This window comes from Leopardus geoffroyi, chromosome A3 (assembly GCF_018350155.1).
Source record: "Leopardus geoffroyi isolate Oge1 chromosome A3, O.geoffroyi_Oge1_pat1.0, whole genome shotgun sequence".
Lineage (NCBI taxonomy): Eukaryota > Metazoa > Chordata > Mammalia > Carnivora > Felidae > Leopardus > Leopardus geoffroyi.
In genome coordinates, this window is record NC_059336.1 from 138,270,799 (window position 1) to 138,322,776 (window position 51,978).

The following is a 51,978-nucleotide window of genomic DNA, read 5'->3' on the forward strand; positions in this document are numbered from 1 at the left end:
TGAGCTCACGGTTCATGGGATCAAGCCCCTAGTCAGGCTCTGCACTGACAGTGCGGAGCCTGCTTGGGATTCTCTCTCTTCCTCTCTCTCTGCCCCTCCCCCACTTGTCGTGTGTGTGTGTGTGTGTGTGTGTGTGTGTGTGTCTTTCAAATAAGTAAACATTTAAAAAATGATAATAATAAAACATTAGCCCCTTTTTAGATGAGTTTCTGTGTCCCATCATCTCTATTAAACTTTGAGCACTGTGCTTTTTGGCACACGGAGCTATCCCAGGCTCATTTCGTACTGTTCTGTCTCAGACATGGGGTTAACCTTTTCTCCAGAAAGCTTGGCTCCTTTTATCGGAAGAATGGTATTGGAAACCAGAATCTTGACACAAGGGTGCATCATGGGGGGGCTTCCTGAGGCCACCTTGATCTTCATAACTAGCGTGATCTTTAATAGGTGTTCTTAAGGTCATATGATTTACTAATCCTCCTTGTGTGTCTGTAAATTTTAGTCCTTTTGAGGAAACGAACAGGAAGCCCCCACATGTCACAGAACAGGCATTGGACCTCTCACAGTCCTCAAGCACTGAAAGCTAATGGAAGGCACCACTGAATCACAGGGGCAGGAAATATGGCCATTGCCCCCACTCGGTCATCGGAGACCCCTGTCCCTTTAAAACCCTCTTGGCTAGGCAGAAACCACAGAGTTGGCTTTTGGACCAGAGGCCACCGTCTTCCCAGGCGGTTGGCTTCCTGTGTAAAGCTCACATTCCTTTCAATCAACACCCATGTCTTGAGTATTAGCCTTTTTAGATGGGCAACCAAACGTGAGATTTAGTGACACTCTTAAACCATGTCAGTGGACAGAAGTAGAAAAGATGCCCATCTGAAATCACTTTTTCATGTACAGATACAAGTTCATAATGCTATTTCCAGCCCAGTTCTAATAGGACAGCATTCCTTCTGAAACCCTTGATTCTATAGTTAGATCTCCTTTTCTCTTATAATAAGCATCTTGATCCCTCAGCACATAAATACGATTACTTACTTGCTTTATTTGGCAATATGGGAAAACAAATTCAAAAAAACAGTTCAATATGGATATAAAACATACAATTAATACAATTCACAATTTTTATAGTAGGATTTGCCGTTAGTTTGCTACATTCCACAGTTGACTCATGTCCCACTCTGGCATCTTTTGAAGTTTCTCCAGTGAAAGTTTGGGTCCGCTGTTTGAGCTTATTTTCACTTTGCGGGTATTGACATCCTAACAGCTGATAGTTCTGAATACACAAAACAAGGTGGCTCTCAGCTACTAGGAGAGAGATGGTCTACATCGAGACAATGGAAAGAACTTCAACTCACTCTCCAAAATTGTCTAAGTTGTTTTTTTTTAATGTTTATTTATTTTTGAGAGAGAAAGAGACAGCATGAGTGGGGAAGGGGCAGAGAGAGAGAGGGAGGCACAGAATCTAAACTGGCTTCAGGCTCTGAGCTGTCAGCACAGAGCCCGACACAGGGCTCAAACTCAGAAATGGCGAGATCATGACCTGAGCTGAAGTCGGTCGCTTAACCAACTGAGCCATCCAGGTGCCCCTAAAATTCTCTAAGTTTTTTTTAATGTTTTATTCAGTTTTGAGAGAGAGAGAGAGCATGAGCAGGGGAGGAGCAGAGAGAGGGCGAGACACAGAATCCGAAGCAGGTTCCAGGCTCCGAGCCATCAGCACAGAGCCCGACACAGGGCTCGAACTCATGAACCAGGAGATCATGACCTGAGCCGAAGTCAGACGCATAACCGGCTGAGCCCCCCGGGCGGCCCAGTCTCCAAAATTCTTTACGTGGATTCACTTAGCTGCCTTCTGAGTTATCCACCCACAAAGATATGCAGCAGTACCAAATTCATAGAAATGGGCGCCTGGGTGGCTCAGTCAGTTACACGTCTGACTTGGTTTCAGTTCAGGCCACGATTCCACAGCTCGTGAGATCAAGCTCTGTGTTGGGCTCTGTGCCGACAGCATAGAGCCTGATTGGGATTCTCTCTCTTTCTGCCCCTTCCCCACTCATGTTCACTCTTTCTCACACCCTCAAAATAAATAAATTAACTTTAAAAACCAAAATTCATAGAAATAAGTGCTAGCTGAACAGTTAACTTCCCCTTATTTTTAAATTTCAATACCAGAACTCAAGTATTGCACATATTCAGAGAAAAGTTTTAAATATCTAATTCTTGTTTTGATCACTCATGCTTTATAAGTTTCTTTTTTTAAGCTATAAGTTCCTTTTCATTTCACGATCTATAATATCCCCTTTTGACCTAACATATTGTTATACCAAAGTCTGCAGTATGTAATCCACGAAGGGTTCTCCTGACGGGATTTTGTTGGTCGGTGTCAATGCTTACAGCCAGAGATCACCACGAACACTCCTATAATTGAACAAGGTGGCTTATTACACTCTGCTGCAAGGGAGACACACATCCTGAGCAGCTGTGAGACACTTCATAAGATGCGAGGAAAGACTTTAATTAGAGGATTGGGGTTGTGTTAGGGGATCTGGGAGAAAGCTTAAGGAGGGGGGCGTTTGTACCGGGGCAGATGCCGTCAGGATGCAGGGTAATTTATTTATTTTTTATTTTTTTTAGTATGTTTATTGTCAAATTGGTTTCCATACAACACCCAGTGCTCATCCCAACAGGTGCCCTCCTCAATACCCATCCCCACCCATCCCTCCCTCCCACCCCCCATAAACCCTCAGTTTGTTCTCAGTTTTTAGGAGTCTCTTATGTTTTGGCTCCCTCCCTCTCTAACCATTTTTTTTCCTTCCCCTCCCCCATGGTCTTCTGTGAAGTTTCTCAGGATCCACATAGGAGTGAAAACTTGGAATCTGTCCTTCTCTGTATGACTTATTTCACTTATGGAACTTCCAGTTCCATCCACGTGGCTACAAAGGGCCAGATTTCATTCTTTCTCATTGCCAAGTAGTATTCCATTGTGTATATAAACCACAATTTCTTTGTCCATTCGTCAGTTGATGGACATTTAGGCTCTTTCCATAATTTAGCTATTGTTGAGCGTGCTGCTATAAACATTGGGGTAAAAGTGCCCTTATAGGATGGAGGGTAATTTAATAAACCTCACGTACAGGGGCGCCTGAGTGGCCCAGTCGGTTGAGCATCTGACTTCGGCTCGGGTCACGATCTCGCGGTCTGTGAGTTTGAGCCCTGCGTCGGGCTCTGTGCTGACAGCTAGGAGCCTGGAGCCTGCTTCAGATTCTGTGTCCCCCTCTCTCTCTGCCCCTCCCCCGCTCATGCTCTTTCTCTCTCTGTTAAAAATAAATATTAAAAAAAAAAAAACTCATGTACAATGAGTGCAGACTAGAGCAAGGCTATAGCTACAACAGAGAGAGGCAACGGTCACTCCTCTGAGTCCAGAGAAAGGGTTTTTGGTATTTTGTAGTTTGGACAATGTTTATGTTCAGTGTGTGTTCAGATTTTGGAGGGGCCTTATTCTTGTCTTCACCAGTCATGGTCACAAAGTGGCCTTCTCTGCTGTCCATGTTCAGTGGGAAAGCTCCAGGGACCTTGCTGTGGGCTCCCTACCGACTCCTGGAGGTCAGGCTCCTGCTTTTTCTCACCCAGTACCAGCCTACCTTCCGCTTTCCTGAGGGGCTCTAGGAGTGACCAACGACATTAGAATTTCACATGATTGGCGAAGGACAACATATGAATACATTTTTTTTTTTAATTTTTGAGAGAGAGAGAGAGAGAGAGAGAGAGTGGGGGGGGGGCAGAGACAGGGAGGGAGACACAGAATCCGACAAAGACTCCAGGCTCTGAGCTGTCAGCACAGAGCCCTATGCCGGGCTCCAACTCGTGAACCGCACACAGATCATGACCTGAAGTGAAGTCGGACACTTAACCGACTGAGCCACCCAGGTGCCCCTTTATGAATACAATTCTTGAGTCAGCTAAAAATCCTAACGGGGTACATATCAGATTTTATGTATTTACTAGTATCCATATATTTTTAAGTTTATTTATCTTGGGGGGGAGGGGCAAAGAGAGAAGGAGAGGAAGAATCCCAAGCAGACTCTATGTGGTCAGCCCAACTGGGGGCTTGATCTCAGGAACTGAGATCATGACCTGAGCCCAAACCAAGAGTTGGACGCTTAACTGAGCCACCCAGGCACACCCAGTGTCCATATTTTTACTATAGAAGTCATAAATGTAGAGTTTCAATTTCTCCGAAGACTTGGGATAAACATAAGTATTTATACTTTAATGCTCACCCAGTTGAAACTTCCTAACACCAATCTGGGATGTTATAAAGTATAATCAGAGTATATAAAAATAAATACAATTAAAATTTTTAAATAACTGGGAAATCTGTCAGATATTATACTTTTAAATCATACCCAAAATTTCAAGTGGAAATTTTTCCATATGTTTATGTTACTTTCTTTTTAAAAAATTTTTTTTTCAACGTTTATTTATTTTTGGGACAGAGAGAGACAGAGCATGAACGGGGGAGGGGCAGAGAGAGAGGGAGACACAGAATCGGAAACAGGCTCCAGGCTCTGAGCCATCAGCCCAGAGCCTGACGCGGGGCTTGAACTCACGGACCGCGAGATCGTGACCTGGCTGAAGTCGGACGCTTAACCGACTGCGCCACCCAGGCGCCCCTATGTTACTTTCAAATTATCTGAATCTTGCTAGAACTGCTTCATAAAAGACACCGATATATATAATTATAACAAAATGTAATTGCAATACATTGTAATATAAATCCTGTTTTACATCACAATTACATAAATCTTAAGCTATTTAATTTCAAAAAATTTTTTAATGTTTATTTTTGAGAGAGAGCAGGGGAAGCCCAGTGAGAGAGAGAGAGAGAGAGAGAGAGAGAGAGAGGGAGAGAATCCCAAGCAGGCTCTGTGTTGTCAGCACAGAGCCTGATGTGGGGCTCGATCTCATGTTGAAATCCTGACCTGAGCAGAAACCAAGAGTCGGTTGCTTAACTGACTGAGCCACCCAGGCACCCCTTCAGCCATTTAATTTAATTTTATTTAATTTTATTTTTTATTTTTAAAAAAATTTTTTTTCAACGTTTATTTATTTTTGGGACAAAGAGAGACAGAGCATGAATGGGGGAGGGGCAGAGAGAGAGGGAGACACAGAATCAGAAACAGGCTCCAGGCTCTGAGCCATCAGCCCAGAGCCTGACGCGGGCTCGAACTCACGGACTGCGAGATTGTGACCTGGCTGAAGTCGGACGCTTAACCGACTGCGCCACCCAGGCGCCCAGCCATTTAATTTTAAAGAAGAAATCATACGCTTCCCTGAAACCAAGCATATCATGTCCTGAATTCCCCAACTACACATTCTTCATTTATCACTGAAAGACAAAATTATATTCTTTAAATTTCTGTTAAGTGATAAAGTCTCCAATTTTGTTGTATATATGGATTTCTTCCCCCTCCTTTTGAGATGTGAATCTCATGAATTAAAGTAAACGATCTAGGTTTAACAATTGGTGTTTCGGGGTGCCTGGGTGGCTCACTTGATTGAACATCTCTTTATCAGCTCAGATCATGATCCCAGGGTTGTGGGATCAAGCTCCAGGTTGGGCTCTGCCCTGAGTGTGGAGCCTGCTTAAGATTCTTTCTCCTCCCTCTGCCCCTCTCCTGCTCACGTGTGCACTCTCTCTCTCTCTATCTCTCAAAAAAAAAAAAAAAAAATTCAGTGTTTCTACAAAGTTCTGAAGATGGAATAAACATAAACATAAAAAGAAATCATCTTGAAAATACAGATTCTGATTCAGAAATTGGGGGCTGGGGCTCAATATCTTCTATTTCTAACGTTCGCAGGTGAGGCCCATGAGACTGGTCCAGGGACCACACTTCGAGTAACAAAGGACCCGATATAGAGAGGAATTACAAGAGACGTAGTAACCAGGAACTGAGAAAGATTCCTTGCAGCATGAAGGAAATGAATCACAGTATGGACGTTTTCCTCCTGGAGGGACCAAGAGACCCTGCCTGGGTAGTTCTGGTCATGGACAGAGCACTGTAAGGGTGGGGATGCCGTTAAACAGCTAAGCTCTGTTGTCCTTTAAGAAAAAAAAATACTAGTTCTATGTTGCATAAAGTGCCCCATTAAAAATGACCCAGCAGCGGGAATGTATGATGTCAGCACTGGAGGCAGAAAGCCTGGAGGTCAGGCAGATGAGCGAGTCCAGACTGCAAGGCTGTTCCCTCCACACGGCTGTGCCCAGCGTTCATAATAAAGTGACAGGAGGAGAGTTACAGTGGAGTCCTTGCACGTGAAATGAATTTATGGACCTGTCTGGCTGAGCAAAAATTAATGGATTGAATTTAGCAAAAGGTTTTGTCTATCTCCTCCCCTTACGGCAGCCAGGGTTTTTATCATTATTTCCTGTTGGCCAGGGGGGAGCATGGGAATGAATGAAGGTGCAAACCGGTGATGAACGTGAAAATCAAATGCATACAAGGAAGCAAGGTCACTGGCTGCTTCTGGAAAGTTTCAAAGTCACTCTTCCTATGTAACAATATATCATCTGTAGACATCCGTGACCTATCAGGGGGATGAAAGGTAACTGCTCAAATATTAATATCTAAAATACAGAAATACACTTGATTTTTACCATAAGCTGATAATTTGCTCATCTTCAATATATTTCATCAAAAGCAGCACCAGTGTTCCTATTAATCTTCACGGAACATGGACAGGATGAAAAGAACTAATGTGACATTGGGAACACGCTTGGTGTATCGCACCAGGTCAGAGGCTGCACACTGTCTGTGTTCACAGCCACCGCGCACAGCGTCATTATCTCCGTGTTTCAGAGGAGAGAACAGAGACTTTCAGCAACTCACCAAGTTTATACAGCTGGTAAACTGTAGAGCTGAAATTTGCAATCAGTGTGTGTGAACCACCCAGGTCGGGGACAGGGGAGGACAGGTGCACACACACGCTGCATTGCTACCCTCGCCCTTCCCCCCACCCCCGCGGTGTGCTCATACCACATGCCCCACAGAAGTCCACACCACTCCACGGTGCCAGCACACCAGTAACCTCAGCCCCGTTAGCTGAGGTCCTCCTGAGGTTGGGAAAGTTGATTGACAGAGCCCTGCTGACCTGACAATCCTTAGGTATTACACTTTGCTAAGAGGTCACCTTTAGGTAAATAACAAAAAAAGTACACTGTCTCTGGAAGGTTGCAGTTAACATGTCCTTAGCTCCATAATCATGTTCCTTAGGCTACGTGGGGGCATTTTCTACAGCTATTCCGGCTGAAGGGGCAGATTTGGAAAACCACCCCCAACTACTAGAAACCTGCGGGTGTGCCCGCGGAAGGGGCAAGTGGGGGGGGGGGGCAAGGATATCCCAAGCCTGTGTGATGCCCAGAGTTTACTTTGTAAACATCCTTCTCCAGTCAGTAAAAATATTTTCAGTTAGAGGTGGCTGGGTGGCTCAGTAAGTTAAGCCACTGACTTCTGCTCAGGTCATAATCTCACAGTTGGTGAGTTCAAGTTCCCCATTGGGCGAGAGCTGATGTGAGGTTTTGCTGCGGAATGTAGCAATGTAGTTTTGCTGATTGTTTCCTTCATTGTGCAGAAGCTTTTTATTTTGATAAGGTCCCAGTAGTTCATTTTTGCTTCTGTTTCCTTTGCCTCCGGAGACATGTTGAGTAGGAAGTTGCTGTGGCCAAGATCAAAGAGCTTTTTGCCTGCTTTCTCCTGGAGGATTTTGATGGCTTCCGGTCTTACATGGAGGTCTTTCATCCATTTTGAGTTCATTTTTGTGGATGGTGTAAGAAAGCGCTCCAGGTTCATTCTTCCGCATGTCGCTGTCCAGTTTTCCCAGCACCACTTGCTGAAGAGACTGTCTTTATGCCACGGGATATTCTTTCCTGCTTTGTCAAAGATTAGTTGGCCATACGTTTGTGGGTCCATTTCTGGGTCGTCTATTCTGTTCCGTTGATCTGAGTGTTTGTTCTTGTGCCAGCCAAGTTAAATTTAAATTAGGGAAGTTGAGATTTTTAAAGTGGATGTTCCCTCAGTTCACACGCAAGAACACCCTTGACCATAGCAAGCTCTATCTCCCCTTTGCTGTTCCTTCTTCCTTCGCTGTGCCTGATGCAAGTGCATGGACAGTGTTGGCTTCCCACCCCGCCCCCAACCCCCGGGGCGGGGTTGGGGGGGAGGGTCGGTACAGTCAGACTCTCCGGTGTCTGGCACGCACTTCTCAAACAGGTGGCTGGGCGCTGTGGTCTCCTGGGTCACGTGCCCATCTCCGCGGTTCCTGGGTGCTCAGCTGGCCTTACTCTAGTTTGCATACTCAGGGCTTGGGCAGCGCGCGCTAGCTGTTCCTAAGATTTCCCGAACTGAACACCGAAGGAAAATTAAAGTCATTTAAAATTAATTAGAAAAGCAAGGATTGCCAGTGGACTGGACTTTTCAAAGAAGTTGATTTGCTTACCAAACAAAGTCAGACATCAGGCAGAATTCTAACGAACTGCCTTTTCAGCTAAATTTGCTCCCTGGGTCCCCGCGCATTAAGAGTAGGACTCCTGCGGGTCACACACCCACGCGGGTGGGGTGGAGGCGGCCCACCCCCTTTCCCAGGGGCGCTCCTGAGGGAAGGCGCTGCCCTGCCTCCGGCCTCGGCTTTTTCATCGCGCAGTGCCAGTGTTTCGAGCCACTGCAGCCGTAGAGCGCAAGCCACCTCTTTGTTTGGGTGGTGCTGACAACACACCAAGGGAGCAGGGATCGTCCGCCACAGCAATGTGGAGGGGCCTCTGGTGGCCCACGCCGTCCACCTGGCCCTGACCCCGCCTTTCACTCAGCCCCGCCCCGCCCCGCCCCGCCCGACCCCGCCCCTCATCGGTTACCGCCACAGACTCCGCCCTTCGCTCGCCACCGCCCCGCCCACCCCGCCCAGACCCTCCTCCCCTTGCGCGGCCCCACCCCTCAGGAGGTACCGCTCTGCCCACACCGCCTAGACCCCGCCCCTCACGCGGTACCGCCCTAGGCTCCGCCCCTAGTCGGCACGGCCCACATCGCCCAGTCGCTGCTGGGCTCCTCACATTGTACTCCCAGCCCACACCGTCCTAGTCCCCATCCACCTCCGTAGGCCCCGCCCCTCCCGGACCGCCCACGTCCGACTTTCTGACGCCAGACAGTTGATCCGGAAAAGCCCAGGCGCTAGGCCCCTAGGCCCCGCCCCTCGTCTGCGGCTCTGCGGAGACGTGCGTCATCTCCCCGCGCCGCCGCCGGAAGCTGAGTGTGTGTGACGACAGCGCCAGGCGCGGAGCTAACAAGTTCGGCGATGGCTGGCAGTGAGTGATGACCCGGTTACTATCCGTTGCGCGCAGAGTCGTTTTGGCCGCCGTGCGCTGCAGCGCCCGCGGCTGCAGCGGTCTCGGCATGTTCTATGCCGTGAAGAGGGGCCGCAAGGCCGGGGTCTTCCTGACCTGGTGAGTGGGCGGCCCCGAGTCGCGCCCCCGGCAACCGCGCGGCTGGGAGTCGGGCTGTCACCCGGAGCTCGCGGCCCTCGGCCTGGGGTGCAGCGCGCGGGGGCCCGCCGCCGGCCGCGCGGTGGGAGCCCCGGGCCCGTCTCCGCCGGCGTCGGCTCGCAGGTCCCGGCCGGAGGCTCCGACTTACGTTCCATGTCTGTTGGCATTGTCAGAGATGCCACGTATAGTGTAAGGTGACCAGGGCCCTCCGCTTATTCCTTCCTTTTTGTTTCAGTGAAACAATTTCCAAGTGGTTACACGTAGCGGAACTCTGAAGGTACCTAATCGAATCTTCCCCGTGTCTTTAAAAAGAGCAATTCTTATAAACTGGTATTTAGGTCCCTGTAACAACCCTTTAGGTGGGCGAGTTTATTATTTTCAGGTGTCGTTCCCGTGGTCAGGAAACTCATGGGGCTAGTAAGTGATGCGGTAGGACTTGCATGCAGGTGTTCGGATTCCAGGCCAGGACTCGCCCTGCCGTAGGATACCAAGGTTTATTATCCGTGTGTGTGCGTGCCCGCAGTTGTTTACCTGTGCAGCGGTGCTACTGAGGTAGAAGCAGCTCAGAGGCTCACCTTTTTGCTGTAATGAAATGTTAACAGGGTTTTCTTTTTCGAACACCCCAAAATTCTAATGTGTTTTGAGATTGAGGAAACTGTTCCTGACTGGTGTGCCGTCTGGCTGGGACGCAGCACTACAGGGTGAGGTGTTGGACGGGAAAGAAAACTACACACGGTTTGCGCCCACGGAGCTGGCAGACTTTTGTCACGCTATTCCTAGCCTCAGAATCCGTTAGAAAGAGGATGAGTAAGGGAGGAAGGTGGTAACATTGCACTCTGTTCCAGGAGCGAATGTAGAGCCCAGGTGGACCGGTTTCCTGCTGCCAGATTTAAGAAGTTTGCCACCGAGGAGGAGGCCTGGGCCTTTGTCCGAAAGCCCGCAAGCCCGGATGGACCAGAAGGTAGTCAGCCGCTCTCATCGTGGTGGCGTTTTATCAAAGCCTTGCACGGCCCAGCGTCACTTGATCTGTGTAGCTGCCTTCATGACGGAGCAGACAGGATCGTTTGTTTCCATTTTACAGACAAGGAGACAGGCGGAAAGCAGTTTCCCTTAGGGAGTTCTGTTAGTACCCGAGTTAGAAACAGGCCAGGACACCAGTCTCCTGCTCCATTCGGTGTCCTCACTGTACTTAATTTTCTCTTCAAAAAAATGCTTGTTCTGTTGTCGAATTGAATGGGCTACAGTTTTAAAGTGGTGAGTGTAGGTTTTCTCAGTGCATGCACCTGTGTGGTGTGTCCTTTTTGCGTAGGACAGTCACATGATCGGAATTTCCCCCAGTTTCACGTAGTGCAGAACGTACAGTTAATCGAAGCGCAATTCCCAGTATAAGGAGCACCAGGTGTGCAGGACTAAGGGTGACTGCCTTAGAGCACAAAATTTTAAAAATATAGTTAACCCTTGAACAGCACGTGTTTGAACCACGTGGGTCAGCTTATGTGTGCACTTGGTTGTATTTATTACATAGGTTTATTTGTTATATTTTCCTTCGTAACATTTTCTGTTGTCTAGCTTATTCTAAGAATATGATATATAAGACATCTACAAAATATGTGTGAATTGATTATTTACATTACCAGTAAGACTTCCGGCTAACAGTAGGCTATCAATAGTAGTTAAGTGTTTGGGAAGTCGACGGTTATACTCAGATTCTCGACTGCGCAGGGTGTTAAACCCCCCCAGGTTGTTCAGGGGTAAACTGTATACCTTAACCGACTTTGAAAAAGTGGTGTTTCATTAGCTTTACTCAACAGACTTTTTTTGTTCTTAAGTTTATTTATTTATTTATTTTTGAGAGGGGGGAGAGAGAGAGAGAGAGCGAGACGGAGAGAGGGAGAATCCCAAGTGGGCTCCACACTGTCAGCGCAGAGGCTGACTCAGGGCTTGAACTCATGAACTGTGAGATCATGACCTGAGCTGAAACCAGGAGTCGGACGCTGAACCGACTGAGCCACCAGGCGCCCCTAGTGTTAGGTGTTGTGATCACTGTTATAATCCCACTGGCAGCCCAGATGCAGACTGTGTCCTATTCCAAATTCAGAAGTATGGCTCTTGTCTTAGTTGTGTTCTTTTTTTTTTTTTTAATTTTTTTAATATTTATTTATTTTTGAGACAGAGAGAGACAGAGCATGAACAGGGGAGGGTCAGAGAGAGAGGGAGACGCAGAATCTGAAATGGGCACCAGGCTGTGAGCTGTCAGCACAGAGCCCGACGCGGGGCTCGAACTCACAGACCACAAGATCATGACCTGGGCTGAAGTCGGATGCTCAACCGACTGAGCCACCCAGGCGCCCCATGTCTTAGTTGTGTTCTTAACACCTCCTTTTCACTGCTTTTTTGTTTTAACCAATTAGCAGTTTATTCAGACTTCAGTTCTCCAATATGTTTCTGTTCATTAAATACTCTAAGTCCTAGGGAAAAGTATTTCTTTAGGAGTCACCTTTCTTAGAAGTTTACGGAGACTTCCTAGTTAGTGACTGATGTATGTAAATTGAGATTTAACATTTTTGGTGTTCAAAAATTGTAGCAAAGCAAAAGCGTTAGCCTCTTTCCCAATTCTTCCCTTAGTGTGACCTATATTTTTATTTTGGGATTTTTGAGCTATTTGCCAGTTACTGCGATTTCTGTAAGATGATTTGGAGTTAACTTACTCAAAAAACACAGTTTTGTGAAGGAAAAAATTATCTGACATGGTCTCTTTTTCCTTCAGTCTTATCCTTTAAAAACTTTCATGCCAGGGGCACCTGGGTGCCTCAGTCAGCAGAGTGTCTGGCTCTTTACTTCAGCTCAGGTCATGATCTCATGGTTTGTGTGTTCAAGCCCCACATCAGGCTCCGTGCTGATAATGGGGAACCTGCTTGGGATTCTCTCTCTCCCTCTCTCCCCCTCCCCCTCCCTCTTCTCCTCCCTCTCCTCCTCTCTCTCCTCCTCTCTCTCCCCCTCTTGTGCTCTCTTTCTCTCTCAAAATAAATAAACCTTAAAAAAAAAACCTTAAAAAGTAAAAACTTTCATGTCAATTTAACCCTCTTTGACTATAAATAAAATCGATATTTAGAGCAGTATTAAAATTCTGCAAGATTACCTTTTGACCTGTACTTGTGTTTTGGGGTTTACATATATAAAGTACCTAGAGGTATATTTTTAAGGTAAATACAGGGTTACACAAATGTAGCAGAGTGGAAATACCAAACGTTACTCTATACGGTGACTTCACTCAGATTTTGCCTAGATAACCTTAGCGGTCTTCTGACAGGTGTGGGTGGACAAGCTACTCCAGGCAGGACATCCTGGCTTGGATGTTAACAGGCTTTTCTTTTTTGAACACCCCAAAATTCTAATGTGTTTTGAGATTGAGGAAACTGTTCCTGACTGGTGTACCCATGTGGTAGGCGTTCAGTCAACATTTGAGCTCCATTTCTCCATCCCTGGTTTAGGGGTTTAGAGCTTAAAGTGAACTCTGTAGTGTTGGGCTTGGTTGTCGTTTTGGAGATAGAATCAGCTGCGCCTTCTGTGCCCCTATTCCCGCTCCGTAAAATGATGATGTAGGAGAAGCTGCTCCCACATAACGGGAGAGAGTATGAGAATCCCTTCGGGGTTAATCCCGACTTCACCTTCCCCTGAAAGAAAATTGTGCAGCTACTGCCCTGGAGGAATTCAGTCCCTTCTGTTTGTTTCTGTTCCCTTTCTCAGTGTGTCCCGTTCTCTGTTTATGTGAGGTCGGGCTACCCGTGCCCGCTTACCTTTCTTGGAGGCCTTGACGGAGTCAGAGTGTCTCCAGGAGGGGGTAGGGTGTGGAACCATGGACGCCACTGATCTTACATACAAAAGTTAAGTCCTTGCTTTCTTTGTCTGGGGAGAGAGTCCCTCAGACTTGGACACTCCTGCCACCCCCGTAGGATGCAGAACCTTTGGTATCTACTGTCTCTGTCAAAACCAGATGGCTATTACACTAGAAATGTTGCTCCTGCCTTCAAATCGCCCTTACCAAGCTTTTCGTGGAAAATCCAGAGTCATTTCACAGGCCATCAAAATCTGAGATGGCGTGGACTGCCTGAAGTCAGTTCCTCTTTATAGGGCTACGTACAGAGGGTATTTAAGTCTGGTTCGGTGGTAATACAGAACTTACTGAATTTCTGGATTCTTCAGCATTTTATGTTGTGTTCCCTTTTTCCTGGTTTTTGAGTAGACTCTATCTTTCAGGAGAGAAAAATGAACATGTACAAGAATCACAAGTGGAAACAAACAAGCGAGTCCGTGAGCCATTGGACGGAGATGAAAATGCAGAACCGTGTGCGAAGCACGTGAAACAGAACACAGAATCGGTGCCTTCAGTTAGCAAAGACTCTTTTTCTTACATGGGTATATTTTTCTTGGATTTTTAAGTATTCTATGTAATAATCATGAAAATAGGTGTAAAAACTATTCCCACTTAATGGGGGAAATTTGAGCTAATGTTTACCATCTTTATTCTTTAAAAAAAAGGGTTTTTTTTAATGTTTATTCTTGAAAGAGAGGGGGAGAGAGAGAGAGAGAGAGAGAGACAGAACGTGAGTAGGGGAGGGGCAGAGCGAGAGAGGGACATAGAATCTGAAGCAGGCTCCAGGCTCTGAGCTGTCAGCACAGAGCCTGACGCGGGGCTTGAACTCAAAGACTGAGATCACGACCTGAGCCGAAGTCGGACGCTCAACCGCCTGAGCCACCCAGGCGCCACCACCTTCATTCTTATCTGAAAAGATTATCTAAAAATCTAAGGTTACTCTTTCAGAGTTGATCAAACTGCAGAATTATTAAGACTTTGGACTTTCATTAGAAAAGCGTTATGTGGCCTACAAACGAAAACCATTATAGTCTTTTGAAATCCCAGTATTCTCTGTGCACACAGGATTTCAGGTCACACGAGAAAATGCGAAGGCTTCGGCTTGTTCACGTAAGAAAGGGCCTGCACAGAGCTCTCTTTCAGCACCGGTATCTTCTCCGTGGACGTTTAGCCTTTGCGAAACATAAATGATCTCACCTTGTCCTCTACCTCTAACTCCAGGGACCAGTTTATGTTTAGTGACTTATGGTATACAAAGCACCTTTTTGTTTTTTAGACGTATGAACAGAAAATAGGAATAAATAGCGTTTTTGTATAAATCACTGTATTTGTGGTTCCAAGTTTTCTCCAAGAATAAGCCATCTCATAATTTAATTCAAGGAAAACCAGTAGAAAATGTTTTGTTAACCTGTATCACAAATGTATAAGTCGGAGCGCCTGGCTGGCTCAGTCGGTAGAGCATGTGGTTCTTGACCTAGGGTTGTGAGTTCAAGCATCACGTAGGGTATGGAGCCTACCTTGAAAAAAACAAAACCGTGTAAATCAAGTTTGCAGTTAGGTAAAAAGACCAAACGTTCTTGATTGGGTTGTTTGCCCGCAGTAGTCAGAGTGTGTATCTGTGGAGTGATTGAGGGATGGCCATTTCTAAGGTACTAATGGTGGCTTAAGGTACGGTGGCACCTGGCGCAGTGCCTGATGGGTACTCTCATTTGAAACAGTTCGGTGACCAGGAAGGTAGTCATGTTGAGAGCGTCAAATTCAGTTGAGCCCGGGGTCCTCGCCCGGCACCCACGATCCCCCCACACTCCCAGCCCCGGGGATCCTCGCCCGGCACCCACGATCCCCCCACACTCCCAGCCCCGGGGATCCTCGCCCGGCACCCACGCTCCCCCCACACTCCCAGCCCCGGGGATCCTCGCCCGGCACCCACGCTCCCCCCACACTCCCAGCCCCGGGGATCCTCGCCCGGCACCCACGCTCCCCCCACACTCCCAGCCCCGGGGATCCTCGCCCGGCACCCACGCTCCCCCCACACTCCCAGCCCCGGGGATCCTCGCCCGGCACCCACGCTCCCCCCACACTCCCAGCCCCGGGGATCCTCGCCCGGCACCCACGCTCCCCCCACACTCCCAGCCCCGGGGATCCTCGTCCGGCACCCACGCTCCCCCCCCCCCACACTCCCAGCCCCGGGGATCCTCGTCCGGCACCCACGCTCCCCCCACACTCCCAGCCCCGGGGATCCTCGCCCGGCACCCACGCTCCCCCCCCCCACACTCCCAGCCTCGGGGATCCTCGCCCGGCACCCACGCTCCCCCCCCCACACTCCCAGCCCCGGGGATCCTCGCACGGCACCCACGCTCCCCCCCCCACACTCCCAGCCCCGGGGATCCTCGTCCGGCACCCACGCTCCCCCCACACTCCCAGCCCCGGGGATCCTCGCCCGGCACCCACGCTCCCCCCCCCCACACTCCCAGCCTCGGGGATCCTCGCCCGGCACCCACGCTCCCCCCCCCACACTCCCAGCCCCGGGGATCCTCGCACGGCACCCACGCTCCCCCCCCCACACTCCCAGCCCCGGGGATCCTCGCCCGGCACCCACGCTCCCCCCACACACACTCCCAGCCCCGGGGATCCTCGCCCGGCACCCACGCTCCCCCCACACTCCTGGCCCTGCTCTGGTCGGGAGCGTGCTGTTCTATCACTTAACACCTTCCCTCCGCTTCCCTCCCTCTGTGCCTTGTCCGGCCTGCAGTCCTTTTGACAAACAGCTCATAGAGCCAGGCCTCTGTTTGCTCCCATGGCCCTGCTTTTTAAGACCTGCCACCTCAACCTCTCGTACTGCCCTGCTGAGCGTGTTCTGGTCACATCTGGGGCCCTAGAGTGGCCTCATGTCACTCCTTTTCTGCCGTCTTCCTTACAGCACTGGTATGTTGATCAGACCCTCTGTCCTGATGGAAAGAATAAAGACCATAGTTTCCCTGAGGCAAATATACTAAGAAAAAAAATTAGACCAACGTTTATCAGAGGACTAGACCTTCTAGCGGCCAGGTCAGGAACTGATCATGTTTTCCTGGACAGAAAGTACTGACCGCATCGAACAATACCCTCGCAGTTTAGCCTGTGGACGCTAGCTCAGTGAGTTTGTGAAATAGATCCTCAGTTTTGGTGCTCTTGATCCGGTGGCACTCACTGAATTCCCTCTTCCAGGAGACTTTGTCGTTGTCTACACTGACGGCTGCTGCTCCAGTAACGGGCGCAGGAGGGCACGTGCGGGAATTGGTGTTTACTGGGGACCGGGCCATCCTTTGTGAGTAAACAAAAAAGCCTTCAAATCTGAGTGAATCTTGGCCCAACACTTGTGAGGGAACGACCCGGGGCGTGACCACCTGGCGCGCGGCTTTGGCGGAGGTGACGGAACAACGAGCTTCGGCCGGTGCTGACATTGACAGCTTTGTTGCTCAGGACAGAGGCCTCAGCCTTCCTTTCTTGGCTCTGAGTCCTGACGCGTCTCTGTCTCGCTGACAACCTCTTATACCCAAATGACCTCCCTGCCCCCGCTAGGCGAGTCACAGGTCTCCTGCGGGGTGGTTTTGGCAAGGATGTCCCAGGGGCAGGTCGCCAGACTTGGCACCCAGCGCGTCCCCATGACTCTTCCGAAGACCTGGGGGCTCAGAGGTGACCTCCCGTTTTCCACAAGACGCAGAGTCGGGATGATGCCAGGTGTGGTCATTCACAGGGACCCGCAGCAGTGTTAGGCATAATGTAAGATAAACTGTTCGGTGATCGTAAGGCTTGACATTTCTCTTGATCTGTGGTCTACTGAGTTCTTTCCCCTTAGTATCCCACTTTAGCTTTGAACCCTGTGAGAGGTGGCAAACTTGGGTTGCACTGAGTGTCTGGGCTTAGTGTTCATCTGAGACCATGCACTAATGTATTTTAGGGCCAGAAATAAAACTTTGCTTTTGACTTCTGGCCCAGGATTCTTTACTAGACCATCCCATGATGCTTTTCCATAAAATGTTAGTACTGTCGGTGTGTTTTGTTTGATGCTTTGATATGTCAAAAAAATATATACAAGCCTATCCTCCATTGAGAGGCTTATGGAATCACTTTGAGAATTAACTTCATCTTCCTTTGTATCATTTTGAAACCAGGAACTTAGGCATTAGGCTTCCCGGGCGGCAGACGAACCAAAGAGCAGAAATTCATGTAAGTCGTCAGACACATTTCCCACCAAGTGTCGAGTCCATCATGGCGGTGAGCTGCATACACGCTGTGTGTGTAAGATACTCAGAGTCCAGAAGAAACTTAGTTTGTGGTTAGTAACGACTGCAATGGGTAGGGATTTCCCAGAAAAATCCTAGAAGTGCTTTCACAAAAACGTGCAAATAGCTGTATGTGTCGCATTATTTCATAGAGTATACCCCTTACACTTAGCACAGAAAGAGAAAGACTGTTAAAGTGGCGGAGTGACTTTGAGCATTAGTGAAGTTGAGTGTTGACAGTTTCTGTAGTGTGCTGACTGACTGGTCTCTTCAAGGCAGCCTGCAAAGCCATCGAGCAGGCGAAGGCTCAGAACATCAAGAAGCTGGTTCTGTATACGGACAGTATGTTTACTATAAATGGTAAGCTTTTGCCTTTCGCTGCTTCTGGTGTTGTCCTAGTAAGCACAAAGGGAAATGGTATTCCCTTCTCCAGTAGGAGGGATTGCATCGGGGCAGAGCGCAGACGGCAGGTGGGGACCACGTTTGGTTTGTCAGAGATCAAGAAGAAGGTGAGGTTCTGGAGCCCAGTTCTGCTGCTCCGCTGTGTGCCCCACAGTCAAGGTGTTTGTCAGGCACCGAGCACAGGGCAGTGGGGTCAGTGTGCCCCCGCTCTCGTGGTCCTTAGAGTGTAAACAGCATAAGTACCTTTCAGGGGGCTGTGCTGACAGCTCCTTCGGGAAATTCTGTGTTCAGGACGCGGGGTGGGGGGCTGGGGAGGCGGAGAAGGCAGCCTTTTAGGCTGGGAGCTGTAGGTCAGCACAAGTCTGAGCGCAGGGCTGAGCAGGGGAGCGTGCCAGGCCTGTGCCCCGGGCCAGAGGACAGCCCGTGCGGGCAAGTGGCAGTTGCACACGCTGGGCGTCTTGCATCCACACGACTCCTGAAACAGAATGCTAAGGGCACCAGTGACAGTCACAACAAAGTTTATTGCGATGAGAGGCAAGGCCGACCGATCGGGACCAACACTCTTGATCAGCGTGTGGCCTCGAACAGCCGGGGTACAGAGTTTTTATAGCTGATCACATCGTTTTATCCCCTGGGAACAGAACAGAGAAACAGTTCCCAGATGAGTTAGAAACACCCCAGATGAGGTGATTATTTTAGACTTTCTGCCGTTAAGTCGCAACCAGTGGATCCTCCTGACCCTGCCTCTGATGCTCTTTTCTTTGAACTTTTGTTTCCTTAATTGGTGAAGCCTAGTTTACAAGAGTATGAAGCCTAATTTACAAGAGTAAAGCAAGGCTGTTATCTCTTAACCTTCAGTGTCAGAACAAAGCTGTTATTTCTCAAGCTACACGTTAGCCCTACACTAGTTTAACCCTTACAGGCGGAAGAGTGGGCGGGTGAAGGAGGGAAGTCGGGGGGAGGAGCAGAGGCCGGGACATTCGAGCTCGCGGAGCTTGCTTGACGAGAGCGTGTGCTTACAGGGATCACTAACTGGGTTCAAGGTTGGAAGAAGAACGGGTGGAAAACGAGCACGGGGAAAGACGTGATCAACAAGGAGGACTTTGTGGCGCTGGAGCAGCTGACCCACGGCATGGACATCCAGTGGGTGAGTGTGCCCCGAGCCGGTGCTGTCACCTGGCCGTCAGGACCAGATGTTGTAAGTTACCTGAGAGAGCAGTGGTTTCTGTAAGTGATTTAACGACTTGAGAGGAAAATAACTGTTTGCACGAAATTAACACCATAGCGCGTATTCGAAATTGGAACACATTTGACTCTCGATCATCACAGAAGTAACACTGCTCATTCTTGGTATGATCGTGTGTAGACCACACTCTTCAGGCAGCGTTACAGACGGATGTTCCGTATTCTTTCTGTTGTCTTCGCGGTGCTTACTAGTGCCTGGTCTGGGCTCCCTCTCCTCCCCTCCCACTGTTAAAGTGACTTGTGACAGTCACTGTTGGTTTCTTGGGAATCAGCCATAATGTCAAGAGAAAACTAATTTATGAGGAATGTTTAAAAAGTAAAGTGTGATAAGACTTTAGTAACACGACTTCTTTTCCAACATGGAAATGTTTTTCTTTTTTTTTTTTTTTTTTTTAATATTTACTTACTATCGAGAGACAGACACAGAGCATGAGCAGGGACGGGGCAGATAGAGGGGGAGACACAGAATCTGAAGCAGGCTCCAGGCTCTGAGCTGTCAGCACAGAGCCCAGCGCGAGGCTCGAACTCACAAGCTGCGATTTCATGACCTGAGCTGAAGTCAGACGCTTAACCGACTGAGCCACCCAGGCGCCCCTGGAAATGTTTTTCTTATAATAAATAGTTTTTAGGGGCACCTGGGTGGCTCAGTTGGTTGGTTGAGTGTCCGACTTCGGCTCAGGTCGCCATCTCACAGCGTGTGAGTTCGAGCCCCACGAGCCCCGCGTCGGGCTCTGTGCTGACAGCTCAGAGCCCAGAGCCTGCTTCATATTCTGGGTCTCTCTCCCTCTCTGCCCCTCTCCCACTCATGCTGTCTCTCTCTGTCTCTCAAAAATAAAAAATAAAAATAAAAAAATAAACATTATAATAAATAGTTTTTATTAAAACTATCTGTTCAAGCAATACAGAGCACGTTGAACGACAAGCATTGTCTGAACCCTACCCTGTCGTCCCTCCCCAGGACTACTGGGAGCAGTTTGGTGAACTAGGGTTTAAATTTGCCTTTCAGCCATTTAGATATGAACAGTGGTTATATACATACATCCCTTCTTTTGGACAGCATTTAAAGACAATAAAGGACGTGCATCGGATACATATTTGTGTGTCTGTACCTACATGTGTTTTGCCGGGAAAGCCCTCCCAGTTCCATCATTCAGTGGGGAAAGAAAGCAATACAAACAGGAAAATCAAGTTTGTGGAGAATGAGAATGGGATTGTTGCAAATGCCTGCATTGCACAGGTGCCCTGGGCAGGCAGGCTGTGCTGTCGAACTGTGTCGGGGTTGGGGGGCGAGTCCTGTCCCACTCTGGCCACTGGGAACAGTTGGGTTTTTTACAGTAAGGGTGTACTCGTGTATTGCTTATGTAAAAAAACCAGTGAAGATAAAAGAAACAAAATTTATTTAACAGATGCATGTTCCTGGTCATTCGGGATTTATAGGCAATGAAGAAGCTGACAGATTAGCAAGAGAAGGAGCTAAGCAATCTGAAGACTGAACGAAGTAATTTTAATTCTTGGAAAAGCTTCCGTGAGTGACTCTTTTCTTACCTTTCCTTACTGGTGTGAAAAATAAATCAGAAAGTACATCAGAAGGTCATTCTGTGATTCCCTGTGGTTACATGTACAATACATTGAACAAATTTGAGATTTGAGCATTATTTGAGATTTCAGCATTATGCTTTATTGGGTTGGACACTGTTCTCATTAGTTTTCTGACCATCTGGACAGAAATTTTAGGACTTGATTTAATAAGGCATGAATACAGCAGTGGTTTTAAAATGCAGACAGGAAGTCTGGAAGTATTCTAAAAGTGTTTATTTACCTTACAGTTGGCAGGATTCAGTCTCAGAATATTCTGGTTGACTTGTACCTCTCTGTGGAGTAGAGCAAGTCAGGGCTGGGCCCACACCTCGGTGCAGAGAGAGCGGACTGGGTCTTACCTGCCCGGGCACCTGTGCGCAAGGCAGGCCTGCACATCCGTAGTCCTGGCTGCTTGACCACTGATAAGAGCAGTTACTTACACAGCAAAATGCATAAATAAACCTTTTAAAATTTCTTTGGCTGTTTTTTGTTTTGTTTTAATTTTTTTTAACGTTTGTTTATTTTTGAGAGACAGACTGTGAGCTGGGGAAGGGGCAGAGAGAGGGAGACACAGAATCCGAAGGAGGCTCCAGGCTCTGAGCTGTCAGCACAGAGCCCGACGTGGGGCTCGAACCCACAAGCCGTGAGATCATGACCTGAGCCAAAGATGGATGCTTAACCGACTGAGCCACCCAGGAGCCCCACTTTGGCTGTTTTTCTTAAAAGCACTGTGCAAGTTAAAGTCTGATATAATTGTTTACTTTTACCTTTATTTGTTTACTACTTTGTTTTATCATAAAAACATACAGAAAATGACACAAATGTATAGCTTCTTGAATTATTACTGTAAGGTTAATTCCCAGGCGAGAACTAGAACTTGGCTGGACACCCCAGAAAGGCTCTCCACGTTCTCCAATCACAGCCCCTCCCTCCCTCCAAAATTAATCCTGACTTTTCTAGAAATGACTTGCTTGTGTTTCTTTATGGTAATTCGGCCTTGTGTACTTTTTTTTTTAACTTGAGATTTCTTAAGTTGCTTTAATTTACAGGTTCCCCTGCCATTTATTGGGATCCTCACAAGGTTTACCCGTTGAGGAACCTGGGCCACTTGTCCTGTCGTTTCCCACGGTCTAGATTTCTCCATATACACTCTACCGGCACAGTCTGGCATTTTCTTTTGTCTTCTGAATTTCCTGCAAGTTGGCAGCGGGACCCAGAGGCTTGATCGGGATCGGGTTCCACGTGTTCAGCAAACGGTAGATGGTCGCGTGCGGTCACTTGCAGCTGCAGGCTGTGGTCGTCTTCTTGATGTTGGCAGCTGCCGGTGCTCAGTGTCCGGATCCACTCGTCGTTCGGGCTCCAAAGTGGTGACACTCTGGGATGTTGCCCATAGTTATCGGCTGGAGTGGTTTCAGAAGATGCTTCCTGTCGCCTATCTGGTTATGCCGTGGTGGCGTTCATTTAGGGAAGTCAGCAGACATGCAAAGATGATTGGTCTGTCGTCTTTAGAGGGCGACCGACCAATCAAGATTTTTTATTTATATATTTTCATAACGTGTGTCGTGAGCTTGTGTACTTATGCCTGCTTGATGGGTTTCAGGTCATTGCGGTTTTTATCTTTATTGAACCCACATGGTAGCTTCTTTGGCCTGTAGGAGGGAGGTTCTTCCGGTTGGCTCTTGATTTCTTTGGATATTCGTGTGTACACACATATGCACTGACCACACCCGTTTACACGTATAGACCACAGGCATACTCGTGCACGGTCCACGTGCCCTGGCATGCTCACACACAGACCACGCGTGTATGTGCCCCCAGTCATCTGCTCCAATGCTGTCTGCTGTGTGGGGACTCAAGACCCATCTGTACATTTCCTCCTCCAGATCTGGAATTGGCTGTTCCTCTAAGAATCTCCCCTCCCCTCCCCTCCCCACCCCCCCCCCCTCTCTTTCTTTCCCTCCCTTCCTCTCTTTCTCTCTCTCTCTTTCTCTCTTCCTCCCTCCCTTTCTTTCTCTCCTTCTTTCCCTCCCTTCCTCTCTTTCTTTTTTCTCTTTCTCTCTCTCTTTCCCTCCCTCCTTTCTTTCTCCCTCTCTCCCTCCCTCCCTTCCTTTCTTTCAAGGTAAGGAATGTCCACACCCAATATGGGGCTTGAACTCGTGACCCCAAGATCACGAGTTGCCTGCTTTGCTGACTGAGACAGCTGGTTGCCCCTGGCAAAAAAGGTATTTCAGGTGCTCATTGCTGTGGGGTTGGTCTTTGCCTCTAGGCCTTTTCAGGGAACAGAATTCTAAAGCATGCACGTACACATATTTTAAAGATAAAATATTTGAGTTCATGTTGATATTCTCAATAGAAACTCAGGATTTCAGAGTACTTAACTCTTCTATATTATGTCTGTGTCTCCTTCTACACTGAGGATCCTGGGATAGATATTCCTTAATTACCAGCTTGCTTTTTTCCACTTGAACATGCAGTGTGGATACGAACACTAATGTGTATTATAGTGAAAGCAGTGCTGGGTGTACGTTGCCGGCCATTACTTGATAAGATCTCCCCCTCTTGCCCTCCTCTGGTTTTCCTCCTGTGCATTTCATGGCCACACAACCAGTGTTTGGTCAGTGTCCTCTCGGAAACCAAATTCCCTGAGCTCCCCACGTTGAACTTTGTTTGTTTGCTTTATGCTCGAAAGCAGTAGGATAGAAATCCTTGGCTCACATTTTCTGTCCTTGAGTATCTAAACTACCGATTTTGTTTTCTTGTCTAACGAGTCTTACGTTCCTTCTTATACGTCATGTGCTCTTTGCCTAGATGTCCAAGGCGTGGGTTTCTTGTTCTTGTCTCTGCAGTCCTTACTGTGTCAGACTGTGTCCCTGTGTCCCGCGTCGGTTGCCCGCGGTCAGAATTTGCAGGAATATGGTGAGCTCTTGGCGCGTATATTTCCAAATCTGCTACTTCAGGAAGCTTGCCTTGAATTGTGGCTTAGAGTTCTGTTTTTCTTGGTTTTCTTTGGGGGTGGGGGACCTTGTTCTGTGTATGGGAACATCTGGTTTAGCCATCCATGGTCTTTTCCTCTTTTTCTTGAATCTCATTTATGTTTGAAGTTTCCTTTGTTTTTTAAAAGTTGTCCTCCTGGTGACGTCCTGTCTCTGAAGGCATTACTTACTGTCTTCATTTGCTCTCGATTCTCATTTCTGAAAGTACTTGTCTTTCTAGTTTTCTTGAGCTCTGTCACCTTATTTCTGGTGTTTTCTAGCACTAATTTGCCACCCTCCCATCTTGGATCTCGTTGTTTGAGGCTTTGAAGCCGCACATTTGGACCTGTGTGGTGTCTGTCTGGAGTGCTCTCGCTGTCAGCAGGCTTTTATTTTCCTTTTCTTTTTTCTGAGAATAGCTCTGCGTGGGATCGACACTTTCCTGTCGCTCATTTTCCTAAACATTTAGTTCAGGTCGTTTTTCTCACTCCACAGAGCTCTCTGCCCTGTTGAATCTTGAATAATGCTAAAACTGTGGCGACTGGCTCCCAGCACTCTCCCGGCTCTGGCCCTGCCCTCCTTGCATTGGGTCCCTCTCCTTCCTGTCTGTTGTCCCTGTGCTGTGCTGCTGGCTGTGTCCCCACAACACGGGTCCCTGCCGGCTCGGCTGCGGTGGATCTCGGGCTCCACGGCTCCAGCCCTCCGACCTTCTTGAAGCGGGTCCCTTGCACCCGTCACCACCGGGGGAGGACAGCCGCCCTGCTCCAGCCACCGGCCTCAGGCCGGCCCACCATGCTTTGCAGTGGACACCCGCCGTTTCCTTTGGGGTTGTCCTTTCAGGGGCCCATCAGGACCCAGTGGCCTCGCTGTGCTTTTCCCCGTGGGTGTGCAGGCTGTGCTGGGCGTGCCGTGCCCTTCACTGCCGCACGTTGGCTTTGTGGAGTCCCCACACCGCTGTGCTCTTTAGCGGCTTTGTGGCGGTGTGATTGACAGGCAGCAAATGGTGTGAAGGTAAAGTGGGCTGTGGACTCACCTGGGAACCTCTCGCCAGGACTGCCTGTCATCCCCCCCCCCCCCCCCCACCCCTCTGAGATCCTTCCCTCTTTGACCCCATCCCCCGGAGACCTTCCGTTTGCTTTCCGTCGCTGTAGACTAATTTGTGTTCTTTGGGATTTTGTATAAATAGAGTCATGCAACATAAACTGTCTGTGGCAGGAGTTTCTTTTCGTCGGTGTAATTATTTTGCCCCCCCCCCCACGTGGGTATCCGTAGTTGGCTTCCCTTCACTGCTAGGTGGTGCCCCTTGTAGGCATATCCCAGTCTGTGTGCCCATCCTCCCGTTCGAGGCTGTCCCCTCCGTTTGGGCTGTTGTGGAGAGAGCTGCCTGAGCACCGACGGGCCAGTCCTTCTGCGAGCACGTGCTCTGATTTCTCTAAGTGGAACAGCTGGGCCACAGGGCAGTGGGTGCTCGACTTCAAGGAACGCCAGCTGACCCCTCTGGTCATTCGACTTTCCCACCAGCAGGGCAGGAGACTTCCGGTTCGCTCCGCGTCCCCGCCGGTGCTTCTGGTCACCTCGTTCCGTCAGGGCCGCGGTTCTGTTTCGGGTGAAGACTCGGGAAGATCCCACAGCGCCCTCGCTGCCGCCACTGCCCTGCTCCGCCCCCGAACGTCTGATTTTGCTTTAATGGGGCGGCGCCTCTTCATGGGCCCAGGATTGGAAGTACGGAGGCGAGAGATCGTGCCTCCCAGACCTTCCAGGCTGCTGGGCAGTTTGCACAAGGGCACGTACCGTCCGTGCGGAACCGAGAGTGCGTGGAGCTCCAGGTAGGAGGAGGCCCGGCCGCTTTCAGTGAGAAGGGGAACAGGACGCCTTCAGGAAGCACATTCCTTCTTGGGGTTGCCTAACGTGCAGCTGCCTCATTACAGCTCCAGAGAGTCATGGTTCTGTCCGCTTTGTCAGCTCCCGGAGACATTTGAGGGCTGCCGCGTAGACCAGGCGGGGCGCTGTGTCGTGGAAGAGACCAGCTTTTCAAAAGCTGCTGCTGCTCTCAAAGTGTGCTCCTGATGCTTTGCAGACGGAGGCTGATGGAGCGTCCCCATGTCTTCTACGCCAGAGCAACGAGGCGGCTCCATTGCTGGGGGTCGAGAAAACCGAGAGGATCTCTGCCTTCTTTGAGGACAGGCTCATGGGACGTGGGCGAAACGAAACAAATCCGGAGAGCCGGTCCCGGGTGGGCAGCCTGCGTGGTGGTGAACCGGCGCCGTGAAGCCACACGTCGGTCCCAGTGGGATCTGTCCCGACGGGCGAGCCTGGGGCCTTAGGTCACGTGTCTTAGAAAGACCTTGGTCTCCATTTCCAGATGTCTCTTAATGCTCACATCCTGGTACTTCCGGAACGGGACGGGAGAGCTGCTCGGGAACAGCCCGTTCTCTGTGACGGGTCGGTCGGACTCTCGCTGCTCCGCCACGGCAGGTGTCCGAACTAAGCATCCAGCACCTCCGCAGAATGTCTCCTTGACGTACAAATCCTGCTTTAACCTAATTTTAAAACCCAGAGGCCACCTTACCTGAGTCATAGCTGCGATGGACTGTGTCCCCCAAGTTCATATGTTGAAGTCCTGACCCCCAGTGTGGCTGGTATATACAGATGGGGCCTGTGCGGAAGTAATTCAGGTTAACGAGCTCACTTCCTGCCTGCCCTTGCCACTGAGGAAAGAGGAAAGGTGGCTTGAGGACACAGCAAAGCCAGGACGAGAGCCCTCCCCAGAAGGCAGATCACTGACACCTTGATCTTGGACGTGGCCTCTGCTGGGATCATGAGAAGTCAACAGTGGAGCCCCCAGCGGGCGGCCTTCTGTCCGGCCGCCTGAGCGGGGTCCCCAGCCACGGAGGTCTGCTGAAGGCCAGTCTCCTCTCCCGGGGAGGAAAGGAGTGTGAGGCCCAGTCCTCTACCCCTCGGTGGCTACCTCTCCTCTGCTTACCGTGCGGACAGCATGACTGCGCCACGTGAGCCAGGACGCGTGATTCTTCGGAGATTCTCCGCTCGGTGGATGTCGGTGAGGCAGCCCTGCTCCGTTCGGTGACGGGTTCTCCCGAATGTAAGTTGGCAGCGACCACGTTGTTTTGCTGAAGCCTAGGAAACCAAAAATAAAAGTCGAGAAATAGGACTGTAGAGAGAGGAGATGATTACTCCCATATTTGGTCTGTGATTTTTTTTAAAACTAGAAGAATGTCTAGTTATTTAGATTTAGGAATCTCGACACCGGCTGGGACTTCCTTCTCTGTGACAGGCCCTAGTGAATCGATTGCTCTGCTTAAAGGTATTCAGACAGACTCTCCGAAAACTGCGAGAAGAGACCCATGAGATCTGTGTCTTCCAGCAAGTGCTTGTTCTGCGTCCTCAAAGCCAGCGGGTGATAAGCAGCGAGGCCTGCTCTGGTGTCTGGACCTCTGCTGGTGACCTTCGTTTTTTTTGTTCTTATTTTATGTTTTTGTTTATTTTTGAAAGAGACAGCATGAGCCGGGAAGGGACAGAGAGAGAAAGGGACAGAAGATCTGCAACGGGCTTTGTGCGTGGGGCTCGAGCTCGTGAACCAGACCGGGAGCTCATGGCCTCAGCCGACTGGGCCGCCCAGGCGCCCCCACTTTTTGCTTTAAACACTCAAGCAACACGAGAAACCCCTGTCTTGAGGCAGACGGAAGCGCCCGTGGTCAGGCCTGGAGGACCGGGCCTGGGGACCCGCTGGCTGTGAGCCGGACCAACGTTAGCGGCGCCCGGGACCTGTCCCCACTGCATTGTGTCAGCAGAGGCCTTCGAGGCACATGTCGGGTCAGCGCACAGCTCCCTTCTCCCTCTGAGCCTTGTAGACACATGCGCTCCTAACACGTATGACCTCACTGCAGTCCCCTCATGACCGGCTCACCGTCCAGCGGCTCCGGGCTCGGTCCCAAGGGCATCGTGCTGCTGAGAGGGCTGCCCGTGCCCTCGGCACTTCAGGACGCTCCTGGGGATCCCCTCTGCCGTGTCTGGTGCGCCTGTCTCCACGGCCTGCTTCCCACCATCTCTGGGTGGAGCGGCTCGAGGCCCGAGGCAGCCTCCGTGTCAGCTGGAACCTAGCACGGCGTCTGCTGGTGCGGGTGACGGCACCGCCATCCAGGCCCTGAGCACGTGGGACGGAGTGTAGCGACCTGTCTCGGCGGTGATGTGTTCTAGAACTGTAAATGATCTTCAGTTTTTAATTAAAAAACAAATTCTCGGTGCTTTCCTTTTCTCTTTCTTTTTTTTTTTTTTGGACGTTTATTTATTGTTGAGACAGAGAAAGAGCATGAACAGGGGACGGTCAGAGAGAGAGGGAGACACAGAATCTGGAACAGGCTCCAGGCTCTGAGCTGTCAGCACAGAGCCCGATGTGGGGCTTGAACTCAAGAGCCATGAGATCACGACCTGAGCCGAAGTCAGACCCTCAACCGACTGAGCCACCAGGAGCCCCTCCTTTCTTCTTTTTAAATGTTTTATTATTTTGAGAGAGAGAGAGATACATGGCGAGCGGGGGTGGGGCAGAGAAAGAGGGAGCCGGGGGAGCCCCAACAGGCTCCCTGCCGTCAGCACAGAGCCCAACGCTAAGAGCTGTGAGACATTGGCCTGGGCGGAAATGCAGAGCCAGCCCGGTGCCCCGTGGGGGCTTTCTTAAGGTTTTACATGTGCTAATTCGCCTCTAATCACTCCCTCATTGTTGTTGAATGGTTCTTTTCTTTCCCGAAGAAGCTCACTCGACCTGGAAAACAGTTACAGAACATGGTAGGGCTCTGTACAGACAGAAGACTGCTCAAGGAGTTTCACTTGGTAGGAAGGGAGTTCTCCCGCAGAAACGTCCCGACCCAGCAGGCCTGCCCTCCCCCTCGGAGCACAGGGCTCCCTGGTCTCCCCATGCTTGTCACATCCCGCAGTGAGAGCGGTTCCTTTTGTCTTTGTGTGTCTGTTAAAGTGTGATGCGCAAGTCCCGCCTTGAGATTATTGGGTGTTAAGAGAATGAATTCGTAAAAAGGGAAATTGAAACTAAAACAGAATTTTCAAGGTTATATGGCTCTTCCTCCCGTATTACCCCAAAGAAGCACATCCTTTATGGTTTTTTGATAAAGGCTCTGAAAACGATTCTTGGGCCATTCAATTATAACTCCTTGGCCACCACATTGTCACCATTCAGCATGACCCATGCCCTTCCCTAGGGCTGTGTTGGTGACCAACCCTCAGAAGGGCATCTGTGTGGGGCTCCCTGTTTGTCACAGTGAATTTGCTGGGCCTCACCCAGGGCCTTGCAGTGAATGACTCTTTATCCTTGTCTGCAATGAGGGCAGGGGAACAGTTCCTCTGGAAAATTGTCGTGACGGGGCCCGTCGTAATCTTGTCTACTGTATGGGTTGACCGAGAGGTTGGGAAGGCACCCTACTTGTTCGGTGATCCCCAGAGAGAGGAGGCCACTCTGGGTCAAATGTACAAGTGTGTGTGTGTGTGTGTGTGTGTGTGTGTGTGTATCCATACTGCTTTTCAGAAGCCTTTGCATTTTTCATAAAAAGTATCCGTAAGTCTGTACCCGCACTAATATTAAGTCTCCCCATACCTTTTCTGTAGATACTTTTTCATCTTTGCCAAGGCCCTTTACCAGACTCCTTGCTCTAATTTACATTTGAGATTTCTGGAGAGGTTGGAAATCTTTTTATAAATCTAGATGGTTTTCCATCTAAAGAAAGTAAATACTACACCTTTATTCAAGCCTTTTTAAAGAAGAAGAAACAGGTATGGCATGTGACTATCGTTGATAATATTGTACGGTATACTTGAAGTTTGCTAAGAGTAAATCCTTTTTTTAATTTTGAGAGAGAAAACACATGATTGGGAAGGGGCAGAGAGAGAGGGAGAAAGAGACCATCCCCTACAGGCTCTGCACTTACCAGCACGGAGCCTGAGGTGGGGCTCGAACTCATGAACCGTGAGATCATGACCTGAGCCAAAGTCAGAAGCTTAACTGACTTGAGCCACCCAGGCACCTCTGCTAAGAGTAAATCTTAAGCGTTGTTCATGCACACGTACAAATAAAAGTTTACCTGGGAGGTGATGGATGTGTTAATTAACTTGATGGTAATAATCATTTTACAGTGTGTGTATAAATCAGCACATTGGCCAAAGTAGACCCACATAAGTATAGTCACCTTGTCTTTGACGAAAGGGCAAAGACAACTCAATGGAGCGAAGATAGTCTTTTCAACAAATGTTGCTAGAAAACTGCATCCTCACGCAAAAGAATGAATCTAGACCCAGACCTGACACTCTTCACAAAAATTAACTCAGAATTGGGGCGCCTGGGTGGCTCAGTCGGTGAAGCGTCCAACTTTGGCCCGGGTCATGATCTCACAGTTTGTGGGTTTGAGCCCCGCGTCGGGCTCTGTGCTAACAGCTCGGAGCCTGGAGCCTGCTTCGGATTCTGTGTCTCCCTCTCTCTCTTCCCTTCTGCCGCTCGTGCTCTGTCTTAAAAATAAACATTAAAAAAAAATTTTTTTTTAATTAACTCAGAATGGATACTAGATCTAAATGTAAAACACAAAACCATAAAACTTCTGGAAGATATAGCAGAAGAGCAAGGTGCCCTTGGGTGTGGCAGTGCCTTCTTAGATCCAACACCAAAGACACAGGTCATGGACGAACTAATACTCTGTACTTGTTAAAATGAAAAACTTCTGTTCTTGAAGGACACCGTCGAGAGAATGAGAAGACAAGCCACAGACTTGGGGAGAGTATCTGCAAGAGGCACCTCTGAGAAAAGACTTCTCCAGAACACACAAAGGACTCAAAACTCCAGAATTAGCAAACCAACCCGCCCAGAAAACGGATCGGTGGCCTTGACAGAGACCTCACCGAAGAAGATACACAGGTGGCAGGTAAGCACCTGAAGAGCCGGTCCACGGCACAAACCGTCAGGGACGAGCGGTTTACAGCCGCCACGCCGCTGCACACGTACCAGAGCAGCCCAAACCCGAACTCCGACGGCACCAGATGCTGGTGAGGCCTCGTGAGTGCTCACTGCTTGCTGCCGGGGACGCAGGGTCACGCAGCCACTTGGGAAGACGGTTTGGCGGGTTCTTACAAAACGAAACCTACTCTTACCACGCGACCCGGCAGTCACGCCCTTGGTACTCACCCAAAGGGGTTGAAAACTTACGTCCACCCAGAACTTGCACACGGATGTTTGTAGATCTGTGTGTAATGGCCAAGCCCTGGAAGCAACCGGGTGACTGGACAAACGCCCTGGAACATCCATATTCGCTAAACCGTAACGAACCCTCAAGTCACGAAAAGACACGGAGGGACCGTAAATACACGTTACTGAGTGCAAATCGAATCTGAAAAGGCTATGTGCTGAATGATCACAACTCTAGGACATTCTGGAAAAGGCAAACCTGTGGACACAGTTAACGGGTCAGGGGTGGCCAGGGGTTGGGGTGGGGGTGGAGGGAGGGACGGGTGGGGCCCACAGGGTTTTGGGGCTGCGAGAGTGCTCTTTGTGATACTGCAGTGCTGGGTGCGCTTTGTTACCATTTGTGCAGACCCCCAGAACGTGCGAGACCACGAGTGAGTCCTACGCAAATTCGACGCCGGGTGATGATGCCTCAGTTTACCTCCGTCAGTTGTAACGCATGGACCCTGGGGGGGCGGGGCTGGGACGCGGGGCTCTAGGGGCAATCTACCTTCCTCCTAACTTGGCTGTGAACTTAAAACTCTAAAAGAATAAAGTCTTTTAAAAATCATGTTGTACACGTACATATAATTTTGTCAACTCTGCCTCAATAAAGCTGCGGGAGGGGCGCCCGGGCGGCTCAGTCAGTTAAGCGCCTGACTTCGGCTCAGGTCATGATCTCGCGGTGTGTGGGTTCAAGCCCCCTGTTGTTCATGTTGTTCTCTGTGCTGACAGCTCGGAGCCTGGAACCTGCTTCGGATTCTGTGTCTCCCTCTCTCTCTCTCTCTCCCCTCCCCTGCTCATGCTCTGTGTCTCTCAAAAATAAACATTAAAAGCAATTAAAAAAAAAAAGGGACAACAGTGGATGTGGAGTTCCTGAGTTTATGTCCCGGCTCCTCCTGTAGTTTGGCGCCACTCAGATAGGCAGGGACTTGGGCCGGACCTGGGTGCGGTGCTTGGGTTGCCAGGGGGGAGCCCCGGAGCCGGCGAAGAACAAACAGCAGGGCCCAGGCCAGGCTGGAGGGACAGGAAGCCAGACACCTGCAGAACAGAGTCCTGTGACTCCCCCGGGCCACAGCAGGGAGGTGGTGCCGGCTCGGAACCGGACCCTCCCGCCCGCACGCCTCCGGGGTGGGCTCGGGTGTTCACCTGCTCCCGCTCCTGCGAGACGCGGACCCGCAGGACCAACGGTCAGCAGTGCGTCTGGAGTGGGCTCTACCCAGATTGCAGCCTGAGGTTTCTTCAGCGTCTCCCCTCGGACCTCTGACGGACGTCGCAGACACAGCCTGTGCGACCCAGACTCCGCTCTGCCCCCACCCCAAATCCGCACAGCCCGTAGTCCACGGTCTCCTCCATCTCCACCCGCCACGACTCCGTCCCCCCAGGCTCTCGGGCCGCAGCCCCAGAAGACCCCTGACCGCCCCACGCCTGTGCCTCACATCCCTGCATCGTCAGCTCTGGTTGGCCTTCGTGCAAAACCGATCCGGAACCTGACCGTTGCCACCACGCACATACTAGGTCCTGACCCAAGCGCCGACCTCTGTCACTCGGAAGATTGCAGTAGCCTCCCCGCTTTCCTTGCTTCCGTCTAGCCTGCCCCGCAGGTGGTTCTCCGTCTAGAAGCCCGACTCCCATCACACCAAGTGGCCGTGAGCGTCCCCACGCTCTGGCCCTGCCGCCCTCAGGGCCTCCTCCTGCTGCCCCAGCTGATGCACCTCAGGCCCCGAGGTCCAGGACCCAGCGCCCCAGGCCGTGTGCTGACCGTTCTCTCTGCTTCCTCCAGGTGTTTGGGCTCCCCCCTCCCCCAACTCCTTCCTCTGGCTGCTCGTGGAGACTCATACCCTGCAGGCTTCCCTGCCCCTTCCCACCTCCCCACCTCCCTCTGGGTCCCTCTCCCCCTCTGACGCCGTCCTCCCCTCTCCGACCCAAGGCGGTCACGTGTTACTCCCGTTTCCCTGCGTTACGTTCCCCCTCCCCGTCTTAACGGGGCTCACGCGTGCCAACGTCCTGGGATCCTCACTGCCAGATATTTGGCCCGTGAGAATCTGTCACGCCGGCCAAAGTTGATTTTCCACGAGAGTGAGATTTGCTTTCTGAAAAACTATTTCCCAAATGTCAGTATCTGTTACTTATACGTCCTTGTGGTTTTTATTACTAAGACTTAGTCCCAGTGCTTACTGTAGTCGTTGGGTGTTCTCGTGTTTCTGCTGCCCTGCCCCCCAACATTGGCAGGTGTTAGAATCAAAAGCAAACGGAGACCTGCCTTGAAAATCCCCCGAGCAGACAAAACCAGTTTGGTTATACAAACAGATTAATGTTTATTTTGCAAGACGGCCCAACCTGGGCCACTTCTCGCTTAGGCCCCTGGAAATCGCGAACAAAACCTTTCTTTCCCAAAAGTTGCTATGAGCTAACCACTAACCAATCCTGTGTCGTTAAAGAAAGTCAATGTTGTGACGACTCCCTGTGAATCTCGAAGTCCCTGCCTCCTCACCTCCTACGCGGCTGTCTGGAAATGCGGCCCTGAGCCCCGTCTGTGCTTTGGTTACGTGCCCCCAGCTGGGGAAGTGGTCTTTTTGGCGAACGCGGTCCGTCTTTACTAATTGCTACTTCGGTCACTTGCTGCACTTTTGTCAGTGTTCACCAAAGAATGTCGTGCGGGACGTGTTTGGCATGAGTACGTGCCGCCCTCCAAGAGGAGGAGTCTTATCACCCTTACGCGCGTCTTGGTGACGAGCCTCACCACTTTCCAGAAGAGAGTTAGCATAGGAGGCCCCCTCAGAGTTTTTGACCTCAGAAGGCTTTTTCCCGATCCTTCCTCTCAACGTATGTGACATGGAGCACGCCTGGGGAAGAGTCTCATCGGAGCAAGTGTTTGGGGACAGTGTGACGCAGGTATGATGACGTCTGGAGAGACATCCTGGAAGCCCAAGGGCGTGGGATGACTCACTGAGAGGCTGCAAATGAGGCTGCCTCTGTCCCCAGGGCAAGAGAGGGTCGTGCCTACCAATGTCTGAATGTCTCCTTCTTCTTTCTTCTTTGAAAGACGTGTTAAGAGCCCGAGAAATGCTCTCCTTTAGACCACGGCCTCCAGGGGCTGCGTCGTGCTGCTCCTTTGGTGAGAAATCCACTCCGACTCCCTTTTTTCAGGTACGAACAGTTCACCGTTCACACACAGCTGGCTTGTTTCTGAATTCAAAATACCACAACTTTTTGATTTTTTTTTTCAACGTTTATTTATTTTTGGGACAGAGAGAGACAGAGCATGAACGGGGGAGGGGCAGAGAGAGAGGGAGACACAGAATCGGAAACAGGCTCCAGGCTCTGAGCCATCAGCCCAGAGCCCGACGCGGGGCTCGAACTCACGGACCGCGAGATCGTGACCTGGCTGAAGTCGGACGCTTAACCGACTGCGCCACCCAGGCGCCCCAAAATACCACAACTTTTTGTAAAAACCATTGAAATTGTCCAAATATACATGCAAAAAGAATAGTTTTATGAACGTGCATACATCCCTGTCACCCAGTTTCATTGTATGAAAGTCTTTCAGCGAACTGGCCAGGTTGTAGGATAGGGGACGGCCCGCGGCTTTTCCTCCCGCAAGTCCTGTGTCAGCCCTACGTTCCATTTCTAGATGGGCCCTTGTGTTTCACGGCCAACCTTTATTTTCGGCCCTTTCTTTTCAACGATAATTTTTATCCCGGTGCACCCGTTGCTTCCAACCATTGGCACCTCTGCTGTTATTTATGACGCCAGCACTCCCTTCACACTTCCTCTCTTTTCCAGAAAGCCCTCAGGCTTTCCGGGTAGAAGACATGGGCTGAGCTCTGGCCGTGACGGGAAAGTCACCCAGACACAGGCTGCTCTGTGGGGCTGGGCTGGTCTCCCTCACACGTGGGCGTCAACAGTGAGGGGCCGCAGGGCACAGGGCCCAAGGACAGGGACGGGTGGCGCCGACTTGACAGCAGTTGCCAGGCCCTCTGCTCTCCTCAGAGAGACACCCACCGAGTAGGAGGGCCTTGGCAGCCCAGTGTTCCAGAGCGTCTGCCCGGTTGTCTGCCCGGCCCTCCTCCTCCGGGTCCTCAGGGGTCCCGGCTTTGTCCCAAGGGGCTGCCAGGCCCGGCCTCGCTGGATGGCCGACCTCGGGCTTCGGCAGAGATCCAAGGGGGGTGGACGCATGGTTCTGCCTGGGCCATCTGGAACCTTCCATGAGACTGGCTCTCCAGACACCACCTAAAAGAGCTCCTTTCTCATGAATTACAAGCATGGCTGCGGAGCTACTGGGGGCTGGGTTTCCTGTACCGACAGGAAGCTCGTTACGGGAGGTGAGAATTGAGCCAGCTCTTGGGGAGGAGAGCCGAGGCAGGCTGAGGCCGAGGCCGGGAGGGAGGGAGCCCTTAGCACCCTCTGAGCCCAGCGCAGTCTTGCTTGAGGCGAGGCCCCCCAGCCCGCAGCAGAGCCAACCTATCTTTGTTCTGTTTCGTTCGCTTTGCACGTTGCGCTCCTGTCCCCGGAGCCACGAAGCTGGGCCGTGGTTCCTAAAGCACGAGGGGCTGCAGCGTGGAAACACATCCCCAGGAGCCAAGACGCGGCGGGCCCTCCCTGTGCGGAGCAGCGCGGTGAGGGGGCAAAGGCCGCGCCGGGGCAGCTGCTGGCGCTCGTGCGACACTCCTGTGCCACCTGCCGCCGTGGCTGCTCGGACACACGTGCAGGAAAGCCGGCCAGACGTGAGGCCCCGCATCTCTCGAGAGATGAAGAAAGATGAGGAAGCCGTAAACAATTAGGAAATGTCGACGTGTGCGTCGACGCGTTAATGTCTGTGACGCAAGGGAAGCGCACAGAAAGCATCTCTGCTATCAACCCAAGTGTGACCGTTGCCAGGAGAGAGGCCCGTACGATTGGCCTGCAGGCCGAACTCGCCCCCAGATCACCATCGCTGTTCCAGCCAGGGCGCCCGGCAGACGCTGTCTCAAAATTGAGCCGAGTGAGCCTGCCTCCGCCGTCTGACTTGACTCAGCGCGCGGTGGTCGCCGGGGGCGGTGCGCTGCTGGAACAGTAAACACGCGGCCCTTACTGAGGCTGCGGTTACGATGGCTGTGCCGTCCAGAACCCTCCCTGCCAGAAAAAAACTTGTGATCGTCTCCTAAGGCTTACCCAGCTGTCGTATACTCTGGATCTGGAGTTCCCTCTTGTCCAGCAACAGGGCAGACGCGGGATTAAAATACGAGAGGCTAATACGGGAGGAGACAGGAGCCCCAAGTAAGGGTCCTTGCTCCGTCTTTGTTGGGGTCAGAAGGCTTACAAGCGTGATGGGCGTGTACCAAGAGAATGAAACCGTGAACATTAACTCGTGGGCAGGAGGAAAGGGGGTGTTGAAGACATGCGCTGTTAGGGGTTTGGGTCAATACAAAACAGACTCCGGACACTGGGTGGAAAGTTGTTTACAGCAGACGTGAGGCCCCACCTCTGTTTACCTAAACTGGCCTAGGGGATGAGAAAGACCGAGCAAGCCACGTCAGGGTCAACAAGGCACCTTTCTTTTGCTAATTAGCTCCTCTCTGGGCAACTACACCCCACCGATCTATAGCGCTGTTTACCTGTTCACCTAATTTGGTCCTTTCTTCCTGTGAAAGCAGCTTTCTGCCGTTGTACTAAGTTGGGGGGCATTTCCCCCCTGAACACCTAATCTCGTTTACTATTTTTGGGTGCTTTCATCCTGTGATTTCCTATTCCTATACTTTTGTCCTATTCTGGGGGCCTTTGCCCCATTTTCCTGACCTTTTTTACCCAAACTTGGGTGTGTTCATCCTGTGGCTATTTCTTTAGGCCTTGTTAACCCATGTGTGCAGGCTCAGGGAATTCCTAAGCTTATTCCCCATGCCTAGCAACTTGAGGAAGTGTCATGCTTGAGTCAAGGTTATTCTCCTGGCCTCTGTAGAGGTTTTTTTTTTTTTTTTTTTTTTTTTTTTTTTACTGTATCTTAAAAAGTTTTCTAGTTACCATCAATTTAAGAATCCTAAATCCAATGAAACCATGACATTGATAACTGTGTTTATACCTAAAACATGGACAGCTGGTAAATAAGTAAAAGTGAGCAGGGGCCACTTTTTAATTTTTATTTTTTTTAAATATTGACCTATTTTGGGGGAGAGCGCAAGCTGGGGAGGGGCAGAGAGAGGGGGCAGAGGGTCCGTAGTGTAGCGGGCTCTGCGTTGACAGGCTGACAGCAGCGAGCTCAACGTGCGGCTTGAACTCACGAACCCTGAGATCATGACCTGAGCCGAAGTCGGACGCTCAACCAACTGAGCCACCCAAGCACCCCTGGTGCCACCGTTCTTAACCATTTTCAGTCTCTGCTCAGTCATTGTGACAGTGAGTAGGGACAATACAGAGACTTATGGATGTGGTAAGTGGCATTTTGAGATTTCCCCCCCTGGTGGACAAGCCCTGTATCAGACCCTTGAGTGTGGGTGGCGCTGTGAGTCTGGCTGCTGGTGAAATTACTGAGCCTTACTGCAGGAGTAACTAAAGCCCCAAACCACTGGACTCGGAGTTCATCAAAATGGAGATTATCTTTGGTGAGCCGGAACTAATCGGGCGAGATCTTCTTGGAAGGAGAGATTCAAAGGGATAAAGCCTTTCCTGTTGGCTTAGAGAAGTAGGCGTCTATGTTATGGGCAAAGGACTGAGGGCATCTTCTGGGCATAGAGAGCGGCTCCTGGTCACCAGCCAGTAAGAAAAGAGGGGTCTCGGGTTTACTGAGTGAGTTCTGCCAACAAGCACGCTCCAGCAAGGAGGCAGCCGCAGCGACCTTGACTGCAGCTTGTGACGCTGAGCAGAGGGTGACCCTCGCCGCGCCCACACTTCTCACCTTCAGGACCGTGAGCACTCTGTCATATTTCCAAGACTCTGTCCAATAAATGCACATAGAGCGGGCCCCGGTTCTCCACGGGCCTCTGACATTTCTGCACACACACCAATGGGATCCTGACTACCCTTGCAGGGATCTTTGTTTAGCCCAATGGCCTTGGAAGACCCATGTGGTTGGTGTGTCCCTGGAGCAGGGGCAGGCGTGCTTCCTGCCCGGTATAATGGAGATCTAGGTTCCTAAGCTCAGTGCAACCCGCTGAGCACACGGGTGTCTTCTAGTCTCTTCGCGTTCCCTGGGAGGGGCCGGTGCAGAGACACTGACACCAGCCACTGCCGTTGAGTCGGGCACCGGGCCTTGCCTCTGACCCAGGAGACTCGGGTCTTCTGCCCGCATGCACAAGCTTATGGCAAGCTCCCTCCTTGGCTTGTTAGTAGCGTGAACTCTGAGACTCTGACAAAGTGCTCCCCACAGGCCAGGGAAATACAATTTTAATACTATTATTGGGATACAGTGGGGTCAGCGGATTCCAGCCTGATGCCTGTTTTTGTATGTTCTGTGAGCTAAGAATGGCTTTTACATTTTTTTAAAAGTTTATTTTGAGGGGCGCCTGGGTGGCGCAGTCGGTTAAGCGTCCGACTTCAGCCAGGTCACGATCTCGCGGTCCGTGAGTTCGAGCCCCGCGTCGGGCTCTGGGCTGATGGCTCGGAGCCTGGAGCCTGTTTCCGATTCTGTGTCTCCCTCTCTCTCTGCCCCTCCCCCATTCATGCTCTGTCTCTCTCTGTCCCCAAAATAAATAAACATTGAAAAAAAATTAAAAAAAAAAAAAGTTTATTTTGAGAGAGAGAACGGGGGGAGGGGTACAGAGAGGGGGAGACAGAGAATCCCAAGCAGGCTCCCCGCTGTCAGCACGGAGCCTGACGCAGGGCGCAAACCCACAAACCATGAGATTGTGGCCTGAGCTGAAATCAAAAGTCGGACGCTTAACCAGCTGAGCCACCCAGGCGCCTGTTTTTCACATTTCAAAACAGTTGCTACTGAAGGACCCGTCTCCTCTGCTTGATTCTGCCTCTTGGCCCACGAAGCCCGAAAGACCCTCGCAGAGGAAGCACGTCGCTGGCACGGGCTCACACCCGTGGATGGGTGGCGGGTGTGCGGGCAGGGCCGCAGGGAGGGCGACCATCTGTCTTTCAAAGCATCTACAGATCCTTCCCGAGCTGCCCACTTCGGGGTGATAAACTCCGGTTGCATGATGTATTTCTTGGCTGCTGCTGGCTATTCTGCTGGAAGAAGCAGTTCAATTTCAAGAGACTTCTTCGCTTCTAAGGAGGATTCCCGGAGGGCAGCACTGGTCACAGGAAAGCGATGCGATGCGTGCTGTTCGTGTCTGCTTCTGCCTGCTCGGACCCGCTCTGCCAGCGAGTGCCAGGTTCCGCGGCCGCTTGTCCTGCTTTTCCACAGTATGGTTGTTTATACGGACATAAAACAGCTCCCTCTCTCCTCCCCAATAGTGAAAAATAAACAAGGCTCCTGCTTAACGTGGAGGCCAACGAACGGTGACACACGACTGTGCTGTGCTGCCCTATGGTGGCGGGGGCGGGGGGGTGGGGTGGGGTGGGGGCGACCCTGCAGGTACTTAGTTCCAGGAAGCGGTCATTCCCCCCAACCGCCGCATGCTTTGCAGGGAGCTCAGATCCCAGCCTTGCTCTTTCCTGGCCGTGTGACCTTGAGCCAGTTATGAGCCCTGCTTGCCTCAGTTGTCGTTAAACGTCGGTAGTAAGGGGGCCTGGGTGGCTCAGTCGGTTAAGCGTCGGACTTCAGCTCAAGTAGCGATCTCACAGTTCATGGGTTCGAGCCCTACATTGGGCTCTGTGCTGACAGCGCAGAGCCTGCCTTGGATCCTCTGTCTCTACCTCTCTCTGCTCCTCCCCTGCTGACACCCTCTTTCAAAAATAAATAAACATAAAAGAAACGTGAGGGCAGGTGAGACCACATGTGGGAAGCCCACAGAAGATTACCCAGCGCACAGCATTATTTTCTAGAGAAGGAGATTTGATTTGAGTTAGGAGGGCAGTTGTAGTGATGTTGTGGAAACTCTGGAGTGCTTCTCATAGCCTTTCCGCTTTCATTCAGCAGACGTCCTTTTGTCGCCTGTCACATACCAGGCACTGGTGCCTGGAAGACACACCCTGACCCCAAGACACAAGTTGTCATTGGCAACACACATGTATTCGTTCAGCAAGTACCAAAAACATGGGACCGACAGTCCTAAGGTGGAGGCTGACATTAGCCAAATACAGCATTACAGACAAGCACCAGGAGTGTGTGAAACAGGGAGACCTCCCAGCCGCGCGGGGTGCGGTCAGAAGGCCTCTCTAGGGAGGGGTCCTAAGCGGAGAAGGGAAGCGCGCAGGGGAGAACGGTGTCTGCAGGATGGAGGGAGGGAAAACGCACTGGCAAAGGCCCCGAAGTAGGGAGGACAGCAGACTCAGACGCTGAGAGACCCGCGCGTGTGGAGGGCAGAGAACAGGCGGGGGGCAGAGGCTGGAGAGGTGGTGGGCAGCCGGGCGGTTGGGAAAGGAGGGCCAAGCAGACAGGTGACACAATCCCGTTTGTGTTTTTTAATACACGCTCTGCATGGAAGTGTGCAGCCACAGAAACGGAAGCAGGGGGTCAATTTCAGTAAGTCCATTTCATCAGGCAAGAAAAGAGGGCAGAAGGACCCGGGATGGGGTAAGTGAGTGGATGTGTGGTGTGTTTGGAGGTCAAAGCGACAGGATTTGCTGCTAGACTTGGCTGGATGCTGAGGGGAGGGGAGAGGAAACACAAAATCCCTAGACGTTTGGATTAAGGCACTGCGTGGCTGGCGCTGCTGTTCGCTGGGTCAGGAAAGGCTGGGGAGACACGGCTGGGTGTGCAGGCGCTCGACTCCGTTTCGGCTGAGTTAGGTCTAGACACCGACCATGCGTGTGGTGATGCCAAGTTAGACATGGAGCCTGGTCTCAGAAGAGGTCCTGGCTGGAGACAGATGGTGGGGGTCAGTCATCGATGTGTACTGCACCACACGAGCACACCTACAGCGTGTGCGGATACAGGACAGCACACGGAGAGCCCTGGGCACCCCAGCACATTGTGGCCACGCCACGGAGAACCAGGAGGGAGCGGAAGGGAAATGACAAGAAATGTCTCGGGAAGGGAGTAGGCAACTGTGACGAACTGACTGAGGACAGAAGCACGGACTGGACCTGGCAACAGGGGGGCACCGGGGCTGCCTTGTGGGAGCGGCCGGCAGGGACTGGCGAGCTCTGCAGCTCTACAGGGTGGGCTAAGGGGAGGGCGTGGGGTGAGACCACCATCAACCACCACGTTCCCCGCAGCTTTGTCACGAAGCGCAGAACAAAACCGGCAGTGATGTCAAAGGTGGAATCCTGGAGGACGAGCTGTCGCTGGTGGAGCTGGAGAGGCGGGCTCTCCACTGTGCAGTCGCTGCAGCAGCAGAACGGACACGAAGTAAATGCGTGCCTTGTGTACAACTTGGGGAAGTTCTAGAGTGGACTAGAGCGGTCTAGTTTAAATCCCATACCTTTCCCAGTTACTTGATTCCCTGCTAGAGACCGTGGTGAATGGCTGAAATAATCCCATCTTTCCTGGTTCACTGCTTTGAAAGAAATGAACCTTTCTTTTCTTTTCTAATCTGCTAAATTATCAATTCAAAGACTGGTAAAGGGAAGCTTGTTTATTTCTCCTAGGACGTTAAGTCCTAACCCTGGGAAGGGGGATGGGCGGTTTAAAAATACAGGGTCGTACTGTAGACCTGCTGCAGTTACAAAGAAGGGGGGAGGGGTTGGAAAAGGCACAGTCTCCTGAGTGACACCTGTCCTGCGTGGTGACTTGACCTGACCTCGAGCCGTGCTGGGTCCCACATCAGCTAAGTGGGTTGTGATAAAACCACTTTTTTTGGATGGCATTTAGTTTCCTTCCTGTAAAATACTGTTTGTTTCACAAGATTCTTCTGGCTGTCCAGAGATCGTAGCACCCGGAGCCACTTGCAGAGAGCTGGAGGACGCTGAATTTTACCTGCGCCCCGTGCACCCCGAGAGCAGGGCAGTAGGAAAGACTCGGGACGCCCCGTTTACCTAGGACGAAGCCAGACTCGGTGCGAATTCCGTCTGTGTCACCCACGCGGTCCCCGCTGAGCGGCAGCAAGTTGACCCTTGGCCCTGGGGCAGGCTCTTCCTCCTGGTCACCAGCCCCGCCCCCCCGTTGCACCCCCTCCCCGCCCGCCCCGCTCCCCGCAGTCCCCCTTCTCTCCCCCACGCCCCGCCCCCTCCGACGGGCGCGCCGGCCCCGCCCCGCCCGGCCGCGCCGGGGCAAGGGCCTTCCCCGCGCGGCGCGCCCGTTCTTCCTGCACCGCGTCCCCGGCCCGGCCATGGTGCAGGCCTGGTACATGGACGAGTCGGCCGACGACCCGAGGCTGCCCCACCGCGGCGACCCCTGCAGCCCGGTCGGCCTGGAGCAGCTTCGCCGGCTCGGGGTTCTTTACTGGAAGGTACGCGGCGCGGGGGCGGGCGGGGGCGGTGTTCCCCCCCCACCCGCGCTCCCCGCACACCCGAAGCTTCGGCGAGTGGGGACCGCGGCCAGGACAGGGCCGGGGGAAGAGCTGCGCATGCTCCTACAGGGGGTCAGGGCTCGGGCGGTCGGCGGCGCCCGGGGCACGCAACGCGCACTGGGTAGCGGGGCTGGAGTCTAGGCGCTCCGGGAGCGGTGCGCATGCTCACGATCCGGCCGAGCGGCGGCGTGCGGGGCGCTCAGCGCTTGCGCGCCTCTAGGGGCCTGGGCGTCCTGCGCATGCTCGGCGTCGCCGCTGGGTGGTGGGCGGCCCGGGCGCGCTGCGCATGCTTGCAGAGCGGTTGTGGGGGGAGTCGGATTCCCCGCGAGTTGTCGGGGCGGGGGTTTGGGGTCTGTGGTCTAACGCGGCGGGTGGGTTCGCGGCGTTAGCGGACTGCAGCGGGCGAGAGCGGGGAAGGAGACCTTGGGCCACCCAGGGTCTCCTGTGCGGTGCGCCGGCGGCAGGTGTGCCCTCCTGGCGAGGTGCACGCAGGGGTGCGGGGTCTGGGGGGGGGGGTGTCTCGGCAGGACCGCTCTCCCCCCCCTTCCGCCACCGCGGGCTGCAGGGCCCCGGCTGTCGGAGTCTGCTGTGACGTCCGCTCCCGCGCGCGTGCTCCATCTGGGACCGGAATGGAATAAAGCCTGATTTGTTTTGTAGCGACGCTTTACCCCCGGTGGACAGGCTCGTAGAATGTTCCAGCCTAACAGCACTTTAGACCTCATCTGGTCTCTCTTAGATAAAGGAGAAGCAGGTCTTCTTGGTACCTCTGGTTGAGCAGTGTTAACGTTCGTTTGTTCGTTCTCTCTCTCTTTTCCTTCCTTCCTTCCTTCCTTCCTTCCTTCCTTCCTTCCTTCCTTCCTTCCTTCCTTCCTTCCTTTTCTCTCTTTTCCTTTTTTTCTTTTCTTTATTTTCTTTAACTGTTTAACTGTTTAAGTAATCTCTACACCAGACATGGGGGCTCGGACTCACAACCCGGAGATCAGGAGTCGCATGTTCTAGGGACTGAGCCAGCCAGGCGCCCCTAGTAGTGTTGACTTTCAAAACAGAACTGCCCCGTTATTTTAGCAGTGAAAATGGGTTTATTTAGGAATAGAGGATTGCAGTCCAACCTAAGCAAACCACAGCAAAGCAAAACCGTGGTCAAGTCCCCTAATAAATGAGAGGAACAGTCTTTTATTAAAAAGGTGGAGGAGGAGTTGGGAATGCTGTCGTAAACAAAAACCCCTCTGGAGTAAACTGGGAGCTGGAGCGGTGGCTTCGCGGGGCCGTTGCTGGGGTGGGAGGAAACCTGCAGGTGTAGTGAAGTAGCAGCCACCTGCCAGGCGAGGCTTCTCCTGGTGGGTCGGCCGTTGACGGGGAGCGCGGGGCGTCGGAGCGCCCCCTGCCGGCCTCCCCCTCCTTGGTAAACAAGGCTCCTTTGATTCATTTTCACATGAGCCAGTGTAGAAGCAGGGCTGGCCTTCTCCCCATTAAAAGGGCTTCCTCTCTACTAAACGGTTTGCTTTTGTGTCTGTGTTAATGTTTACGGAGTATTTGTCTTTTCCCAGGCTAAGGTTAAAACACTCAACCTGCTGGAAGGTACCATTTTTGAAACAAATGGTATGCAGTGTCTGTTACAGAGGGAAATTTTGTTTTATCGTAAAATCAATTATCTGCAATGTAAACAATCGGAAAGGTCAAGTTACTGTGCTTTGGGGGTTTCATTCTGCTTTTTACAGCTTAGAACAAGAATGAGATATTGGTCAACTTGTGAAAGTATCCAAGTGATAAAATACGACATTTTATTAAAAACATTTTTTTTTAATATTTACTAATTTTTGACAGAGAGAGAGAGACACAGCATGAGCGGGGAGGGGCAGAGAGAGAGGGAGACACAGAATCCGAAGCAGGCTCCAGGCTCCGAGCTGTCAGTGCAGAGCCTGATGCGGGGCTCGAACTCAGAGATTGCAAGATCATGACCTGAGCCGAAGTCGGACCTCAACCGACTGAGCTGCCCAGGCGCCCCTGAAATACTACATTTTAAAAGGCATCTTTTAGTAATTCCATGGGTCAAACCCAGTTCCTCCTGCCTTCTGCTTCTGCTGTGGATAAGTCAAAGGGCTGTAAAAATTAAATTATGTTTACTCTGTGGTCTTTGTGTCCTGTGTATTCTTTTTTTTTTTTTTTTAAAAGTTCATTTTATTTATTTTGAGAGAGAGGGAGAGAGAGAATCCCAAGCAGGCTCCGCACGCCCATCAGTACAGAGCCCGATGTGGGGCCCGAACCAGCAAACCGTGAGATATGACCTGAGCCGAAATCAGGAGCCAGAGCCTAACTGACTGAGCCCCCCAGTGCCCGTGTCCTGCGTATTCTTACGTACTGTCTTCGTAGTAACCATTCTTGATCATCGGGAACCGACGGACCATTTTTCTTGTCTGCTGTCAGCGACACAGCAGAGTGATACAAAGCTCTGACACACACCATTTGAAGTCGATCGGTGCTGTGCACATCCGGGGTGGACTGGATAACTTGGGGAGTCAGCTGTGCAGAAATTAATGTATCGATGACTAGTACTTGAAGATATTCTGGAGTTGGGGGCGCCTGGACGGCTCAGCCGTTACGCATCTGACTTCGGCTCAGGTCATGATCTCACGGTTCATGAGTTGGGAGTTCCGCATCTGGTGAGCTCGGGCCCCGCTTTGGGTGAGCCCCACTTCTCTCTCTCTCTTTCTCCCCCTCCTGGGATTCTCTCTCTCTCTCTGCCCTTCACTCACTTGTGCCCTTTCTCTCTCTCTCTCTCTCTCTCTGTCTCTCAAAAAAAGGTATTCTGGAGTTTGTTGTTTAGTAGTTGTGATGAAATGTGCATTCTATCGCAGTGTAGGGCCAAGGATACTAAATTCATTTCCGATAGTTTGAAGTAGGAGTGCAGACTAATTCTGTCTAGAGTCCTAGGGGAGGGCTTCATGACCAACGTGTTGTTAGAATTGGGCCTTGAAGAATAGATAGGATTGTGATAAAATGGTGAAGGAACTTTCAATTAGCAATAATCGCGCCTCGGATAAACCTCCTTGGCTACGATACTGCCACTGCACAAAGCTTGGGGAAGGAACTTTCTAGGTGGAGGAAGCCATCAGGAGCAAGGATGCGGGGATGTGAACCATCAGGTGTCTTTTGGAGAAGCAGATACTCTTATTCGTTGGTTTGGGATGTAGATTAAACAACAACAGGGAATGAGGGGCGCCTGGGTTGCTCGGTTGGTTAAGCACTGACTTCTGCTCAGGTCGTGATCTTGCAGTTTGTGAGTTCGAGCCCCGCACCCGGCTCCATGCTGACAGTGCAGATCCTGCTTGGGATTCTCGCTCTCCTCTCTCTTTGCCCCTCCCCATATCATGCCTTTTCTCTCTCTCTCAATAGATAAACTTTAAACATAAACAGGGAATATGGACAGAGAAGAAGAGACACCCAGGGCCTCATGATGGAAGGCCTCGCATCCCAGGGCGGTGCAGCCCTTCAGAACAGGAGTCATTTCTGCCCAGGGACACGACGGGCCAGAGACGTGCTGTAGAGAGATCGGCCAGACCTGCAGAGGGCTGGCGCTGGAGGAATAGGATGGGGGGCGGGGGGATGGTTGGTGCCCTTGGACAGGCTTGGCCACTTTACCTGGGCTCCTGGCAGTGGGACTGGAACAGTGACGTAGAACCCGCAGGAAGGACTGCTGGGGGGAAGGGAGCAGGAGTTTAACACAACCGCGGCCTCTTCAGCTGGTACAGAGAAGATGGGGAAGCCCTTAAGAGAAACAGGGAGGGCGGGGAAGGAAGGTTAGGTTGTGATTGACAAAGGACTCGCTGATACATTTGGAATGTGATCGTTCTGGAGATCCAGAAAGAGATCCTTGTTTACTTGCATTAGTGTGACCTCTTTTTTGTTGCCGTTTAAACTCTTATAGCTTGATGCTGACAAATACGAGAATGATCCAGAGTTAGAAAAGATCCGAAAAGAGAGAAACTATTCCTGGATGGACATAATAACCATATGCAAGGATAAACTACCAGATTATGAGGAAAAGGTAATGGAGTTCTACACTGCGTGAGGAGGAATCATTCTACTTACTACTAGTGAACACAAGCTCTTTTTTTTTTTGCTTTTTTTAAATGTTTATTTAGTTATTTTGAGAAAGAGAAAGCAGGGGAGGGGCAGAGAGAGGGGGAGAGAGGACCCCAAGCAGGCTCTGCGCTGTCAGCACAGAGCCCGACGTGGAGCTTGAACTCACAAACCGTGAGATCACGACCTGAGCCGAAACCAAGAGTTAGAGTCTTAACTTATTGACCCACCCAGGCATTCCTTTTTTTCCTTTTAATGTCTTCATTTGAGTTTTGTATCAGAGTAATGCCGGCCCATAGAGTAAACTGAGAAGTGTTACCTCCGTTTCTGTTTTTTGGAAACAGTATGTGTACAGCAGTTTTATTTTTTCCTGAAATGTTTGGCAGATTAACCAGTGAAGCCCTCTGGGCCTGGAGCTTTCTTTTTTAAAGTTTGTTGTTTTTTTTTTTAATTAAAAAAAAAAACTTTTTTTTTTAATGTTTATTTATTTTTGAGACAGAGAGAGACAGAGCATGAATGGGGGAGGGGCAGAGAAAGGGAGACACAGAATCCGAAACAGGCTCCAGGCTCTGAGCTGTCAGCACAGAGCCCGACGTGGGGCTCGAACTCACGGACTGTGAGATCATTACCTGAGCTGAAGTCGGCTGCATCACCGACTGAGCCACCCAGGCGCCCCCCCACTTTTTTTTTAAGTTTATTTATTTATTTTGAGAGAGAGCGAGAAAGAATGTGAGTGGGGGAGGGGCAGACAGATGGAGATAGAGAATCCCAAGCAGGCTCCATGCTGTCGGCACAGAGCCTGACGTGGGGCTCAAACCCACGAACCCTGACCTGAGGATCATGACCTGAGCTGAAGTCAGATGCTCAACCGACTCAGCCCCCCAGGCGCCCCCAGAATATTTCTACTTTTATGAAGGGACCCTGTCCACCCCAGTCCTTTGAGGGCTTTGAGGGTCTTTGAGGGCGGGGTCGGTGGCTGGACCTGTGCTGACTTGGGGACGGGCCCCGAGAGACGTGGCGGTGTCCTTCCTGTCTAGATCAAGATGTTCTACGAGGAGCACCTACACCTGGACGACGAGATCCGCTACGTCTTGGACGGCAGCGGCTACTTTGATGTGAGGGACAAGGAGGACAAGTGGATCCGCATCTCCATGGAGAAAGGAGACATGATCACCCTTCCCGCTGGCATCTATCACCGCTTCACGCTGGATGAAAAGGTAGGATCGCTGTGTTGGGTTCGCAGGTGTCCGCGCACGGATGTCGGGAGCTCGCGGCGCTGCCCTCTCAGCGGCGCCCCTGCCGCTCCGGAGCTCGTGAGCCGGGGCCCCAGGTTCCCCCCGGGAGAGGCCGGCGGGAGCCTGGGGGCCACACGCCATCTGCGGGCCGTCGGGAAGCTCCGGCTTTGTCCTTGGCCGCACATGTGCACACACGACCCGCGGTCCCCGGGAGGCCAGGCAGGTCAGCAGGAAGGGATCCCGCTCCTTTAAGGAGAGAGCATGTGGTTGAGTGTAGGGGTGCAGCTCGGAGGGCGTCTCTAGGTCCCTGCTGCTCTGTCGCTTTCCCGAGCGTTTCCGTTCGGAGCGAAACTGTAGTGCGATACCAGTCCTGGCGTGAGGATCGGCCGTCGGCACGGAAGCGAGGTCGCTCTCTGGTTGGGGTTTGGGCCAAACCCGAGAGGTAAGTATGGTTTCCGAACGGAAACTAAAGGCATGTGGTGTAAACCCAGAATTCTGGAAGGGCGTCAAGCGGACGGCTTCCTTTGTCCCCCGCTGCCCAGCCCTGTGCGCTCCGGCGAGTGTGGGTATTGTGTCCTCCCGGCACAGGACATGGCGGCCTCTACACGAGGTTCCGTTTCCCTTCCCCGGGTCCGCTCTCAGATCATTTCCTGGCCGTGGGTGGGGGGCGGGTCCTTCCGTGCAGCCGCCCGGCTCCGTCCTCGGACGAGCCCCAGACCCCCGCCCGCCGGCTTATTCCACGGTCAGGACGATCCCTCCCGCTGGGCGTGCAGACCGCTCCCTGTTTGCTACGGTGAACCGTGCTGGGACTAATAACCTTACGCGCTTGTCACTTGCACAGGTGTGACTTTGTCACCAGGGTAAATTCCTAGAAGCGAGAACGGACTTGAACGGCACGTACATTGGTAATTTGAGGGAGGGCGCCGTCCTCGCCGGTGTTGAGCGGCGCGGGGCCCTGACGTTAGGAGAGCGGTGCCGAGGGGAGCGCGCGGGCAGGCGGTCAGCGCGGGTCGCAGGAGTGGGCTCAGCGCTGGACCTCCGCGCCCCGTGCTCTCCTGGGCACGCGAACTTGGGGCCCCGGCGGCCCATACCTCCTTTCGGAGAAGAAACGTGGCCGCGTGGTTACGACGCAGGAGCAGGAGTAGACGCAGCCAGGGAGGTCACCCTGAGGGCTGGTTTGACAGCTGGTGTGTTTGTGTGTTTTCTAGAACTACGTGAAAGCCATGCGGCTGTTTGTGGGAGAACCGGTGTGGACGGCGTACAACCGGCCGGCCGACCATTTCGAGGTTCGGGGGCAGTACGTGGAATTCTTGGCGCAGACGGAGTAGCGGCGCCCCGGGGGCCTCGCTCACCCTTCGCCCTTGGGGATGTCCCGAACGCGATCCCAGCGGAGGACCTGTCCTTCCTCCTCGCTTTTCTGCTGTAGAGCGGGGGCCACGAGAGCCTTCCTCCGCGAGGTTATTTGATCCGAGGGCGTTTAATGAGAGGAGCTTTTTATACGAGTGATTTTTACATGTTAGCAGCTCTGGGAATGTGGACAAATCACATTTTACGTAATTCGAGATTGGCGGCCGGCAGCCACGTGTCAGCGCGCACGGTCGATTTTCCCGCAGACGAGAGCACCTTCCAGATGTGAGTACTGAGCCGCCCCGCCACACCTGGCGCCCGCACAGTAAGCACGTGTCGGTCGACGCCAGGTCTGCCTCGTAAGCGGGTGTCACGGTGGATGACAGACTGGCCAGCTAGAGGACACTTTTCTCCCAGAACTGGGTGGAGACTGCGGTCGGGGGACACTCGGGGTTCCTTGTGCCCTTTCTTGTTGGAAACAAAGTAGCTGCCTTAATTCTGTGCTCTGGGCTTGGAGTCCTTATTCGGGAACATACCGGTCATTAAAATCACCGTTCAGATACTTTCTGTGGTCGTGGTCATTCATACACGCATATAAGGAATTTATATTTCATCTGTGTTAGTGTTTGTTCACTGAGATCTCCAGGTTGATTTTCCTGTTAACTCTTTTACAAGCAAGGTTTTTTGTTTGTTTTTTTAACAAGAAAACTAGGACATTATCTTTTTTCTCAACGATTCTGAAATATGATTTTGCCTAATTTGTTACAGTAATAGACCCCAGATCAACCTCTTGTTTTGATGGGCAGATTGTTTTAAGTGTTTTTTAAACTGGATTAAAAATCTTCATGTTAAAATTCATCTTTTTTTTTTTTAATGTTTTATTTGCGAGAGAGAGAGAGCATGAGCAGAGGAAGGGCAGAGAGACGGGGACGGAGAATCCAAAGCAGGCTCCAGGCTCTGAGCTGTCAGCACAGAGCCCGACGCGGGGCTCGAACCCATGAACCATGAGATCATGACCTGAACCAAAGTCCGCCGCTCAGCCGACCGAGCCCCCCAGGTGCCCCACGGTGTGTCCTCTGTTCAAAGCCATGGAGCACGTGGTGGTGGGTGTTCCGTGGCTGCGATATTGATCAGTCAGAACACAAGCGGGTATCTTCCCACTGGTTTACGCGTTGGTGTGATAAAGAAATACCCATTTTTACTTTATTCTTACTTAGGGTAAAAGACACCGTGAAAGGCCCCAGCTGGGTCTCGGGCCCTGCATCGGTGTCTCCTATTAAGAGGCAGACGGATAATCCAGGAACTTCCCAACCCTGTACTGGGATCCGGATTAACCACTGAGCCCCAGATACTTTATCCGTTTGGAATCTAGCCTCTAAGAGTCTCACATGCCTGTGGCTTTCCCTGGTTGCCTTTGTCCACGGTTCCTGAGTGAGCGGGTCCTGTCTCCGGTTTCCACTCTCTTCCGGCCCCCGTCTCTGTCCCTGTCTTTACGCAGAAGGAAGAGCTGGCGAGGGAGGAGGGGCCCCAGTGCCGTCCGAAGCGGCTCGTGCTGGATCATCTGAGTGGCCAGGTGTTTCAGTGACTTGCCGATCAACCACAGGCAGAGCTTTGCGCCTGTTCGTTATTTCTGCCCCTCATGTGAGCTCCCATCTGTCAGCTTGGCATTCCCGACTCCCCACTTTGAAGACCCTACCTGACTCCTTACAGAAGCGAAGGCAGCATGGTGGGCGCGTTGGAGGGGTGCTGGAGTAACTCCCGGGAGAGCCGGCAGCGGCCTCTGGACGAGTGTTCTCCTGACGGGTCTCCTGCCTCGGCCTGGCTCCACGCACGGCCGTGTGCGCTACGCTTGGGTTAAGAGACCACACGCTAGATTTAATTCACGTCAAAATCGTGCTGTAAAATATAGAAATGTCTGATACCGATCTCCCCTGAGTGGGTCATGGCTTTACTTACAAAGCTCACATTAAAATTTTTTTTTTTTTAATTTTTGAGGGAGACACAGTGATGAGGGGAGGGCAGGGAGGGGAGAGAGAGGATCCTGAGCAGGCCCTGCACTGTCAGCGGTGAGCCTGATGCGGGGCTCGAACCCTCGAACCTGAGCCGAAACCAAGAGTCGGACGCTTAACCAGCTGAGCCACCCAGGTGCCCCTACAGAGCCCACATCCAATCTCATGTTCTGTCTTGTGTGGCTTCTGTGTGGGCTCAGCAGTTTCTTCTGAGGGGTTCACACGGGCTGCTTCTCACCCTTGACATGGCTCCTGACTCCCCCTACACCCCTGAACCTGCCCACAGACGTCCCCACCCTCCTGTCCGCTTCACACAGCTCGAGGCAACTGGACACGAACACCTGCGTGTATCGCGGACGCTGGGGTGGCCAGCTCAGAGCTGGGAGGACACACCTTTTATCAAGGGTTTGTCAAGGGTTGATGGGCCCCAGACGGCTTCCAGCCTCCTACAGCTGGTTATCCTGAGACGAGTGCGGGTTTAGTCTGTGTTTAAGGAGGTAAAACATTTCCCAGTAGAAATGCAAACACGCAGTGATGGAAAAGCACACCAAGTGCCTGCGGATTTGCTGGTTTGCAGGGAGTCAAACCCCGCAGTGCAGCTCAGTTTCTGTGCTCTTACAAATCGGTGCACACGCGTGCACACGCGCTTTTACCAGCCGCGGCCAGGTCAATTTCCGGAGCCCTGCCGTGGCTGAGGGGGACCCTGGGGTGGGGGGGCCACTGAGCTCCTCGGA

At 51.7% G+C, this 51,978-nt stretch overlaps 2 protein-coding genes, 3 long non-coding RNA genes and 1 pseudogene across 9 annotated transcripts; 2 read left to right on the plus strand and 4 right to left on the minus strand.

Annotated features, from left to right (window-relative positions):
• Positions 1-4,628: 4,628 nt before the first annotated feature.
• On the minus strand, positions 4,629-25,996 carry LOC123581671. The gene is made up of 3 exons (XR_006703922.1): positions 25,890-25,996; positions 11,287-11,293; positions 4,629-4,670 (listed from the first exon to the last, which is right to left on the minus strand). It is a non-coding gene; the product is annotated as an uncharacterized LOC123581671 (long non-coding RNA).
• Positions 9,301-31,662, plus strand: RNASEH1 (ribonuclease H1). Of its 5 annotated transcripts, none has more exons than XM_045447853.1 (9): positions 9,301-9,490; positions 10,375-10,490; positions 13,787-13,945; positions 16,611-16,710; positions 17,558-17,612; positions 17,944-18,028; positions 19,093-19,217; positions 20,722-20,840; positions 21,142-21,368. In XM_045447853.1, the coding sequence occupies exons 1-8, from the start codon at positions 9,360-9,362 to the stop codon at positions 20,806-20,808; spliced, it is 858 nt and encodes a 285-aa protein (XP_045303809.1). In that variant the 5' UTR covers positions 9,301-9,359; the 3' UTR covers positions 20,809-20,840; positions 21,142-21,368. The 5 variants fall into 5 exon arrangements, with proteins under 5 accessions (XP_045303809.1, XP_045303810.1, XP_045303812.1 ...); XM_045447854.1 differs by lacking the exon at positions 21,142-21,368 and adding an exon at positions 30,612-31,662 and having other exon boundaries at positions 9,303-9,490; XM_045447856.1 differs by lacking the exon at positions 21,142-21,368 and adding an exon at positions 25,943-28,127 and having other exon boundaries at positions 9,303-9,490.
• On the minus strand, positions 26,897-34,218 carry LOC123581672. The gene is made up of 3 exons (XR_006703923.1): positions 34,104-34,218; positions 33,840-34,003; positions 26,897-27,000 (listed from the first exon to the last, which is right to left on the minus strand). It is a non-coding gene; the product is annotated as an uncharacterized LOC123581672 (long non-coding RNA).
• Positions 34,219-40,565: 6,347 nt separating this feature from the next.
• Positions 40,566-42,263, minus strand: LOC123581670. Its single transcript, XR_006703921.1, has 2 exons — positions 42,101-42,263; positions 40,566-41,450 (listed from the first exon to the last, which is right to left on the minus strand). It is a non-coding gene; the product is annotated as an uncharacterized LOC123581670 (long non-coding RNA).
• A 34-nt stretch (positions 42,264-42,297) lies between these two features.
• On the plus strand, positions 42,298-49,797 carry ADI1 (acireductone dioxygenase 1). The gene is made up of 4 exons (XM_045447858.1): positions 42,298-42,513; positions 46,499-46,618; positions 47,691-47,870; positions 49,097-49,797. The coding sequence occupies exons 1-4, from the start codon at positions 42,394-42,396 to the stop codon at positions 49,214-49,216; spliced, it is 540 nt and encodes a 179-aa protein (XP_045303814.1). The 5' UTR covers positions 42,298-42,393; the 3' UTR covers positions 49,217-49,797.
• LOC123581815 lies at positions 45,567-45,650 on the minus strand (annotated as a pseudogene).
• Positions 49,798-51,978: the final 2,181 nt, after the last annotated feature.

Excerpts from the sequence above, each read along its gene's own strand:
- ADI1 (XM_045447858.1), top strand. The coding sequence starts at position 42,394 with ATGGTGCAGGCCTGGTACATGGACGAGTCGGCCGACGACCCGAGGCTG. Across the intron at positions 46,619-47,690 it reads TACCAGATTATGAGGAAAAG|ATCAAGATGTTCTACGAGGA; the intron begins GTAATGGAGTTC and ends CTTCCTGTCTAG. Across the intron at positions 47,871-49,096 it reads GCTTCACGCTGGATGAAAAG|AACTACGTGAAAGCCATGCG; the intron begins GTAGGATCGCTG and ends TGTGTTTTCTAG.
- RNASEH1 (XM_045447853.1), top strand. The coding sequence starts at position 9,360 with ATGACCCGGTTACTATCCGTTGCGCGCAGAGTCGTTTTGGCCGCCGTG. Across the intron at positions 17,613-17,943 it reads ACCAAAGAGCAGAAATTCAT|GCAGCCTGCAAAGCCATCGA; the intron begins GTAAGTCGTCAG and ends GGTCTCTTCAAG. Across the intron at positions 19,218-20,721 it reads ACGGCATGGACATCCAGTGG|ATGCATGTTCCTGGTCATTC; the intron begins GTGAGTGTGCCC and ends TTTATTTAACAG.